This window comes from Thermobia domestica, chromosome 2 (assembly GCF_964235325.1).
Source record: "Thermobia domestica chromosome 2, izTheDome1.hap1.1, whole genome shotgun sequence".
Taxonomy (NCBI): domain Eukaryota; kingdom Metazoa; phylum Arthropoda; class Insecta; order Zygentoma; family Lepismatidae; genus Thermobia; species Thermobia domestica.
Window position 1 is genome coordinate 58,608,992 of NC_137455.1, and position 72,089 is coordinate 58,681,080.

Sequence of the window (72,089 nt, forward strand, 5' to 3'; positions counted from 1 at the left end):
CTACTTAAAGATTCTCCACGGCTATGATAAGTAAAGAAATGCCATATATATCTTTATATATGTATATTTAACATCTTTTAATATCTACTAACGATATGGAGATAATAAAATTATAAATAAATTACCGAAATATATCAGCATGGAGGTTATGTCATTAAGTATGTGACATGATTTGATATAAAGAAGATTTAATTATTACATAACTAACTACAATGAGTCGTCGAAGCTGTTTACGCATTAATAAATGGTCCTAATGTTGCTCTAATGAGAGAGTAAAGATGATTATATGAAATAATTTTAAATAAAACAGTTATGGTTAAATAAGATGAAGATTAAGGAAGTAGTTAAACAGAACTATAAATGTTATGCCTGCCTCCCATGCTGAAAATGTCATTTATATCTCCATCATTTCTTGTTTAGCACACCGAATGTATATTGGTTGTACCTTATCAAGCTGTTTGAAAATTACAGTTGATACGTATACGAATCATGTTTTCTTGTGAAAATAAAATCTGTTTTAACATTAGCATGACGCAGTTTAACCTACTTATGTGCATTTCTGTATTTATTCGTTATTGTCTCCAAAGCAATATTTATGTTTCAAATTTATTTATGTACCATGTTTTCTGTTCACTAATACTTGTGTCAACTACCGTGCCATGTAGATTGTACTTTGTTTCTATGTCCATAGCACATGTTGAAATACTTACTTACAAAATCATATACGGTAATCTGAAATGTTAAATACTTATAATTCATGACATGTACTAATAAAACTTGTATGTGAATTCTGTCAATTTGATACGTTATATTCTAAATAATTTTATGAGTCGTACATGTTTTTTTTTTACTTATACTTCAGTCGTTCACTATATGACGGACTAGAGATAAACTTCTTTCCGGAGAACAATCCGGTGGCGATCTATGGCTCGTGTTTGACGTTTCTATTTCCAGCAATTGCAGACAGAGGGCGTCGAACAGAAAATCACCGTTGCGCAACAACTGCCACCTCCAGTCTGATGTAATGTCACACGTCTGTCAACGGTAAGGATGTTTTCGGGGCTGCAGACCTGGACATCGGAACCAGCGCTTGCGTGACCGGCATTACGTGCAGCGGGGTAGAACACTGTGACACTGCTACATACGTGACGTTGTCGATGACGCTCATTGAAATCATCTGCTACTGCACGGACAATTTTTCCCGTTCTAAAGTTTGACGATCTGAATGCGTTCCTCAGTTGTTAACGCAATGGTTCACCACCTGCGAAAAGAGGAGTAGCCTAATCACATTGAGTTGTCCACAACTCCTCATTAAATAAAGATACATGAAATCTGATTCCAGATTTGACATCCTGAGCGAATTCTGGCCTAAAGCTGTGTATCACATGACCCACCTGTCGTTAGAAACCAAGAAAACATAAAATTCAAGATGGCGGCCTTCCGTGCACCATTATTCAAAGGTTTGGCCCTAGTCCTATTGTATATTTAATACATCAAGGTCAATATTAATACATCCGTACGAATTTCAAAAAGGGGTGGTAAGGGACTTTCGAAACTGTATTTTAAATATGTTCTGTGAATTAAGAGATTAGCACAAAAGAGATTTTAAAAATGAAAACAAAGGTTGCGAATAAGCTTCAAGGAAGAAAAGCTAATTAGAAAATATGTAACGCGAAACTAACTAAAATAGTAATAATAATAACAACTCTTAGAGATGAAAATCCTGAAATAAAAGCTTAAAGAACTTAACTACATCAAATGCACTCATAAAAGTGTCAATTCGGACTTTGAGAAACCACATTGTCGTCCCAAAACAGATTAAAAATTTTCGGAAAGATCTAAACTCTCACTGAGGTTTGAGTATTCTGGATATTTTACAAGAATGTTCCGAACACTGAGTAGGAGGTAAAATTCTTCACAATACTCTGCAGTATCCTACAGTGATGTACGTTACTGCTACCGTTATGCTGTGTCAAAACTAAAGAGCAATTCCAATTAGAATTATTGGACTATTTGAATTACTCTTAAAATTAGATCATTTTAAATTTCATTTAATTCATTAATTCAGCTTTATAGAACATGATCGTGCATGCACATTCTCAGGCAAGTATTTGCAGAATCATTATATTCACTTCGTCATTCTGTAAATTAGCCAATAAATGTTAACCTAGTCTCCCTTTGACCATCATAACACATTCCTTTAGATTGTACGAGTTTTTTAGTTGAATGCTCTACAGCGTCAATGTGCTCTCGTAAAAAAATTATTGGAGACACGTTACAAGAGGTAGACGTAGTCAAGCAACCGAATACGTGACAAGAACAAGGAGGACAACCGAGATTCAATTGGAGACAGAAACCATTTTCAGGCCTACCTGGATTCTGAGGTGCCAAAGGTTCAACACAGCAGAAACAGTCCATAGTGGAAATCTAGGCCATTATCCAACGATTGTCATCAGACCACTTCACAATTGCATTCATCGCCCCTGGCAGATTTGACGAAATGAGAATTCATTCGTGAACTGCATGTGGATTCTTCAGTTTCCAGCCAGGAAGTGGAACAGTATTCCAAATAGTCTACTCTTTATTCTTCAGGATTACAATATCATCAAGGATTAATAAATAAGGCAAGCGTTCATTCCTATCATTGTAGTTAAATTCCTCATTCTCTTCCTATTTTACCTTCCACCTGATCTAGTCGTTATTCTGTCAATTTGAAATAGTTGAGTTTTATTTATGTATTAAAACATAAAATCTTATTACAACCTTCGCGTATGAGTTGTCAATTCTCATCCCCATCTACATATACTTTGAGAATTTATGACAATTTATTGTTAAACCATAATTTAGTATATGAGCTAATAGAACTGACGGCACGCCTAAAAGAGTACGATCCTATTTCTGGCTTGGCATAGCGTAGTCCTCTGGCGCGAGTGGTCTCGGGTTCCATTTCTGGTGGTGGTATTCATCCAAAAATGTAACAACTTTTCAGGCCACCGATTCTGAGCGATGTTCTTCCTGCCTTTTCCTCATATACGGCAGTCAAATGCCGGGATGATACCAAAAATACAAGTTCCAGATCGCTTTTCTCCCTTCCCCTTCTCCCGGGTAGTGTGTTCGTCTAGGGACGTGATCTCTCATACATTACAGGGTTAATGTCATTGCTGCTGGTAGTGCAAACGAGTATAAATTGTATATGTATGAAATGACGTTTAAAAATCAACATTAACATACTTAAGGGTCGAGAAAAGTGATCAAGAAAACAGAAAAATTGCCGCTCCACTTTTGTTTAAAAAAAAAAAAAACTAATTTTTTCATAAATGTTTATACTATATCAGGGTATTCCAAACAGGGTTGTTTTGTTTAAAACAAAATGTTTAAAACAAATGATTAAAAGTTGTTTTAAACAATTGATTTTGCTTAAAACAGATTTTGTATATATTTTAAACATTTTGTTTTAAACATGTGCATGTTTTAAGACTTGTTTTTAAATATATGTTTATTTTTATTTTATTTTTATAAAAAAAATCTGCCAGAGAAAGAAAATTGTCAATAGTGCTCCCCACTTAGAAGATTATTTTTCTTTCCATGTGAATGTTTTGATTTCTCGTGGCTACAGGAGGTCCATGTGGGGGTGATCTACAATTTATTTCGTCTCTTCCCCTCCTTATTTTTAACGTATGTTGTATTGTTTAATTGCTTCTTAGTTAACTTGAAAGAAAGTGTAGTAGTCGAAGCTTGGACTACTTGTAGAACTGATATCAAAAAATAAATAAAATAATTATCATGCAAACAAATTTTTGTGTTGTATTCAGAAAACAAACAAAAGATTATTTGCTAAATTGCGGTTATGAAATTAAAATATCGCAGGCATTCGTTGATACAGTACATGTTGGCTCTCAGTCTCCGTACAACTTGCAATCGTTTAACATGAGGTTTACGGGAAGAACAAAAGGACATCATTTGGAACAAATTTATTAAAGTAACTCAAACTCCATCAGATAACAAACCGACCATACGAGCTCGTTGCAAAACGTGTAAGAAAGAAATGGTTGGTTTAGCTCAAAGAATAAAGAAGCATTATGAAAAATGCAATCTTGTGAGAAAAAAATGCGAAAAGTGTTGACCCGAAAATTGCTTCCGATGATTCTAACGTCAGTGATGTGATTGAGATGCAACTGGAAGCTTCAGGTAATAATTAATTTTGTATCACCAATATATTTTTCTGTGAAAATTTTATTTCGTCCTTTTCCCCACCTCAGTTCTAAATTTTTTTGAAAACTTTACACCTTGGCATAGCTTGTATGAAGGGACCAGGCGAGAAAGCGTAAGGTATGGTAGGCACCCGCATAACTAACCAAGCGTGATGCTTATTGTAACATCAGTGCTGGACGTCAGTATCTGGGAAAATGTGATCTCAATTTGTTCGTCTGTCTGTATGTACGCACCACTCTTCAGGGCCCAATTTTCGGTCTTTTAACATTATATTTTGAAGGTAGAGGCACGAGACGTCGGAATTTGCTGTATAGATTTCGACTGCATTCCGACGTGAAATTTCAAAATTAGAGGTTCGGATCCCACTTTAAATAAAAAGCCCTTGCTCATATAGCCTTGCTACTGATGCAGGACTGTAATCAATCAAACTAAACAAACAAATTTAATGCGTTTCGAACAAACTTGGGTTGGAGGATAAATTTGGTTCCAACTCAGTTTTTATATAATATTTTTAGATATGGGGCGTTCAGAACACAAGGGATCCAAGTCTATTTTCACTTTTGCTCAGAAAACGTAGTATCTTCGTAGCCAAGGGTACGAAATAAATGAAACAGAAACTACGTGAAAGGGTGTGGACTAGAGTTTCATAAGACAACCGCTAGACAAAGGCGTTGATGAAATGGAAAAGGAGGGCTAATTTCCCCCTCCTTGCTCATAAATTTAAGATATTAACATTATATTGTGTACGCTGCAGCATGGGAATGATTAACAAGTCCAGCTCCGAATGCTATAGTCAATGATGCATAATTACGTTAAATAAATAAAGGGTGGTTCCAAAAGAATACACAAATTGAAAACATCATATTTTCACAGCTACGAATCCGAGATGAAAGAATGGAAAACTATATGACAACATGCAATCTAGAATTTTATATAAGCCACTAGAGAGGAGGGGATTCGTTTAGAGGTCATCCGCCCCTTGCTCTGAATTTCAGATTTTGGGGGCAGCAATGCAAATTTAAAAACCTTTTGCTGAGCAAAGTCCAACATTAAAAATTTGAAGTCCTTACACCGAATAAATACGGAGTTTGATCAGTTATAATCCATTTTCATTGGCATGGTTTATATAGCTAAGGAGCTATAGGTCTATATTTGTTGGGAATAGGAGCTGGCAACATTGTGCCTTGTTTGCTGTTCAGCTGCTAGAAGAAGAAGAAGGACTAGAAAGTGTGCCCGCATGGAGCTTGTAGAAGCTATTTTCTGGTGTTACGTTTTTGTGGAAATAAAAGTGAATAGCTGGGAATAAAAAGGTTTTCATTCCTCTAAAGTGTAAATCTTTTGATTTCTAACATCTGGCGACTGTAACAGGATACAATAGACCATGGAGGAAATGAAAAAACAGCGTAAAATCTTGAGAGCAGCATTCACTAGGTTGCATACGAACTGTTCGGAACTGTGTAGTGCAGAACTTAAAAACGAAAGTGATATTAGTGGTACATTTCAAGTGTTAGAAGAGAAATACATGAAAATGAAGGAGATAGATGAGAAGATAATGACATCAGCAATAGAAGATAATTGGAGCGAGAAAGAGCTACTAGAAGAAACGGAGCAAGCAGATAAGTATTCTTTAAAATTCTACCAAATTAAAAACAAGGTTGAGGCTGCGTTGCATGCGTGTAAAACGAACGAGAGTAGTGGTAGCACGAGTAGTGAAAGAAACCTTAAACTTCCAGAAGTGGAAATTAAGAAATTTGATGGTAATTTGAAAAACTGGCTTCCGTTTTGGTCACAGTTTGTGCGCATAGACGAAAATAAACGGATTCCTAATGTAGACAAATTCCAATATCTCATTCAAGCTATTGTACCGAACACACGTGCACGTCAGTTCGTAGAAAGTTTTCCCCTGTGTGAAGATAACTACCCGAAGGTTATTCAGGGTTTGAAAGCGCGTTTTGGACGTGACGATATGTTAGTAGAGGTATATGTTCGTGAACTTTTAAAGCTAGTGTTTCATAATCTAAGTAACAATGGTAACCTAGAATTGATAGACCTGTATGACAAGTTGGAATCGCAACTTCGCGCTTTAAGTACTTTAGGTGTCACAACAGATAAATGTGCTGCCATGCTGTATCCCCTTGTGGAGTCATGCTTACCTGCTGAACTATTGCGTACGTGGCAGAGGGACAGTACAAACAGTGCAGACGCAACTTTAGAAAAACGTTTGGAAGACTTTATGTCATTTTTGCGGAAAGAAGTAGAAAACGAAGAAAGAATAGCTCTTGCTGTGTCCGGGTTTGATATACAAGACACCAGTAATGTGGGAAAGAAAAGGAAAGAACGCAGTAATCGTTCCGATTTTGTACCAACTGCCGCTGAATTAGTTAATTGTAAAAATAGTGCAAAGTGCATTTTTTGTGATCAATCGCACGCAAGTGAAAACTGTGTAAAAGCCTGTAATTGGACATACGAGGAAAAAATAAACATTTTGAAGGGAAAGGGATGCTGTTTTCGGTGCCTTAAGAATTCGCACAAGAGTTCAAAATGTTATGCTAAGTTGACTTGTAGTGCATGCAAGGCGCGTCACGTTAGTGTTATGTGTAGTGGCAGAAATAAATCTAAGAATGCGTCAAGTAACGGTGATAAACAGACTCATGTGAAGCATGTTATCGAAAACACACTGACAAACAATGAACATTCCGAAACATTTTTACAAACATTGGTAGTAAAAGTGAGAGGGCGGAATTCAGAAAAGGACGTCAGGGCGATTATAGACACTGGTTCACAGCGATCTTATATCTGTACTAGCTTAGCGCAGGAAATGAACTATGAAGTATTACGAAAAGAAACTGTAGCGCACGCTCTTTTTGGAGGAGTATTTTCAGAACCATGTGAACATGACTGTTTTCGAGTTAGGCTAACCAACCTCAATGGTGATTATGCATGTAATTTTGAAGCACTGAATCAGGATGTTATTTGTAATAGTGTTACATCAATCATAGATGGTCCTTGGTTATCAGAGTTACGGGAAATGGGTATAGAAATATCCGATAATCAACCTGGCCCAATCGCAATTTTAATAGGAGCGGACACTGCCGGTAAACTTTTCACAGGTAAGAGAATTGCTTTGAAAGTTGGCCTGATTGCTATGGAGACATTGCTTGGCTGGATTTTAATGGGAAAAATAAACAGGAAGGATTCTGTTAGGTTTTCTACAATGCAAGTCACAACGATGTTTTGCAAATCAACACCTGTTTCAGACTTGTGGAAACTGGATGTTTTAGGCATAACCGATCCAGCGGAAAAGAAAACGAAAATGGAAGCGCAACAGGAAGTAATGGAATATTTTAACCAGACAACGACCATTAACGCTGACGGGAGGTATGAAGTAAAAATGCCTTGGCTAATGGAACATCCACCTCTCCCCAACAACATAGATACCTGTAAAAGAAGACTGAAGAATGTAGTTGCTAGATTGAAGGCTGAAAACTACTACGAAATGTACGAGAAGGTTCTGAAAGAGTGGGAAGATGAAGACATCGTAGAGGAAGTTCCTGCGGAAGAGATAGAGAAGAAAGGCTACTACTTACCTCATCGTCATGTCGTTAAGATGACTAGTAGTACGACGAAGATCCGTCCAGTATTTGATGCCTCAGCGAGGGAGAAAAATCATCCATCTTTAAATCAGTGTTTAGAGAAAGGAATCAATTTGATAGAAATTATTCCAGCGATTCTGACACGTTTTAGATTGAACAAGTTGGGAGTTGTGTCTGACATAAAGAAGGCGTTTCTACAAATTTCCCTGTGTAAGAGTGACCGAGACTATTTACGATTTCTTTGGATAAATGAAGAAGGTGGTATAAAAATATATCGTCACAAAAGAGTAGTGTTTGGCGTGAGTTGCAGTCCTTTCCTGTTGGGAGCCGTAATAGAGCATCATCTTAGGCGAGCACTACAAAAGTGTAATGAGGGTCAGAGTAGTTATGCTAAGGAAGTCATTTTGAAGTTATTGAATAGTTTTTATGTAGATAATTGTGTCACTAGTGTCAAAAATGAAGATGAGCTTCGTCAGCTTAGAGAAGAAGCCACGAACTTAATGGCAGAAGCGAAATTCGAACTTCGAGGGTTGGAGCATACCTCTTTAGAAAACACACTAGAAGAGAATAGAGTTCCTGTACTTGGCCTACAATGGGAAACTGTTTCAGATGTGTTGGAATTACGACCAGAATGTTTTGAGGGTACAAAACCTGCGGTTGTCACGAAGAGAATAATTTTGTCATTTGCTAACAGAATATTTGGTCCTATTGGTGTCACGTGTCCAGTAACGTTAAGCCCGAAAATTCTTTTACAACAAGTATGGTTATCGAAGGTAAATTGGGACGAAGCGGTACCAAAGGAAGTTGAGAAGAAATTCCTACAATGGATCAAAGAGTTGCCTCATTTAAAGAGACTTGTCTTTCCAAGATGGGCTGCTGGAGATTGTAAGAATTGGAGCCTACATGCATTCTGCGATGCTAGTGAGAGATCGTATGCTACGGCTGTCTTTCTCAGAACTGAAGAAAAAGGACAAGTGAAGGCGCAATTGATACAGGCGAAATGCAGGGTTGCTCCGATGAAGAAGTTAACCATTCCTCGACTGGAATTACTGGCAGCTACAATTGGTGCAATGTTAGCTACTACAGTGAGAGAAACATTGGATGTTGAGGATGTACCAATTTATTTCTGGACAGATTCTACCACCGTTTTAGCATGGATTAAGCGGGATATGCCATGGAATACCTTTGTATGGAATCGAATACAAGAAATAAGAAGATTAAGCAATTCAGGCAACGAGTGTTGGAGATTTGTTCCAGGAACCATGAATCCAGCTGATCTGCCCTCACGAGGGTGTTCACCTGAACAGTTAGTTGCGTCAAAATGGTGGGAGGGTCCAGACTGGTTAAGACGACCAATAGAAGAGTGGCCGGAGCAGAAGAATAAATAATCTTAGAAGAAAGAAGAAAAAACATTGTATCTGTAATAATTAATGCCAAAGAAGAAAACCGTGATTGGTACTACCGCCGTTTTTCAAAATATGAACAGATAATCCGCATGGTTGGTTGGATCAAGAGATTCATCTTCAATTGTCGTAATGGAAAGAAGAGAAGACAAGGAAAATTATCGGTAGAAGAAGTGACAGCTGCTGAGAAAACAGTCCTTAAACTCGTTCAGAAAGAGTCATTCGACGGCGTAGAAGACCTAAAGTTGAAGTCATTATGCCCATTTGAAGACAAAGATCAGATCATTAGGATGAAGACGAAAATTGTAGAGCTTTCAGATTCAGAAGTGTTTCGGTATCCTGTTGTATTACCAAACGCACATCCTGTGGTGAAGCGGTTGATTCATGACAAACATGTAGAATCTTGTCACGTTGGAGTGCAGGGTCTGATGAGTCTTCTCAGAGAAAGGTACTGGATTATAAGAGGAAGGCAAGGCGTTCGTTCCGTTGTTAGAAGGTGTGTCGTCTGTAGAAGATACAACGCCAAGAAGATGGAGACCTATCCCGTGGCCTTACCAGAAGATAGAGTTAAGGAATCAGCAATCTTTGAAGTCACAGGATTGGATATGGCGGGTCCAGTAATACTAAGAGATGGCAAGAAAGCATGGATTTGTATCTTCACATGTGCAGTGTATAGAGCGGTACATCTAGAATTAGTATCTGGATTGTCAACGGCCGATTTCCTTCAAGCGTTGCGGAGATTCGTCGCTAGAAGAGGACGTCCATCAGTAATCTACTGTGATAATGGTACCAATTTTGTCGGTGCAGAGAGCTTATTAGACAAACTCGAGTGGGAGAAGATAGAAGCGTACACCACTACAAAGCGTATCAAATGGAAATTTATTCCTCCCACATCACCTTGGTGGGGCGGCTGGTGGGAGCGTCTGATTAGACTAATGAAACAGTTGTTGAGAAGAGTACTTGGAAGAGCTTCCCTGACTTATGAAGAATTTAACACAATTCTTTGTGACTGTGAAGCAGTTATAAATTCCCGTCCTTTGACATACGTTTCTGAAGAAAGTTCTGATTTTGTGCCTTTAACTCCTCTAATGTTCCTACAACAGAATGCCGAAATTGGAGTACCTGACATTGATGTCATAGAAGCGGGGAGTCTACGAAGAAGATTGAAATACATTCAGGATATACGGAAGATTTTACGCAGTAGGTTTCGAAAGGAATATTTGGGACAGTTGGTTCAACATTGGAGAACCAGAGTGAATTGTAAGAAGATAGAAATAGGAGAGGTTGTTCTAGTGGGAAACGACAACTTAAAGCGGTTGAAATGGCCCCTAGCACGTGTTGTGGAACTTATACCTGGCCGTGATGGAAAAGTTCGTCTGGTGAGACTAAAGACCGGCGCGGGGATGATGGTGAGACCTCTTCAACGTATCTTCCCTTTGGAAATCAGGTCAGAAGAAGCTGTTGAACAAAATGTACTTAAGAGAAGACTGGTGGTACGAGAACCGAGAAGTGGAACTGATCAATGTGAAGGTGAAAAAGAATCTCAAATTATCACTACTAGAACTGGAAGAGCTGTGAAACCTCCCTAAAGATTGTCTCTTTTTACGTATTGTAATCCACAGTTTTAATGATGGGATGGTTGAGTCACTAGTTCCCTTACGTGACTCAAGGTGGGAGGATGTTGGGAATAGGAGCTGGCAACATTGTGCCTTGTTTGCTGTTCAGCTGCTAGAAGAAGAAGAAGGACTAGAAAGTGTGGCCGCATGGAGCTTTAGAAGCTATTTTCTGGTGTTACGTTTTTGTGGAAATAAAAGTGAATAGCTGGGAATAAAAAGGTTTTCATTCCTCTAAAGTGTAAATCTTTTGATTTCTAACAATATTGTTCTCTTGTATATTTTTTGGCCCAAGGAATCCAAAGGTGACTCTACTTTCGAGTTTCGGGTCTGCTTAAAACTCTAGAAATTGGTCCTAAGCAACTTTTCAGTTTTAATCATCTGTATGTTCTCCGTATTTATTCGGTGTAAGGACCTCAAGCTTGTTCTGTTGGACTTTGCTTATCAAAAGATTTTTAAAACTGCCTTATTGTCCCCAAAATCTGAAATCCAGAGTGGGTTGGGGGCGGTTGCCCTCGTGTCCCACTGACGCCCCTGTCTAGCGGCTGTCATATGAAACTTTTCTACGCCCTTTTGCATGGTTTTAGTTACATTTGTATTGAACTCTTCACTGCGAAGATATTACGTTTTGAAATAGAATTCATTTGCTGAGCAAAACTGAACTTTATTGAAAATGGATTTGAATCCATTGTGCTCTGAACACCCCAAATATTACCTTTCTTCAATAAATTATTGACTCAAAAACAACCAATTACACAGGCACGCAGAAAATATCCTGAAGTTAGCACAACATGAAGTGTGCTTCAAACATGACTTTTCGAAAATTTATTACTTTAAAATAATTTTATTAGCATCAGTGTTCTGAAATAGTAATCAAATTTTCTAACAAAAATCTCACCCGCCTCCACGAAAAGCAAGCTTAGCCCCTCGCTCGTGGGAAGGGTTGCAAACTAGAAACTGGTCCGTGCTATGATGGTGCGTTTGGTGTGACAACAAGTGTAACTACGGTAGTAGCGATTCTCCTAATAATTAGCGGCCTTGAGACAAACCCTGGGCCTTATTCAACGGACGACTTATTCAAGAAATTAGAAGAAATGGATAAGAAAATTACAGGACTGTATGACGAGGTAGGAGATTTCAAGAAGCAGATGGAGAATGTAGTGGAGGAAGTAACTAACTTACGGAAGGACAATGCTAAGGCAGAAGATCGCAATAAATAGGGAAACTATCGACAAACTGGAAAATCACTCGAGACGAAACAACATTATATTCCGTAATATACGACGAGAACCCAATGAAACGTGGGAAGAATCTGAAAACTTAGTGAGAGCATTCTGCAATGAACAATTGGGAATCGAACTTAGTTCGCATGATATTGAAAGGGCACATCGTCTAGGGAAGGGTCAAAATTCTCCAATCATTGCTAAACTTTCTTCGTATAAGACCAAAACAATAATTCTAAAAAATGCATTTCGTGCAAAAGGTTCTCCTGTTGTTATAACGGAAGACTTTTCAAGAGCCGTCGAGAGACTCGAAGAGAACTTAACATGTTTTTAAAGGAGGAGAAATCTCGTGGAAAGAACGTTAGGCTTCGGTTTGATAAACTCTACATAGACAACAAACCGTACACACTAAATGAATTAAAGGCTGCGAAGAGTGAAGTGCGTGTGAATAACAGTGAAGTGCGTCTGTATAATAGTGAAGTGTCTGAATACCGCAGTAAGTGTATAGAGTCCAAAAGGATCAGAATCCGGAGATGGCAACAGTGGCAAAGGAATGTCATTCCGAAGCACAGGTGAGTGAACCAGTTACCCCCCACAATCAACCCTCTAGTTCTCATCCTTCAAGAAAAACAAGAGCATCAACTGTGTCTCGGGGAAGGGGAAAGAGGCAACCTTGACAGAAGGATGACTCAGTTTGCTGCATTGTTAATCCCCCCAGCAAATCTGATAACAAAAGCAGTGCTCAAAATAAACAATTTTCTGTATATTATCAGAACGCGAATGGACTACGAAGCAAACAATTTGAATTCTATACAAATGTATTAGCAAATAATTACGATTTAATTATAATAACTGAGAGTGGGCTTTGTGATGGTATACACAACGCGGAATTCTTTGATTCAAGATATACCGTATTTCGCCAAGATAGGAATCTTGAACTGACTGGGAGGGCTAAAGGAGGGGGAGTTGTTGTAGTTGGGCTGCACGTGCACTCTGTTTATAATATTGCTTCATATGATAGGGGATTTGAATGTGTAATAGCAAAGATAACAATCGGGTCATCAAATGTATACGTATGTGCTGTTTATATACCACCTGATTCAAACATGGCTGTTTACGAAAACTTTTTTCAATTCATTGAGGGCAACATTTCTGTGGGAAGTGCTGTTTTGTGTATTGGAGATTTTAATATTCCAGAAATAACAGGAGTGGAATTTTCTTTTGAGCATTCAACTGGTACTTGTAAAAGTTTGTATAATTTCATGAGCTTGTTTGGTCTAAGTACATATAACAATGTTGGAAACGAAAATAATCGTACATTAGATTTAGTAATATCTAGCATAGAAGGAGTGGATGTTGAAAGAGCGGAAATGTCATTGGTGTCTGAAGATCGCCATCATCCAGCACTGGTAATCTTATGGTCATATAAACGATCACCAAAAATGAAATCCCAAAATTACTTCCAGGGTTACAATTTTAGAAGGGCTAACTTCTTAAAAATGTATAATGATTTATCAAATGTGAATCGGGACTGTCTTAAGCTTTCAAATGATGTTGATGTTGTAGTAGATAAATTTTACGAAATACTCCGTAACGTTTTAGGTGCAAGCGTTCCTCCTAAGAAACTCACTAACCAAAATTATCCGTGTTGGTTTACGGCTAGTATCATTAAAAAACTTAAAGCAAAATCATACCATCACGAAAAGTGGAAAATTGGAAAGGGAAATATTTCATTTCACAGAGAGGAGTTTTGCAAAATGCGCAGGGAAATAAAACTAGAAATATCGCAAGCTCTTAGAACGTTCATATTAGAAACGGAAAATAAAATAGGCACGGATCCTTGTTATTTCTGGAACTACATTAAAAGTAAAACTAAACATATTTCAACTGGGTTTCTTGCCTTTAATGGTCAGGAATTAAAAAAACAACAACGATATTGCTAATGCGTTTGCTAATTATTTTCGGTCAGTATACTCAGATGTCGGTGCTAAATATAGTATACAAAATTACACTCCTGACAAACCTGTATATGATACATTAGATCTGTTAGTACTCAATGAAATAAAAATGGAAGAAGTAGAAGAAGCGATAAGAAAATTGAAGCCAAAAACGTCGTGTGGTTCAGATGGCATACCACCTTATATACTAAAAGGTTGTATGGACATTCCTAAATATCCCATACATATTATAGCGAATATCTCAGTAAAGACAATAATTTTTCCAGAAAAGTGGAAAGAAACCATAATCTGTCCGATACCGAAGGCCAACGGAACTAGAGATATAGGTAAATTCAGACCCATATCAGTATTGCCACCATTTTCAAAGGTATTTGAACAGATTATTTATCAACGTGTTCTAAATCATGTGAAACCCGTGCTATCGACCTATCAACACGGCTTTGTACGATATAGATCAACATCCACGAACCTGGCCATCATTACTAACTACATCTCAACGGAGATTGATAAAGGTAATCAGGTGGATGTAATCTATACTGACTTTTCTAAAGCCTTCGACCTAGTGGATCATCACATCTTACTAGCCAAACTAAACTCTTTCCACTTTTCTCAAGCGTACAAATAGTTAATATCTTCCTACTTAAGTAATCGTAGGCAATCAGTTGTTTATAAAGAGTGCATTTCTGAAAAGTTCAATGCTTTGTCAGGGGTTCCCCAGGGCTCAAATCTCGGACCGCTTTTGTTTCTCTTAGCAGTGAATGATTTGCCGACTAGAATTAAACATGCTAACTGTCTTCTATTTGCAGATGATCTCAAAATATATATTAAGGTAGATTCAACTGATGATTGCGAGAAAGTACAACAAGACTTAAGTAACATTATGGAATGGTGTAATAAAAATAAATTTAAAATGAATGTAAATAAATGTAACGTCTTACGTTTTACACGTAAGAGTAGTTATTCGATTGATGCGACAAAATTAAGCTCTCCCAAGTATATCAAAGATCTTGGAATTTTCTTTGATCAAAATTTAACATTTAAGCATCATATGGAAACAGTAACGAGCGAGGCTTATAGAAACCTTGGTTTTATCATGAGGCTAGGTAAAGAGTTTCGTAATGATTTAACTTTAATGAAATTGTACTTCACTTACGTTCAGTCAAAATTAGAATATGCTACTGTTGTGTGGACACCAAATATGATAAAATACTGTGATATGATTGAGGGAATACAGAAAAAAAATCCTAAGACTTCTAACGTACAGGAAAACTGGGCTTTACCCGAAATATGAATCTTACAGAGAGTTACTGGAAAATTATCAACTACCCACTTTATACGAAAGAAGTAGATATAATGATCTAATATTTTTATATAAATTAATACATGATAAGATTGACTCTATTGAGCTGCGTTCGTTGCTTTGTTTCCAAGTCCCATCAACCAGAACGAGGATAGGAAACACATCTACGTTTTATCAAAGAAAGGCAAGAACAAATATTCTTCGGAAATCTCCTATATGGAGGATAAGCACTTTCCACAATGAGGTTGAAAAAGACTTCAATATTGATATATTTAGCATGTCGGAAAGTGTGTACAAAAGAACAATTAAACAGGCATGTTTTGGAAACGGCATATAAAGAGCACATGTGCTAAAGACAATATAAATGTGTATTTTTAAATTGTCTATTTTGTAATGTGTATTTCTTTTAATTATTTGTATATCTCACTGTTTTGTATTATTATGTATTTTGTTGTCAAATTGGGCCTAGAGCCTGTTGTGTTGTGCTTGAACTAAAATAAAAATAAAATAAAATAAAACTAGAAAACTTTTAGAAGCAATAACTCCGAAATGACTTGTTTTAGGACTAAAATAACCGCACAATCGCATTTCTGGTAAACTTCTAGCCTTAAAACATGTGACATGACTCCCTTTGCATTTGAAATTTCGAATAGCAATCAAAGATGTCCGCCATGATGCTTGGTAGCATCATCTGATGTGTCAGACGACTTCCAAGTTTCATCTTTCTCCCTCAACCCGTTCTTAATACACAAGGATGGTGAGGACTTTTGCTTTGCCATATATATTGATAGATCATGTGAAATCTCTATAGTAGGCAGTTTTTAAAATCTACCTAAAAAGCTTATTACAACCAAGGAAGTATTTAACAGAGTCACTGGCAAGAGGGTGTAATAAAAGGGGTCGTGATATGAAATAAGTTGAGAATTACTAACCTATACTGAAATATTCTGTAAGCAACACAGTGCAGTCTTAACGAGAATAAAATAAATGAAAAGATAGGTTGTAAGAGCAAAAAAGTCTTAATAAATAAGTTATTACACGATTTTGAAATATGTTTAAAATCACTTTTTAAACAGTTCAGAATGTTTAAAACAAGTTTTTTTTGTGTCTGTTTGAATATCTTTTTCATGTTTTAAACGCATGTTTTGATCTTTTTTTTTAAAAAAAAAAAAAACTGTATTTTCTCCAACTCTGCTTCAAAACCACAATTAATTATGTTTTAAAACATCTCGTAGCAACGCAGCGTCTGCCTCCATTTTGCGTTTTCTAGATTTCAGGCGTTTACGTTGTTTTGAATATCTCAACATGTATTTGCCCTAGCAAATTAAAAATTGCTAGGTGTGTTCAACTTGTGCAAAGCTAAAACCTTGTTCTCTTAACATTTTTTGCCTAGAACTCCTTGGAAGGAGTGAGCAACATTTTTGGACATTGAAGATATGTGGGAAGAGGAAGCAACTAACGTAGAGGTCTGAATTGTGTATGCATGTAGTCCGGGGTCATACATTTATACTCAAAAATTTACAAACCTGTAGCTGCTCCCAAAAACCTGAAAAAAGATCGTAAAATTGGGGAATTATTCCAATTTGGCATATTTCACTGTCCAATATATCCAATGGGCCTGGATAATAAAAGTGCAATTTTGGGATTAGTTACTCCTTTAGTATACAATAACACACAACAAAGCGTGTTTTGTGTTTTTGAGCAGAAGGGGTCAAAATATTAAGGAATGACGTCATACTCTAGGAGATGTTTTGTTCACAAATTCAACTGGAAATTCGTTGTTGTGACGTAAAATAAGGTAGGATGAATGGCTAGTCCAGTCAAGGCTCCCAAATTCCTTTCTTTCCTTTAGTTGTGACTCACTGTCGTATCACCAACAGCAGCACTGGTGAAGAATGCCGCTTTCAGCAGAAGGCGAGGAAAGTCAAAATGCTAACTTGATAAAAAAAATCCGTAAGTACTCATTGTTGTTTGCTATATCAATGATATTCAAACATGATTATGTTTGTTATAACTGTCAAATCATGCAGGAGAGTGTTGTTCTTTCGTTTGGTCTACATATCCCAGTCACTGAACACTCACTCACTATAAACAGTAACTGGGGAAAGTAAATTTAACGAAAGGACAACAGTCTCCTGCATTTGTTGACAGTTAAAGCAACAATAAGCAGAATTGAATATCATTGAGATTGCAAGCAGAAAGAGAAATGAGTACTCACGGACTTTTTCTTGCTAAGCACGACTTTTCTCGCCTTCTGCTGATAGCGGCATTCTTCATCAGTCCTGCTGTGTGCGTTAAGACAGTGAGTCACAAATAAAGGAAAAAAAGAGCTTGGGAGTCTTAACTGGACTACCCATTCATCGTACCTTAATTTACGTCACAACAACGAATTTCCAGTTGAATTTGTGAACAAAACATCTCCTAGAATATGACGTCATTCCTTAATATTTTGACCCCTTCTGCTCAAAAACACAAAACACGCTTTCTTGTGTGTTATGGTATACTAAAGGAGTAACTAATCCCAAAATTTCACTTTTATTATCCACTCCCATTGGAGATATTGGACAGTGAAATATGCCAAATTGGCATAATTCCCCAATTTTACGATTTTTTTCAGGCTTTTGGGAGCAGCTACAGGTCTGCAAATTTTTGAGTATAAATGTATGATCCCGGACTACATGCATACAAAAATTCAGACCTCTATGTCAGTTGCTTCCTCTTCCCAAACATGTCTTCAATGTCCAAAAATGTTGCTACTGTAAGCCCTGATTTCACCCCTTTCAAGGGGTTTTAGGCAAAAATGTTAAGAGAACAAAGTTTTAGCTCTTCACAAGTTGGACACACCCAGCAATTTTCAATTTGCTAGCACAAATAGATGCTGAGATATTCAAAACAACGTAAAGGCTTAAAATCGAGAAAACGCAAAATGGCAGCAGGAGCTGCGTCGCTACGAGATGTTTTAAAAAATAATTAATTGTGGTTTTGAAATACCCTGATATAGTATAATCATTCATGAGAAAATAATATTTTTTGGAAATGGACATGCTTGATCACAGAATGGATTGACTGTTAAACAAAAGCGCTAAAAGTAGAAAATAATAATAATAATTGCGTCCACTTTTAGAATTAAAAATATATATATATTACAAGCTTCAGTGTTTAATTAAGAGAAAGAGGTAACACGTTTCTTTCTTTCTTTAATGTAGGCTTTGGTCTAAAAAGTAATTTTGGTGACAACAAACATGGGTTTCATCTAGTACTAAAGGGGATCAAATCTCGTCGTTGGCAAATGAATTTCTTCTTTATATAAAAATAAAATAAATGATCATCGAACAAAAAGAGAGATGTAACATGTTGTGCATATGTGAATATGACTCTCATTGTTTGAACATTTTACTTTCTTCAGGTTGTCTTCAGGCTGTCTATAATAATAATAATAATAATAATAATAATAATAATAATAATAATAATAATAATAATAATAATAATAATAATAATAATAATAATAATAATAACAAAGCGCTTCGGAGCAAAAAATAATAAATTACTATTATCTATAAAAGTTTTTGAATCCTGTCCAATGCCAATCAACTAATACAAGATTAATTTGGGTGAAAAATTAATGAAGCGTTAATTTGTTTGGATTACCACATACTTCAAGTTTTTAAAAATAATTCTAACAAGGACCGTGCCGTGGAAAGTCAGCGCCCGGGGCGAGAGTATACTAAGGCACTCCCCGCACATATGAGCGAGATCAACAGACCAACCGCAAAGCGTCACCATGGTTGGCGAGAAGTGTAAGAAAATTTGCAAAAATAAACTCTGGTTTTCCTTGATTTTGAGCACTTTTTATTACTTTTTTCCTTCCATTTTATATATGTGCACATGCATTTTCCTAATATGTGTGACATTATAGGACAACTTCCTAAAGCAAGAAGAGGATTTAAGTACATACTGGTAACATTCCAAGTAATTTTCCCTTTCTTTTTTCTTTCCTCCTTCTCTTTTATTTCCTCCCGAATTTTGCACCACTTTACTTCGGCACCCAGGGACGTCGCGTCGCCGCGCTCCGGCAATGATTCTAAGGAATTATTTTCTGCTGTTAGTGTTTTTATTATATTCTACTTTCTTGCGCTTTTGTTGGAGTCGGTTAATATTTTTTTCATAAAAAATAAATTATCTTAGCGTGTTATTGAAGTCGTTATTTTTAAGTTAGTTGTATTTTTAATTTTTTTCTTTATCCCAGTAGTTTATTTAGATACGAGTAGCTTAACTAAAGCTAGGACACCAAGTTACCATAAAGTTTATCAGTCTACAAAACATGCGAAAACAATATATATTATATATTTTGACTCTTGTTCAAGTACAACTTTTGTTTCTTTCTCCCTAAAAACCGGCTTTTTGTATAAAAATCTAACTGTTCCCAAAAAGGTGACTTTTTCTGTCTCTCTAGTAGAGTGATTTAAAATTTTCCAGGAATTTCTTACGCTCCTCTAACAAGTTATAACTCCCAAACTTCTGAAATTGGTAGCGAGTGTGGTTCGTATAATATATAGAAATAAATAGTTTTATTTATCCTGGCAAAAGAGGGCTAGTATTTTGGTTGTATATATGTATATACTGCAACTTTGATCACTGTACAACTTTATTCGAGAACTTGAATTGAAACTGTTTTACTCAAAAACGAAGCTGTAAGAATTAATAATTTTAATTAAATAAAAAATGCATTTATTCATCTTTAAAATTCTTATCATTAATGTCTATTTACCGTTACATTTCTGAGTTGCATCAATAATTCTTTTGTTGACTGTTGTTTAAAAGCAATGTATGAGTAACTTGTACAAATCTCATCATATTTTTATTCAGGGTTTGTTAGTTTTCCTGAATTTCCAATAACGTGAATAGAACCTTGTAAGAGCACTTCTGAGAATTTCAGATTAAGTTTTTTTTTAATATCGAGAGTTATAAAGAAATTACATAAAAAATGTAATTTTTCTCTTATTTCTGATACCTAATTTTCATTCCTGGCAAAAAAGGGCTAGTATTTTGGTTGTATATATGTATATACTGCAACTTTGATCACTGTACAACTTTATTCGAGAGCTTGAATTGAAACTGTTTTACTCAAAAACGAAGCTGTAAAAATTAATAATTTTAATTAAATAAAAAAATGCATTTATTCATCTTTAAAATTCTTATCATTAATGTCTATTTACCGTTACATTTCTGAGTTGCATCAATAATTCTTTTGTTGACTGTTGTTTAAAAGCAATGTATGAGTAACTTGTACAAATCTCATCATATTTTTATTCAGGGTTTGTTAGTTTTCCTGAATTTCCAATAACGTGAATAGAACCTTGTAAGAGCACTTCTGGGAATTTCAGATTAAGTTTTTTTTTAATATCGAGAGTTATAAAGAAATTACATAAAAAATGTAATTTTTCTCTTATTTCTGATACCTAATTTTCAAAAGATGAAAACAGCTAATTATTGCATTCAACCAATCATTTTAGATTTCAAGATCCAACGTCACTGACGCGAATAAAAAGAGAAATTAAAAATGTCAAAAATATTCCATATCAATAAATTTTAACTTGGCAACAAAATCATTTTTCTTACTTGTGCTCATTTACGTTTGACTACAAACGATAAACTCTCACAAATGTAAACATATTATTCATTTTCTTTTCTATATTCACACACTGATGATTCTGAAAACGAATTGTCAACTACAATAAAAGATTTAATGAGCAGGTAAACCCATAAAAGGAAACAATTTTAACTTTTTTTTTTTAAAAAAAGAAAGCACAATTGAATAAAATTAAATTCAACGTACACATAAAAACAGTAAAATAAATTAGAACAACAATACTCCCAAAGAAAAATAACAAAATTGTCAGAGATAGTATCCAATTACTTGAAAAAGACTGGTTGATTGGTTGGGAGTCACCTTGCCCCTTTTTAGTACTGCATTACATGATGATGTATGGACTGAAATAATAACTATAATACTCGTAATAATATAATAATAACAACAATTTTTATCAATCCACTGCTAGATGAAGACTTCTTCAACTCATCTCAATATCTCTACCTTGGGCAATTCTTTTTAATCTTTCTCCACACTACCTTCTGACTCCATTACAACAGCTTCTGGTCCCTTGTAAAGATGGAATGGTTCGTGAAGTTTGTGACCTAACTAAGAGAAGTACTTGTCCAGTGTTTCGTGACTCGAAGAAGACGAAACATTATCATTCATATGGAATATGTGTATATAACTGCTAATGTAATTCCAACCAACAGGGCTCTTTTTCACTTCTCATTAAAGCTATATTATTCACTCTTGTGAATTTTTTATGTATCAAACCATTGCATTGAAAGATAACTTCAAGGTCTATCAGAGTATAAAGGAGTGAGAATAACAGAAAACGAAATATGCATGTTGTTTTTGTTATGAAATATCGTCAACAGTTAATCGAGCAACTCTGTAAAACTTGTGTAGAATAAGAGATGCCATTAAGACAAAAGTATGTTCTGTTAAGTCTCTCTCTCTCTTCTTTTGTATAGTCACTGTTCAAAACTACTGTGAGGAAACGAATAAGCATAAAATTATATTTGAAATCTTCGGGACATTTTACCTTGATTATTGAAATGCCACACAGGAAATTAAATAAGCTGAGTATCTGTAGAGCTAATACTTCGGCTGCTATCGGATAATCGAGTTTATTCGGATCGACAGGTCTGAAAAACAAGGCACAGGCCAAATTAACTCAGTCATGATGCAAGAGACTCAAGCGACACAGTGTGACCCGTGACAACATCAGTCTCTTGATATCATGTTATGGACTACTTTTTTCTGTTGATTATATTTTTTTCACAGAACATATCGTGCCCATTGCCTTTATGCTTTACGAATATCCATTAATCCTGTCAAAGTTCTTTTGCTATGTTTACTGCAGTTCCTAGCATGTATTTCTTCATACTATGTTGTATAGTCGTGCAGAGAATATAACACTTGCTTACTGATGATGACGGTTCAATGTGTTATCTTTCTCCGTCGTCCCAACAACAGGTCGACTACACGTATGACGGCGTATGCCTAAAGAGGTGTATAAATTGGAGTACCTCCGTGTTGGCGTTTGCAGCAGTTTCATCTTTTCCGTTGGTTCTATTATAACTCTCGTAGAACTGATAACTACCAATGATCTTCTCGACATTTTAGATTATCAGGTCATCCTATGATATCATTTTTGCACTTAAACAATCCTCTTCCCTCTGCAATTTTTAGTTCTTACTTCTGATATGTATGTATTAAGAATTTAAGGTAAATTCAAGTGAGCTTCCCCTAAAATTAGGTAGCCTCCCTTTCTATTTTAGCATCATGGCTACAGGCTTGTATGATGCAGATGTTCCCCAACAACGGTGCAGTTTTCAAATGATAACGCGTCAGTACACATACCAAGCTGTTCAGGAGTAGTTTAATAACCATCATCTTCAAGAGCTCTTCTGGTTTGCTCCATACCCAAACTCGAACACTTCTGAACATTAATAATCAATGTTTTGATCAGAGAGTCCGATACACATTTTCTCATCCACGACCACCACCATAAACACGTAGGTATAAATTGGTATGATCGAGTTGTGTGGAGTCAGTAGTGAGAGAACTGTGGTACGCTGAACATGGCTGCGCACATACAGCCCCTTGCCGAGTGCTAAATACACTTGGTAATCAAGTTTCTCCACGATAAGAAACTGTGGGCATCAAAGATCCTACGGCAATTGTTTGAAGTGTATGGGCAGGACGTCATGAGTGAATGTATGATCAAAGGATGGTACAGACAGAGAATTTACAACAGTTTACACCAATGTGCAAAACTAACACCGTAGTGTCAAATTTACGCTTGTTGGGTTACCTTTGACCATTCTCTACAACCCCGACCTCGTACTCAGAGACTTCCAGCTGTTTCTCTCTGAAGCGATTTCTGGTTGAACAGCGTTTTGATAGAGCAGATGAGTTTCAGAGGGTTGTGATATCTTAGTTCTAGTCTTTGGCAACATAATTCTTTGACATATTTACAAAAACTGGTGACACACTACGAAAAATCCCTCAGCAAGAATGATACATTTAGTAAAAGGTTGGTTGTCTATCATAGCGCGTCCAGTAAGAGAACGTCTCTGACAGCTCGCAGTGACATTGCCACTACACGCGTGTCAAGGTTTTTTTCGGTGCAACTGTAGTGGCAATTTAATTAATGGTATACGACAGAGTGATCGTGGTTGGTAACACTGGTATCAAAGTAGGGGCTGCAATATCCCACCGCATGTGGTAAGAAACGTCAGAGACCCTCTCTTCTTGGCCGTGCTATAACTCCACAATAATCATTTTTGTCTGATGTTCGTCTTTTGTTTTACAGTCTATCGGAACTTAATTTTTGAATGCATCTTCTATCTGTGAAACACTGTCACATTTCTGAAAGTCCCATTGAACAATGACACTTTTTAATGGTCGTAATGCTGGCTAAGATATAAAGAAATCAAGTGAGTAACTGATATAGCGTATTATTCAAACAAATTATTTTTTAAAATTATTGAGTCGAGTAACATTAACATTATTATTATTATTATTATTATTATTATTATTATTATTATTATTATTATTATTATTATTATTATTATTATTAAACTGCTGTAAAGTTATATTCTCACAAGGGACCATTCCGATTTGATGAATTCAATTGCTGAAAATGATTGCTAACATTGGATTCAGCATCAAAAGAAACAAAAGAGAGGGTGTTTCGTGGCAGACCGTATACAGGATGGGAGATAAATGAGAGCAAAGTACGAAGATAGAACGTAGGAAATGTCTAGAAATGCCATGCTTATTTTGAAACGAGTAGAGAGATTGAGGTCAAATGTTAGATATGAGGAATGCATGTAGAATTCCACTGAATAGGCGTAATGTGAATCAATAGAGACATCTAAAAAAACACGCCGTATTGGACTTAGCACAAAAAAAAAGTATACGGGAAATGGATCATGTGACATATGGTTCTTGACACATACCGTCTATTGAAATCAATAGTGGCCAATACAGTTTGAGACCTCTGTAGCAGGAGGCGTTCCACGCTATGGCAATATATCAATACTGTCGTAAAGGTGACGTGAATGAGGAACTACAGACCCTGAAGTACTATCCATGAGCACGTATGCACGAAGGGTAGAAAGAGGTAGAATCGAATAATCCTGGTACACCAAGAAGAATGTTTGCAACGTGCAACGAAATGAGAAGTAGTTCCACTGGATGAATGCTGGCGTAGTACCTTGCACAAATACACCTGTTTCATTCAGGGTTTTGATATGTTAATGATCCCCTCCAACAAAACGTGCCGGTTGTAACACTGATGACTCTTCTTACAACCACTTACGTACAATTGACAGTTAATATTGTTCACATTACGCCTATTCAGTGGAACTCTACATGCATTCCTCATATCTAACATTTGACCTCCATCCCTCTACTCTTTCAAAATTAACATGGCATTTCTAAACATTTTCTACGTTCTATCTTCGCACTTTGCCCTCATTTATCTCCCACCCTGTATACGGTCTGAAACTATGCACCATCTTTTTGTCTGTTTCTTTTGGTGCTGAATCCAGTACCAGCAATCATTTTCAGCAATTGAATTCACAAAATCGGAATGGTCCTTTGTCAGTTGTCACTTGTTTTAAATTGATTGTTAAGAGGGTTAGAGAACGTTTCATATCAAATTTATTTTAATAATGAGTTACTGAATTAAAAGATGTTTTAGTTATATGGCAATGAAGACTATAAAGAAAAACACAAATATAGAGAACAATTAAATATTTAAAAATGGTTTCTTGTTGATCATATAATTGAGATAGAAGTAGCTTGGCAGGTTTTTTTTTTTGTCGTAAGGATTCCTGATGTATTCTTGTAGCTACAGCACTACTTTCAAATAAATTTGACACCTTTTGATAAATCTAAAACGATTGATAATTCTTCGTACTTAAATGGGCGGGGAAAATTTTGCATCGTATTTTCAAGAACAACAACAACAAAAAAAAAAAAATCATTTGTATGTAAATGATTCGATCAGGATCAAATTTACTATGATGTTAACTTCGACCAGCTATATAAGCTTATGAAATATTATGTTATGGAGACTTAGAGTTTCTCAGTTATAGATAATTAAACTTCGCGTCATGTATTCCAAAACAAAAATCCATACACTAAACTCAACCGAAAGGAACAAAACTAGACATAATGGTAGATTTTGACTTGTTAATTAGTGTGTGTGAAATGTTACATTGTGCAAGGTTTCGGTTCCCAGAACTATACACAATCGAATCTCTAAATTATTGGATGTAGCACAAACAAAATAAATACCCTTTAGGCCAGTCTGGGATAGAAAAAATAAAAATTAAATGAAAGACGATCGTTTACGTTATTTCATTTATTTCTGCTTTCTTTTTCATTTAACCGCGAACATTATCAATTTTACGAAGAAATTAGTAAATTGAAATCACACACAAACCCTGTAGGCTGCAGAAGGTCAATTAACATTTGATAAATTTAAGAATACTGGGAATGAATAATTGAAGAATTGGGAGAATGAGCATTGAGTAAGGTAAGGGATAACCTCAGAAACCTACAGGCAGCGGGTTACGTACTACAAAGCTTGAAATAAATCAAAGAACCCTTTGCATCAGACATATTATCGCTGTGCCCTTAAAAACTGCTATGTATAAAATTTTAAACTGTAAACAAATGCATTGTTTGTTAGGAGGCAGGGCAAAAATCAGATAATGTGCATCTACTGGACGCTCATTATTGATATCAAAACATAAAATCAGGTACTTGTCTTGGGAACACTTAGCGGAAATTAAGCATTTTTTCTTAACCGCAGCATCACATTGCGGGTTTTGTTTTATGACGTGATTACCCAATAAATGAACTATATTACATAAGAGATGTACTCTACTTCAAACCGCTTATATATCTGTAAAAAATATCCCAATTTGAGTAAGAACTTCATATGGTAGTTTTTGAAGGCGCAGCGACAATTGGGTCAGCGTGATACCTAAACTTTACTCACCCTTAACCGCTTTACATTTTTTAAATAGAAGTGAAAGTTGCTTTGCGGATAATGAATCTTAATTTCGAATAGAAATTTAAACATAAAAAAGCAAAAAGAAATAGTCTAATACTGGTAACCATGTTGATATTAGTTTGTTATTCATGTTTAGTTATTTATTGTGTGAGTAGTGCAGTATCTTAAGTTGTACAGTATTGTACAGGTTCTCTGATGTACACCAGAGTTGGCGTGGGTCAATGAAAACTTGACCCACGACCCACTGACCCACCACCCACCGTGACCCACGGTGACCCACGACCCACCACCCACCATGACCCACTGTGACCCACCATGACCCACCACCCACGGTGACCCACTCTGTCCCACCACTCACGGTGACCCACTCTGTCCCACCACCCTCCGTGACCCACCACCGACGGTGACCCACTCTGACCCACCACCCACCATAAACCACTCTCATCCACTTTGACCTACTCTGACTCACCAAAATCCATCGTCATCAACTCTGAACACGATCCACGGCCTCTTCTGAACTGACTAAAGAGTTTACAGTTGTAATAAAACAAGACTGTGAAATTGTCACTAATCGGAGTTTAAATTTCTAGTCAATCGCTCAAGCACCACTCTGTTACAATAACAGTGGATCTGACCTTTACGATATAAACTGGTAAAGTGTTTGTCAGTGAGGAAATTGAATCAGTTCGAGGTGGGGGGAAATTAGTGTGTGCCTAAAATATACTTGTACCAAGAGAGTATTCTTTCAAGTGTTAATTTCTGAACGCATTCCACAAGAAACTTCTATTCGCAGGAAAATATCCCTGTACAATATGGAAAAGATTGTGGTTTCTCAGTTCACAGTATTTTTCTCACAAAAGACTTGAAAAATCAGTTGTTCATAGGGTATAAAGGTGCTCGGATACCCTCTGTGAGAGCGTCTCCATAAAGTATGCTCATAATTGTAATTTGTGTAATAACACCACGTTAAATTCAAGTTACAAATATGCATAATTGCAATTGTTATGAATATTTATTCAAAGTAGTTTACCTAAAGCAAAGAAGAGACTTACTAAAAATTAGGTATAAAGTTGAATAACACAAATAAGCCATTAGTAATACAAGTAAACATTTTCCGTAACTGGTAATTTTCCACCTTAAAACAAATCTGAAATCAGATTTATTTCCTGTTGGTAACTTTTTGGCGGTAAATCATCCGCAGTGGAATAATGTCCATCCTTCAGCCAAGAAATAACTAGCTCGTCTACTTTGAGCTTGTCTAGCTGTGGGCCATTAACATTAATGAGCAACAAGTTAGACAATGTTTGAGCACTTAGTGTATTTCTAATATCAGTTATCTGTAAATTCATAAGGGGAAATCAACGTTCGCACTCTGTCGTGGAAATTGATAATATTTCTACCCGATTTCTGCAACTTCTCATCGACAATCTGCTTGTTAGACTTAAGTCTGATAACGATTTTTCTTGGTCAGGTTTGAAATACTCAGCAAAAAATATCATCTCTCTATCACCATACAACATCTTTTCCATATCGACCATGTCAGTTGGCAATGTCGACCCATGTAGAACAGAAACTTCATCTACCAGCCTTCGATAGGGAATCTTGTGAATAAATTATCAATTAAAGCCTGATAAACTGATGATTTCTTATTTGTTCATAAATTTAATTTTTGTAATTACACATGAAGGTTTGATACCATTACCAAGTTCCCTCCCCGTCTAGAAAGCGAAAGGGAACGAGGTTCCTGGAAAGTGTTCAGAGGTGAATGGGAATTTCCCTCCTTCTTCAACTTCAATTATCACACTGCTGTTTGCCATGTGCCAAATTACGATGAATTTCAATTAAATTATCATAGTATAATTATTTCCTTGTTGAATTATCAATACTTTTCAGTGGAAAAAAGGATGAAATTTCAAAGTTCCAAATTAAAGTAAGTAGACCAACGTAAAGGAAGAAAAAGTGTAAAATTTTCCATACAATTATGCGTACAATCCAAACTTAAAATTTCCGTGTAATTAAGCTTACAGTACAAATTTTATGCCTATTTTTCTCAAAACTTTATGGGTTGATTGTCCTGTGCTGTAAGCGCTCCATATAATAAACATAAACTTCAGCAATTATTATAGCAGAAAGCAATGGATATATGAAACCAAGCACTGTATTTTTTGTTTCTATTTTTTTTTCTTAAATAACATCGATCGATTTCGATCATTTTTACAAACCAACTAGGGATGCGCACGAGACGAGTCGAGACAGGAATTTCCTGACAAAATTCGAGTCGAGACATGGCTCTTCCAATAGAGAAATATACATTTTTCGAGTCGAGACATAACTTTTACAGCACATTTTCGAGACGAGACAGCCACAAATCCTGTCTCGTGCGCATCCCTAAAACCAACTCACTACCAATTTTCCATATATAGAAAGTGCCCCCCCCCCACATAAAGGAGAATTTTAAAATTCCTAGGGCACACACTGTTTATTTTCAATAAAGAGTTAATACACTGAATTTCATCTTCGTAAGTTTAACGGTTTGCGAGATACTAATTTTTTTCCCCGCAAAAATTCGAATCCTCACTACCTCCTTAGGATATTATGCATTATAATAAAAGCAATATAACATCCCAATTTGGATTAAGGCCTAACTATATACCAAAAGTAATTTCATTTCACTTTGCAATTTGTCCGTGATGATCAGGCACACATAGTTACATTCAATTTTTTTTTATAATAATTTATATATTACAGTGATTCAAAAATGTATTTTTTCCTGTAGTTAGCTCTAAAAACTTACAGGTCTCGAAAGCCAAGTAATAGTATAAGTCCTATTGCTATTATTACTATTAAAAGTATCAATATCGAAAAGTGCCTGAAGTTCTTTTTTCACTTGGTTAGATTTACTCACCTCAGGTAGGTAGACAGAAACAAGTAAGAAAGAAAGGGATATGAAAGTCTTGAAAGTAAAACGGAGACAAATTTTCCAGTCCTCAGAAGATACTGTCTACAATGCAGTGAGCAGAGAGGGTCGGTAGATCATACTGAGTCGGTGGGTAAAAGTGGGTCTCGGTGGGTGGTAGGTCGCAGTGGGTCATGGTGGGTGGTGGGTCGCAGTGGGTCACGGTGGGTGGTGGGTCACAGTGGGTCATGGTGGGTGGTGGGTCGCAGTGGGTCACGGTGGGTGGTGGGTCACAGTGGGTCATGGCGGGTGGTGGGTCACATGCTGTTGACCCACGACCCACTGACCCACCCAGAAAACTTGACCCACTTGATTCACTGACCCACCGACCCACTGACCCACTCCATCTCTGATGTACACATGAGAAACTTCTTGGACTAGTATTTAATAGATTGACCGTAGAGGCATGACAGAATGGCCGTCCAGATCATGCGACCTAATGTCAGGTTTTTTTTTTTTCACTTTGAGTTGTAGAAAAAGATAACAGATTTTGCTCATATACAGAAAGACCTGCATTAGTTACAACAGTTAGTTACAACAGTTGATAAAGTTGATTCAAGTGAGACATGCTAGTTGAAAGGTCAACTTTTAAAGTTTAGTTATACGCAGTGTTTTTTTCACTTTCTACTGCCAAGAGTCAGCTGCGAGTAGTTAAGAGTCTTCACCCTGGCGAAATTAAAATACCTCTAATTTTACAGTAATTATGTGATATCTTCAAATAGATAAAAGATAATCGAAATGTGGAACAAGAGCGCCCTAGACAATATTATTTTACATGAGATACCGTTATCACGACTCACTTATCTGCTTTCGATTTCGAGCCATTCGCGTTTCTAAACAGCTGAAAACGGAAAGCCACTAGGTGACTTGTGATAACGGTACCTCACGCAAAATAATATTGTCTAGGGCGCTCTTGTTCCAATTCTCAATTATCTTTTATCTATTTGAAGATATCACATAATTACTGTAAAATTAGCGGTATTTTAATTTCGCCGGGATGAAGACTCTTAAGGAAAAGACTGATATTGACCGCAACATGCTAGAAAAGATTTGGCAGGAGATACACTATCGACTTGATGTGTTCCGTGTTACGTGAAGTGTTTATATAGAACACTTGTTATATGTTTGAAGAAACCTTTGACAGTTTACCTTTCTCAGCGCATGTCTCACAATAACATATTTTATTAGGTTTCACAGAATAAATTTCTGAAATCGGGTCCATCATTTGACTTGTTTTGTATAGTGGGCAGTAACAGGCGCAGAATTTTAGTAATTTAGGTGCAGGTTATGGGTGGATTAGGTAGAATAACATAAAAAAACACTAACATTTAAGTAGTAAATACGTTTATAAACATGTCAAAGAAAGAGCTCCTTCGTGGCTAAGCGGTTGGCGTACGCGCCTTTGGTGTGGGAGACCCGGGTTCGATTCCCCGCGGGAGATCATGTGGTTCGGATCCCGCGTTAATCAGTAGATCCCGTCTCATATAGCCTCGCTACTGAAAAGGACGTTAAAACCAATTCAACTCAACGTTAAAGAAACTGCACATATGTATATATGTACTTGTAAACCATGAATGCATTGAAGGAAATATTTGGGAAAATGTAAGTATGTATAAGAGTGCATGTTTCACTATGTAAACTATTCAAGCACAAACTCAAAATATTCAAAACTGATTGAATTGTAAGGAAAATGAAGACAGCAGTCTGTATGGGTGCAGCTGCATCCACTTTACCCACAGTGCGGCCGCCCCTGGTAATGAGTAACTCGATGATTGAAGAATGTCAATATCGAGGAAAATGGTTTTTCAATCGGAACTAATGTTATCCACGAGACAAGAGGAGACAGAATTTTAGTTACGATACAAGACAGAGACCTTCCATGGAAACATACAGTTTCTGAGACTTAGTATCACGTTCACGACACTTTTCCAGACGAGGCGGTCTCAGTTGTTGTCCCCGTAAACAACTTTATTCCGTACAAACTTCGTAAAGAAATATGAAATAAAAAGTTCATTTTGTTTTCAAACTCTTGGAAAAGAAAACTTTTATGTCGCACCATGTATTTATTAGGGCGACATGCATTATGCCGCATGAACAAACAACTGAAATAAAATAGCAACGTTATTCTATTTTAATTATCATTTTAAAGTTGTTGCAGTAGTATTAAAAATTGTTAATGTCATTTTTATACAGCAGCGTACATAATGGAAATGTCACTAGCTTGTTCCTTGTTCATGATTCATTACGTAATAAAATGATGAGAGAAAACGGCTCAATGAACATCTATAAATCAAATACTCTGTGCTGAAAGTCGCTTGATAATGAGTTTTTATCAACAAAAAAAAAAAAAAAAAAAAAAAAAAAAAAAAAAAAAAAAATGAAAATAATGAAAACATGAGTCGTAAAATCACAACATTGTTTAACCTCTTATTTTATGTAATATATGAATATATTAATCTTGATTTATACTATTTGATGCAAACTTTTACAATGTTATTGCTTCTATCCAACGTTAAATATTTTAAATTTTTATATTTAAGATTAAATATTTTCAGAAATACAAATATAAAAATAATATATTTTTCTTCTTCTTCTTCTTCTACACTGTAAAAAATAATTTGTTAAATTTGGGAAACTGTTTCTTATCTGTGCACCGAGACAATATTTTCTTAAAAATGAGATTTGGCAATTCTCATTCATAAGGAAAGTAACAGTATATTTTCTCGTCTCGCCTTATACAATCTAATCTGTTTTTCTTGATTTCTCATTAATGAGAATTCCAAACTTATTTCTAAGAAAGGACCTTCTCGGTGCACAGATAAGAAACAGTTTCTCAGATATAAGAAAGTATTTTTAATAGTGTACTGCTAACCTTATTGATAAAGAAAAGAACAACTCAGTTGAGAGTAACAGTGATATGCAAACTGAGGCCGCGGTGGCTCAATGATGCCGTGCTCGCTGGTCTAGTTGGCTAGCACGTGCACCTTTAGTGTACAGGGTCCCGGGTTCGATTCCCGGTGGGAGAGCCTTTGGAATTTTAGCTGTCCTCGATGTTTGTGTGTTCGTGTCCCTGTAGGGTGGTCCTTATTTCTCAAGTTGTGTATATCTGAGACCGCACCCCTTAATCTTTTTCCTTTTAATGAGAAAAGTGTTACCTGTAAATTTGAGTTCGTTATGACAACGATAAATGGTGCCGCAAAGACATTTTAATCTTTATAGAAATGATTTAGAAAACAGTAGTTTCCTATGTTGCTCAATAGATGGCAATATATGCACAGACTTAGATTATTCTACTTAATCCCATTTCTTAACTAATTTGGAGCAGATTTATGAACAAAATTAAATTGGAAATAATAAATAAATGTCAAAAAATTATTTTTTGTGACCGTTCACAGCTAAATCGTTCTCCCCTTTGTTCTTAATTACAACTGTTATTGCAAATAAAATAATTTTAGACTACTTGTAACATGTATTTGAATTATTCTGGTTTGCGTTTATATCATATATTATATAGCAATATATCTTTTGATATGATTGCTATTTTTAGCGAATTGAAGTTTCATTGTCGGTCTTGTATCATCACATGTGATTAAATGAACAAAGTGATCATTATGTGTTCGGTGTCTAGTGAAATCAGTTATCGTAGTGGTATTTACCTCGTTGGTAATATGAGTGAACAGATATTGGGTTGTAAGTTACTGTCCAACAGACAAGTACTTGGTACATTCTTTTATAAGATACGAATGTGAAATTACCTTTAAGAGAGAATGCTCGGTTAGTAATTTGTGAAACAGAAATGTTTTGGCCTAAAGCAAGAATACCGATCAAGGATACTCACCACAGCACAGAAAATACAATTTCAATGGAAGGAGTAGATTCTGATGAGATAATGACAGGATCTTCGAGAAGAAGAGGGAAAGTACGTTTTATTACTCCACGACTCGTTGCGGCTTTTGATCACGATAAATTGATTGATGAGCTCCATGTGCATATTAATTGCAACAGCAGAGACATTGGAACATAACTTCTTCTAATACTGGACGTATTAATGGAGCTTGTATTCTTCTTGAACAAAAATTGGAAAAAGACCTTTTATATCTTCTGTGTAGGCATCACATTTTTGAATTGATATTAAAGTGTGTATTTGAAGAGTGTGTTTCAGTTTCTCCCGGTCCAGAGGTGCCAATGTTTAAAAGTTTCCAGAAAGAGTGGCCGAGATTTCAACACAACAATTTTGTTACATGAATTTCTAATCGAAGTGTTAATTCAGTTCTTTGCAATATGAAGAAAGATAAGCTAGTTTTTACTGTTCAAAATTTGGAAATGCAGAGAAGATTACAGAGAACTTTTGGAGCTTACAGTAATTTTTCTAAGAAGTAAGCCTCCTGGATGTATTTCTTTCCATTTCCCTGGAGCTGTACATCAGGCAAGGTGGATGGGAAAAACCTTATGATGTTTAAAAATATTTCTTTAGTAATCAGTTTAAATTAAATGAGCGGGAAGAAGAAGGACTGCGTCAAGTGTGCATTTTTCCTGTTTTAAAAGCTTCGTTTACTTGGTTTTCTTGTCCCAGTGCATCTCGTTCACCACATCAAGATTTACAACTTTTGAAGAGCCTTCAAACGTACAAACTCATAAACTCTGATGTCTCGAGAGTGGCTTTATTGAAGTTTTCCTAACATCTTTGGTACCTCTCAGAGGAGTGTGAGCACTTTTATTTTTTGACGAGAATGTCAATAATGAACAAAACACAAAATAGCAGAAAAATTTTAAAATAGTGACAGTTCATTTGAAACGATGAAGCGATTAGAACTGCGCGCTAATGAAATAGATGATATTGAAGAAAAAGAAATTGCTGATTTTGTGATAGGAAACACCAAGAAGTTCTTCGAAAGGTTTCGGATTTCTACAGGTTTTCTAGATCTTGATCCGGTTTGTTGGTCGACAAATGATGAATTTATTTTCGGGAAAAAAGTAGTTGATAAGCTGCATGTTACAAATCACACTGCGGAAAGAGCGTAAAGTTAATGGAAAATCAGAATGCAGTTCTAACTAAAAATGAAGAACAGAAACAATTCCTTTTGTAAGTGGTGAAAGATTATAGAAACTTGTTTCCAGGATGTGGAAAATCTACCTTGCGTAAAAACTAAATTATCATTAAGTCGATCTACAATTCAAATACATATTTTTTTCTTCATTTTTTTGGAATATCAGCCATTATCAATTAATTTTTTACTTGTATTTATTAGCTGATTGATTTCTCTCATGTAAATTTTACTAACGAAGCAAGTGACATGAGAAACAAATCCAAATATCTTTTCCACAGTGGTTCATAACACTGTGCATTACCATCCATAAGTACTATATATATAGACGATGATCATGATGCTTGTAGCTTGTTGCCTGATAACCAACCGACTGTATTTGAAACTCAGTCAATTCTGAATTACAGAGGAAAGCCTTATATTGTCCTATTTACATTTGTGATAATTATTATACGTTTATTGACAAATAGTAAATCAAGTGCCACTGAAATTCAAATGGATTTCTTTTTACAGAAAACAACTGCTTTGCGGCACGGGTTAACGTTGATGGATTTTTGTGAAATTTTGTGTATGATGTTTCTATTACCAAAGGAAAAGAAATAGGGGGTGCGGCGGAAGAAATTCGAAAATTTATTTTTTCCCATATACCTAAGGACCACCCTAGTGTCCCTGTTCTTATTGGTTAGTGGAAGAACGAAAATGAAATGAAATCTTTGAGTTTTACGTCCCTCGATTATGCCGGTTAGGCTAAAGGAGACGGTGATGATGAGTAATGAATGAAATGGTGGAATGAAGAAAGTGGGAGGAAGCGGGAGAACCCAGAGAAAACCCATGCACACGGTGTTTGTCCACCACAAAGTTCACTTTGCGGGTACTGGGATCGAACCCGGGACCCCAAGCACCAGAGGTGAACGCTCTAGCATTGAACCACAACGGCCCCTAGTGGAAGAACGAGTAAAATGTAGTACAAACGCAGCGATAATTAGGTAGAAACAAGTTACTGAGGAAGAAAAATAGTTTTTCGATCCCCGCTCACACCAAGTTAATCTTGCCGTAAGGAACACCGTGTGTGTGCTTTTTCTCCGGGTTTTCAAGTTTCCTTCCACTTTCTTCATGTCATTCATTCCTCATCATCATGGTCACCTTTAGCCTAGCCGGTATAATCATGGTATGTAAAACTAAAAGCTTTCATTTCATTTCATTTTTACTTACGAGTTACAGGTTGAATAATATTTTTTCCGAAAATATTTATATATTCTTAACTTTTATTACAAAAATTAGTCATAAGTCTTGCAATATTTTCACATCAAACAACAGCCACGTGTATACACTGTGGTCGACTGCAAGTACTGTATAAGGTCATGTGATATGTGAACAATTTAACACGGAGACTGGCACTATGTTAATATCTTCAGTCAGTTTTTAGCGGCAATAACGATAAGTTCTCGACAGCGTCTTATAAGTTAACTATTTCTATAGAGTTTAAACTTGGGCATAACGCTGCGGCAGTAACGCAAAACAATTATCTGCGAAATTGGAAGTGCAGTTACCACACAGTATAGCAGCTCATTGATTCTAGAAAATTTCGTGCAAGTTGTAAAACTGTCGACGATAAACCAAGGTCCGGCTGATTCTGATGTCATACGACACACTATTAGGGGAAAATACATTCACCAGTTCACAACGATTGTTAAACAATCTTGGCATGTTCCAGTTTACTGCAGTGGTTCACTTTCACGAACTAGGTGAAACCATCAATCCTGCACTCATTAAGGACTTCTTTTCAACCAGAGAAGTCATCATTAGCACAACATACACTATAAGAAAACCATAACATACTCTTTGACTATTACACTATTATTGTCCCACAGTTGAGAAGCTGTATTAAATTATATTGCACTAAATATTCGTAAGTCATGCCACAAGACACAACCGAAGTGGTGCGGGTAAAAGCCCAAATTCGCCTACACTTAATGATACACTCCTACAAAATAAATAAATTGAAGGTAAGAAATATCTTGATGCTAGGTATGTCCACTTTATAAAAATGAATCTAAAATATCACGTGTAAGAAATAAAATATTTGAACGAAATGGGAGTTCGAAACAGGCCATCAAATCCAGATGGCATCTTGCCTCGAACTCATGTTTGAAATTAAGTGAAAATCGGAATATTTTATTGCTTTAGAAATAAAGAGAATTGTGAAAATATTTGATCGTTTAATGTTAAAATATAAAATTATAATTATAAAAAATATTACTTATTCTTTATACTCATTAAATTATAATTTTGACAAACAGATATAATTTAACAGAAACATACAATGACATTCAGTTTCTTCTTTGTAGTAGTAGATGTATATACAATCTTAGTTGCACAATAAATAGTCTATAGAAATAGAAATTACATAATGGAATCTCTAGAAATATAAATAAAATTGAGCATATTTGTTTTGGATTAGGTTACAAGAATTTTCTGAAATCACGTTTACACTTATACTTATGATATTGTTCCCTTGTTTCTGTTGTACTAGAGAAGAAACACCTCCTCCAGTTCCTTCTAGGCGGCAACGTTCCAAGAACTGACGAAACGCAATGGATATACGTTGGATTAAGAAGGATGCTGAGCGAACATCTCCAGAAACTATAGATATGCATCTGCCTACCTCTCTGATAAAATCAAGGCTTCTAGAACCCCATGCCCACTGGTCTCAATGGCTATTGGAGCAAAAATACACTTATCGAGGAGATTATTGTATTTCCTTTCCTTTTCTACCTCTCTACGTCTAACAACTTCTCCAGCATTCATAACAGTCAATGGAAGGCTTGAATGGGCAAATGTGCCCGAACATGTAAAATCCTATACTAGTGATTTGCCTTTCATCCAAGGTACTAATGTCATACCGTCAGGTCGTTTACCATCGGAACGACAACAGCCTGACGGTTCACGAATGGAAGGAATTCCTGCCGTTGTGAGGACTCGCAAAACGTAATAATATAACAGTAAAAATAGTCACATAATTGTAAACTATTCCCCAAATTACCACAATTATGAAGATAAATGCAACCAGTTTAATTAAAGTAACACGGATGGAGAATCAAAAATTTTATTTAATGAATTAAAACAATCTCCGTAAAAAATTATGAGAAATATAGAAAGGATAAAACATATTCATCTATGTTTTCATTCAACCATTTGTGAGTCATTCATCTATTGCCAATTAATTTCTAATGTATATACAGTAAAATTTCGTTTAACCATATCACTACATATACTTATTTGTACGATGTAACTTTGTGTTCATAACAAAGGTAGCTAAAATCTAAAACTCATATATTTGGGAACACAACATATACTGATCTGTTATGGGGATTAATTGCATATTTTTTATCGGGATCCTCACCAAACATATCTATTTATGAAATGTGTTGTTTCATTTTTGAAAAATCTTTTCCAAAATCCTAGACAACAAAAGGGTCACATCAAAGGGCTGAAACTTGGTTCATTAGCACATCTACATCAGAGGTTCTAATGCAGAAACCACTACTTTCTGACCATTTTTTCTTTTTGGCAATAATCGTCTGCTAAAATCGGGATTTTGTTTTCTGTCAGTGACAGCTTTACCATTCTTTAATTTTACCTTTCGTATATCCTGGATTATAATGGATAATACACAGTTTTGGACGTTAAAGTTTGCTGAGCAGTTAGGGTTTTTATTTCACACCGATTGTATATACATTTAGAGTCTCAGAAACTTCAAATTCGGTAACTCCTTTCCGACACCAAAAAATGACAACTCTTCGAAAACAAATTTGGCTGCCACTCGAAACCTACAGTTACCATAAGTAAGCTAATTATTGTTAATATATGATACAACATGATAAGCTATTTGCACAGAAAACATTAACCTTTTTAAAAATTGTTGAGCAACTTGATTGGATCACTTAAAATGGATTTATCCGTTTTTGTTTGAGATTTAGATTTGAAATGTGTCATAATCTAACGAATTGCTATTCACAAAAAATACAATTTTATATGAGTTTGAAACACTTAATCTTAGGGTATTGCAGAGTATATGAAAAAGTGTCACTCTATCGATGCTTGCATTGAGCCAATTTTCAGCGTACTTCATGTATTAGATTTAAAGTTTGGAAAGGTGTTTCAATATAAATTATCTATCCTGCATATATACAGACCAAACGTTAAAATTCAATTAGGATACATCCAGATGTGATGGACGGCTGTGCTCACTTGATATGCATTATACATGTATAAATCTAAGCATCTATATTACAAGGCTCACGCACAAACACTTACACAAACTTTGGAATAAACTGGAACGAACGAAGCGCACAAAGTAACGCTAATGGAAGTTGTCTGTGGAAGTAAGATAGATCCAATATTGACTCTATAATGTTTGCTAAGTTATTAGCTCTTCTTTTGTATCCTCTCTTCCTCACCTCGCAACTTCGCCTTCTATAAAGATCTTCCAAACATTTAGATAAGAGACTTCCGTTCTGCTCCTATGTGAAAATCAGGAGACGGCGGCAAGAACAGATTTTCTTAGATTGTAAGATCTTATAGACTGTACATTCTCTTGCGAATACTCCATCTTACTTGGGCTTTATGCAAATATTTGGTAAACGATCGAATGAAGAGAAAGGCATGTTAATTGAATCAGTAAATATACTTTCAGGAATTAATTAACCTCTTTTTACTAATTTATTTGCTTTTTTATTCAGTGTACGACAGAACGAGATCAGTTTCGCATTGGCAATAATTAGGATATTCCACAGAGGTTATTAAGTTTTATATTAGGCAAGTTCAGAAGGAAATTATGTCACGAACAGTTATCCGATTTGAATCAGAATAATATGGGTCATTGATTCCAACTTTTCTACACTCCAATCTTGGTATTAGGTCACAACAATGAATAAAGATCTTTCTCTCTCACTTTATATATATGCAAATAAAGAATTTCAAATACTCCCTCAGCTCTTTCGGAAATTAGCTATAATGGGGTTAATACTTAATAGTACGTACAGAACATGAAGCAAAAATTCTTTGAAATATCTGTCGGAATAGACCAGAGACACTTTAAACCTAAGTAAACTAGGTCATGGTAACACTACTAATACCTGTGCTCCCAATAGATCACAGAGTAAACCACCAAAGATACGTCGTACAAATGCAAACTAGATTAGCATTAGAGATAATCCATAGATTTCAAATGGAGACCGCTAATTTTACATTACCATCTCCTAATCTTTGCTAGTGATATTGGAATGACCAGAACGTTTGTTCAGTTTTTACGTAAAATTTAAAAGACATAGTTTCACTAATAATAAATTTATTACAAGATATACTTTGTAGCAGTTTTGCTCCACTATATTTTGGTATATTTTAAACGACAACTAGATAATCTCCATTTTCTACAAACTTTTGGTAATTTCGGCAGATACTATTCCGGGTGACATTTGCAGCTTCTCAGGGAACTTGAATTCCCCCTCCCCCTTTCCCGTATTAAGGCAACTTTGCAATACTAAATTAAACGCAAATATAATATCTCAATGTCTAGTAAATACGTCGAATCATTCACAACTTCCCAGTAAAGTTGCAACAGCTTTTGCCGATTCATCAAAGAAATTAATATAGAAGCAAAACCTAGTAAATACATTTTTCAATTTTGTCAGGGAACGAAAAAAGTGACGCCTTTATGTTTCAGAATTTGTTGAACAATTTGTTCGTTTAGTAGTTAATGTAGCTGAGTGAAATCTACCACTAAACAAATTGTTCAACAAAATTGAAAAATAGATTTAACAAGTTTTGCTTCTATACTCCAGATATGTGATTTTGCACTATTCTGATGGAGTACTGTAGTATGTGTTTAAGGACTGGTGGGTCTATGTTCCGTCATATTTCCTGAACTAGGGACATTTTCTGTTACTTTTAGATACAAAACCTTTTATTCTATAGTATTTTTTAGATTTCTTTTATTTTCTTCTTAGAGATTTTTGTAATTTTCATTTGCAAGTTATATATTTCTTTCATTGCATATAAAATACAATAATATATTAAAGTTGCGAACATGTGTAAAGTTAACTCACATTGGCTACTTTGTACGGCGACGCAAGTTTTAATGCCTGGGGTCAAGACGAGGGACAATGCAAGGTAGCCGGAGGAATTTAGGTTTGGAGAGCGGGCAACTATTTTTTTTGTATACCGAAATTGAGTGTTTTAAACTGCTCATCATTAAAATTGCAACACCCAGGAATTGTCGCAAAAGCACGAAATTTGCACAGTGTGTAGGGGATGATTGTAGAAGGAAATGATTAGGAGGCCAAGATCGTCGTGCTTCAGGTACGCCTGCCACACCATCTGGAAAGAGGTACCTCGCTGCAGGCCAGGGATACAGAGAGGTGCGGTGAATGCGTGGTCGTGAGTGTAGTGTGTCAAAAGTGCAATGCCTCGTCGTCAAATACGGCAGTGCTTTCAGCAGGATTCGCAGTTCGATCGGGGTCGAATTGTTGCATACTGTGATTGTGGTTTTTTGTACCGAGAAATCGGTGCCAGAGTAGGACGGAATCCATCTACTGTGACACGTGTATCTAACCAGTGTGTACAGGAAGGCACAATAGAGCGACCAAGAGGTGCTCAACGTCCGCGTCAGACAACGGACCGCGAGGACAGACGCCTGGTACGCATGGCCCTAACAGACTGTGAGGCCAAATCAAGAGGGCTGGAGCAGGAACTAGGGGGAGTTTTCTACGTCCCGTGTCCCTACGAACCCTGCTGTGTTGTTTGGGGAGCGGGGAAACTTTTCTCGACGCCTATTGGTGCGGGTGCCTCTAAGGGTACAACTTAGGCGTACGCGCCAGACATGTTACAAGCATCATCGTGGCATGTGGAATGGAATGCCATACTCTTCTCCGATGAACCTCGCTTCTGTCTACAGTATTATAATGGACGTATACATCTCTGGCTACAGCGTGGCACTAGGCTTCAGGACATCTGCATCATGCATCGTCACATAAGCCCTTCACTGGACATCACGATATGGGGTGCCGTCGCCTTGGTGTTCGTTCGCGTCTTGTAGGCATTCCTGGGACATTGAACAGCCAACGGTATATCACAGAGGTGCTCATCCCTGTTGCTGTCCCATTAATCCATGGACTGCATAACGTCATTTTCTTACAGGATAACGCGCGACCCCATGTTGGAAGGTATGTCCTCGCAGTCCTGGAAGCTAAGCACGTACCCCTGCTTCCATGGCCCGCACGTTCGCCAGATTTCTCGCCGATTGAGCACGTGTGATCCATGGTAGATCATCGGTTGTCTCAATACAGGTTTCCTCCACCTAATGTTGATGAGCTTTGGCGCCTAGTGGAAGCCGTTTCGGATGCCATACCTCAAGCAGATATCGATGGGCTTATTCTCTCCATGCCTTGACGTGTTGCAGCTGTTCTGGCCGTCCATGGAGGCTCTACACGCTACTATTTCCACGAGGTTCTGCAACTCTGCTATGCATGTTACATGCCACAGTACCGACCTCTAAGTGTAATCATTTTCTTCGCTTATTATTACCTCTCTGTTTGCAAAGTTTCGCATTTCTACCTCATCTCCTTCTGGGTGTTTCAATTCTAATGGCGAGCAGCTCATATTACTTGACCTAAATTACAATACAACTTGTCTGGAGGGACGCTCAATGCCACCGGGAGACCGCCCCTTATCCCTCTCTAGCGTCATCACTACCACTCGGTTTTTTAAGTTAGAGTTTAGCGTCCCATTCAGTAGCAAGGCTATATGAAACATTGATCTATAGCTTAACATTGGATTTGAACCACATAAACATATGTTGCGAATATGCTGCAAATCTGAGAGGTGAATATTTGCTCGTATGTCCTTTTGTCTCTAGCCCCTGTTATAGGGCTATCAAATAGAAAATTACTTTCATCTGGGGATGCACGAGCTTCAATAAGATATTACTATCCCATTCCATCTCTCTATCTTCAATTTTGTTACTAGACTTCAGAGAAATGTTTGTACATAAAGTTACAACTATAAAATTTCATTATGGTTTTTACAGGCAATTGAAACTTTTTGACGAAAAATAAAATCTATGTTTACTCTTTGATTTCTCTGCTGAGATACTACCTAAAAGTGTTATCTTTAAGCATATTTTGAAATAGTTTAAAGACTTTAAATGCAGAAAATTGTGTTCAGAAGTACAATACAAGTAATACTATGCATAGCGATGGAAGAATGTTATTTGTTGTCCAACAGATTTGAGCAAAATGGAAATGACGGTGGGTAAAAGCCATTTTTGCCTATTAAGGATACACTTACATATACAACACAAAATAAGGAGACTCTTCTGAGTTTTATTTTAAAATAAACTTAAGATCAATGTTAATCATATTTCTTGATTTACAAACTTCTGACTAATAGAGTGCCTATTGTTCCCTATAGGCGAGTTAGCTGAACTAAGTATATATTAAGATATGGCAATTTCGATGCAATATAGTGTATATTTTCTTTGACGCTTCCTGGTTAACCAATGATGGGGTTAAAATCTGTAAGGAATGTAAGACAGATTTCCTCCTCTTGCTAATTTAAGTCATAAGTTTCACGGTAATTTTCATTTTAAAAAAATTTTGAAGCAACGTGGCATACATGACATTTCAGGTTATCCAATGATTTCTACTACCAAAGTTTAAGTAAGTGAAAAGTATGGGATGTAAGAGTTCAAGCGGAGCCCATATTAATAGTTTCAAAGAAATGAAGAGTATGGGATGTAATAGTTCAAGCGGAGTCCACATTAATACCTAGGTATATTCAAAGAATTGAAGAGCATGGGGTGTAAGAGTTCAAGCAAAGCCCACATTAATAGTTTGAAAGAAATGAAGAGTATGGGATGCAAGAGTTCAAGCGGAGCCCACATTAATAGTTTCAAAGAAATGAAATGTATAGAATGTAAGAGTTCAAGTGGAGCCCACATTAATATATTCAAAGAAATGAAGAGTACGGGACGTAAGAGTTCAAGCAGAGCCCACATTAAAAATGAAATGAAATCTTTGAGTTTTACGTCCCACGGTTATGCCGGTTAGGCTAAAGGAGACGGTGATTATGAGAAATGAATGAAATGGTGGAATGAAGAAAGTGGGAGGAAACGGGAGAACCCCGAGAAAACCCACGCACACGGTGTTTGTCCACCACAAAGTTCACTTGGCGGGGGCTGGGATCGAACCCAGGACCCCAAGCACCAGAGGTGAACGCTCTACCACTGAGAGCCCACATTAATAGCCTATATTCAAAGAAATGAAGAGTATGGGATGTAAGAGTTCAAGCGGATCCCAGATTAATAGTTTCAAAGAAATGAAAAGTATGGGATGTAAGAGTTCAAGCGGAGCCCATATTAATAGTAATCACATCACCCATAACCCCATTGTTGCATAAGGACGCAAAACACAGCAACTCAAACTCAATTTTCTAGAGTTTCTTCTTGATTGTCATGTTTAATTGTATAATTAAACTTTACTGAAATACTCGTTCTTCTCACGGGGAGATTAAATTTATTTTAAAAAGTATTTGAATCCTTCATCCTAAGATACACACGAGGGAAAACTTTAGACTTAAATGTCATCAGGACTGTCATATTCATCTTAGGGAATCACAAAAACTATGAATTGGTCACTCATACAGATTGTTTTCAATTGTTTTCACATGTCATCACTTACCACACCCATCCTTGTCGACAATGCTATAGAAACCAAGATATGTGATGAACCGCTGATATATACAAAAATTGTCAAGTTCAGTACAGGGGTCTAGGAGAAGATAGCTGCCAAACATTATTACATTAGCTCTAGACTTCTGGACTATGTTACGCCTAAATATTGGAAATCTTACAGGACAGCTATGTCCATCTGTCTATCGGCAAGTATTAGACCAAAAACGGTAAGCGATATCGAGAAGAGATTTTTTTTTTTTTTGCAATTGATGCAGCGTTCCAAGATTAAACATTTATTTATTTATTGGTAATCTATTACAGGAAAAGAATATTCCCATTTACAATGGTTTACATAATTATAAACTTTATAAATTTTAAACTACATAACAAAACATAGAGAGAAAGTTAAAATAAAAGAGAAAGTTGAAATAACAATTAAAAGCAAACATACAAGTACAGTGAAACCTGTCTATGTTGACCACCATCGGTTCCATCGAAAAGTGGCCAACTTACAGAAAATAAGTGTGATTCGTGAATTTTTAGAGTAACAAATAAAACACAGTTCTGACCAGAGCAGAATGAAATATATTAAAAACTATACTTACAATGTTACAGTTTCAAGGACCTAACGTCCTCTTCATCAGACACAAACACTGAGAAAAGACATGTGACAGCAGATCTTATATACATGAGAAAGTGAAAGGCCACGCCCCTTCTTCTCTCTCATTGGTCGGAGGGAACCAATGACGATAAAGTTACTTACGCGCAAACAGAAAAATATAATGAGCCCTTTCACTTTTTCTAACAGTTCCTTAATGAGGTGACATACAAAGAAAGTAAATAACAAATAGAAAATATTAAATAAAAAAATATATATAACTAAATATATAAATATATAAATTTAAATAATTAAATAAATAAATATTAATAGCCTATATGCACTTTTCTTTTTCCTTTTCTATCACATCCAACAATTTCTCCCATTGCTCGTGTATATTCATACCGCTTGTCCAATTCATTAGGTTCTCTAGAATAGGATTTCTAGTATTGCTTGATAGAATAGAATTTTTAGAATAGGATTTCTAGTATTGCTTGATTGTAAAATTTTAATAAGCAGTGGCACGACAGCTACTTATAAATAATGTATATAGAATAATCATAAAAGAATACAGTACTAGAAAATATTACTATAGTATGCAAGAGCGCCGATTTCTCTGTAAATTTGGGGGGGAGGGGGCATTCAAATGCAGAAGGTATATATATATGAAGATTTTAAGACAAATTCACTCAAATTATACCTCATAAATAAAATAGGGGCCACACGAGCTTTGGGGGGCCCGGGCCCCCTCGGTCCCCCCAGGATCGGCGCTCTTGATAGTATGTTAAATATATATATGCATACCTTTCTCTTCCTGAAAACTAGTCTGGTACATTGGATTATTCGGATTGAAAACACAATAACACAAACAACCATGAAATAGAAGTGTATGTACGCAGTTTATTGAAATATATTATAGCACACTGAGTTATTCAGATTGAAAACAAGAAAAGCTAAGTTATAAATTGAGAAATTCATATGCAATTTATATGACTTCTTTTCAGTTGTTACTGAATAGTGGTTCATTCTAGACACATTTGCTTTATTCTTTTTGGCAGAAATGCACATTCTAATATTGCAGTTAACTACTTCTTGTTAATGAGCTAAAAGTGTTTCCCTCGGAGCAAAAGATGTTTTGAGGAAATCTTGAGGGAATTCATATCTCAAAACCTCCGCTACCTTTTGACATGCAGTCAGGTGCCAATAAATGACAATTGAGCTTTAACCTTGAGAATTTTCCGGAATTGCTAAAGCTTCCCACTGATGAAAGGAGCCGATATAGCTAATGGTTTTACCAAAACAGACAGGGTAAACAAATACGTACAACCATTTCCTGAATTCCTGTACGTGCTTTTTCTTATTCACATCTTTCTTCACCACCCTTTTATGAGGGTAGTGTTCTGGCCATTGACCTCCAAGAATAAATCGCGAGAATCCTTGCTTCTTTTCTCCAGTCACAAATACAGAACATCTGCCGTTCATATGGGAATTCGAAAGAGTTAAGAAAAATAACAAAACTGTATTTTTAGTGGCCAAGATACGCAGGTAAATTTATCATTATCATCATACAATAAACATTGCTTCAGTGTGGCCAACTTCCAAGATAGACAGGTGGCCAACTTATAGAGTAGTAAGTAACGAATGTCTTATGGGAAAATGCAGGTTCAACACGAACCAGGCCAAGATAAGCAGGTGGCCAACTTAGAGAGGTGGCCAAGTTGACAGGTTTCACTGTAATAGTACAAACATGAGAAAATTCAAGTAAGACATATATGTGAGTAGTAATACCACCAATAAGATATGCAAATACACAAATAGAACATTGTAAAGAACCTCTAAACCCAGCCCTTCACAACGCAAATGAAACAAAAATACACAGAATGTAACCAGAACATAAATATCCAAAATATTTAAATAAGATTTGTACAAAAGCTATAAATCACAGGCACAAGTGATTTAACGTAATTGAAATACTCTTTTATTCAAAACACCACAATCACACAATCTCTTAAAATCATTGATTTTTTTAAAGAGATTTTACATAAACTGAATAAGGCATAGCAAAATCTAAGTCCACACTTTCCACTACCAGCTTGTTATATGATCGACAAACTCTTCTAATAATCGAATTTAAGTGTGACATAGTTTTAGATCTGTTGCAAATAAAAGGTAATCGATTTCTTCATCTTTTTTTTTTTGATTTTGTATTAAAATTCAATAGCCTTAGACATTCTGAACCTTTCACGTTCATTCACTAATTTATAAAAAAGAAATTACAATAATAATAATTATTATTATGAGTGCTTGTGTCTAGTTGCCACTGAACTACAACCAGTCATACTCAGAAGAGTTTGGTATGATACCTTTAGTTCATAAGAATAAATATTAAAATACTTATAATACAGGTATCTAAAAAATTATTTTGGATACAGTCAACCTTTTGTAATAAGGAAGCCAGACTGTAGAGGCACAATTAAGTCTATTTCTAGCAAGGGTGTTAAATACAGTTATTAAAGCATGAAAATTGTGGAAATCTATGGTGTTTCTTATTACGAGTCCTAAAAGCTTATTACATACTTTTTCTGCATGTACATTAAAAGATGAGAATTTCCGAATCATTTACTCTTGGCATTTATTGATAAGGCTTTTCAAATCATTTACTTTTGGCATCGTTTGATACTTAAGTTATTGATCTTATAATCAAAATAAACGGAATTATTTTTTCTTGAAGATGTGATTGCGATACATTTATTTATATTGAAATGCAGTTTATGTTTCATAATCTCCATTAACTCTCTACTCGAACGGAAGTGGTCGAAGAAACGAAACAAACATGTTCGATTTCAACGTTATTCCCATATTACCAAAACAGTAGTACGTAGATAGCGACAAGCAACTCTCTGCAATCAAGTGAGTGTCTCAAGAGAATATATCATCACCACCTACAACACTCTACTGGAACTAGAGTCTTTGAAATTTACTAATCGTTTCGGTTTCAGTATTGATTTTTATGGACCAATATGATAAAGATATATCGAAAAGAAGTTTTTTTACAATAGATTCAGCGTCCCAAGAATAGGTTCTACCTCCTCCTCTCTTTAACCAGAACGGTGGAAACTAACCCTCTATTCAAACGAAAGTGGTAGAAATCAAATATGTTCGTTTTCAATGTTGACCGTCAGAGAATAAAATAAAGTAATAAGCTATTTTTTTTGAAATGACTCATCATCTCAAAACAACGTACCATAACCACCCACACTTTACTCGAATCAGAAGTGGTTAAAATTTACTAGTTCTTTCGCTTTTAATATTGCTATTCATTGAGCAAAAACGGTAATGTATATGGAAAAGCGTTTTTAAAAATCTATTCAGAGTCCCGAAATAAGTTCCATATTCTCCGTTAACCATCTATTTAATCTAAATGTAGTAGAAATCAATCTTTGCTGTTGTCCTGCCAGATCAATGAAAGAAACAAAATCAAAGCGTGACGAAGATTCGAACACCAGTCATATAGGTAGAATTTCTGTATGTATCCAACGAGCCACGAAATAACATGTACCAAAACTCAGGTAGTCTGTAAATATGTGGCTAATAGCAAGTTTCAAGCTGTGAAAAGACCGTACTTTATTTTCTTCTTTTTATTAAGTTATATTTCTATAGTATCTTGTGTGAACTGCAAAGAGAAAGATAATCCATATATCGATTTTGTTTAGGATTGAACCTTTAAAAGTGTTAAAACATTTAATTAAATCACGAGATAAGTGTACCTATTTAATTCTCATAGTAAGGAGCAAAACATACAATCCTGCGGAAAACATACACTTTCTTTTATTGTGAACAGTGTTGTCACAATAGAAGATTATTTCTCAATTGTTTTGAACAGAATATTTTAAACAGAATAGTTTCCAAACTATGTCAAAATATTGGAAAATTAAAGAACATAGAATATAATAACGATGAAAATAAAATAATTTTCAAAGAGTCAGGTCGTGAAGAGAGAAAGTCACTAAAATAAACGTTGTTTACCAGTCCTCGCTGTGGCTGGTGGTTAGCGTACTAAATTTTCACGCGGCGGACTAGGGTTCGAGTCTTGTTCAATTTTTTATGTTTGGTTTTCCACCTCGGAAAAACGTTGTAGAACAGTAGAACAGAGATTTAAAGGGTCGGTGAGTCAGTGTGTAAAGTGGATCAAATTTTGAGTGCGTCAGTGGGTCGTTGATTAACAGGACGTGACCCACTGCGATCCACTACCCACTGTGACCCACTGTGACCCACTGACCCACTACGACCCACCGACCCACTCTGCAAATGCATTGTAGAGAGCATCTTCTGAACAGTGGTAAATTTGTCTATGTTTAACTTTCAAGACCTCCATTTCTCTTCCTTTTTCGTTCGTTTCTATTTACTTCCCTGAGATAAGTATATCTAAGTTAAAAAAGAACTTCAGGCTCTTTTGAATATTGATATTTGTAATATAATAATAGATATAGGGCTTGCTACTTGCTTTCGAGACAAAGCCTGAGAGCTTGTAGAGGAGCTGGCTACTGGAAAAAAATATTTTTGAATCTGTTGTATATGAATTATTATATAAAGAAATGAATGTAACTATGTGTACATAGTTATAGATCTGTTGCAAATAAAAGGTAATCGATTTCTTCATCTTTTTTTATATAATACTTCCATGCACATACACTGTTGCAGTTACTTGTCGCGTATCATTTATCGTGGGGTCTTGCCCTATTATTCTGCCCTTCGAATACACGTTTGTTTTACCAGAGTCTTCTACACTTCGTCCCGTCCATACCATTACACATATGTTTTTCGCAGTTACATCATTGGTTTTCCTTTTGCATTTTACCTTACATTGATATATCATACACCCCGCTTCTCATTTCAATACCTTAAGCTATATCCAAGATGGCGGCTTTCAAGATGGCCGCCAAATCAGTTTTATAGCATATCAAATATCTTGATATCCTGGTGCTGTCCATCCTTTCCGTTTCCGACATAAACGGGTATATTGCGACGTTTACCTTATATCATACTGTCGCGTGGTGCGTTATGTTGCGGAGCATATCTCCGGTGTTTCTGGATGGGGTCAGCTCTAATTTGGCATTTTTTCTTCTTTTCTATTATATGTTCTCTGGGCGAAGTTTGAGTCGGATCTAATCGTGCCTTGTTCTGTAGGTTGCTTGTAAGCGTAATTACACAAACATTTTAAGTTTGGACGGTATGCTTAATTATATGGATAATTTTACACTTTTCCCCCTTACTTTGGTCTACTTTACCTTGATTTGAGATTGTCAACTTTCATCCTATTGTTCACTGCACTGTCTATAATTCAACAAGGTAATAATTATATACAGTACAATAATTAAGTAGAAATTCATCGTAACATGGCCCATAACAAACACTTTACCATTTTCTATCGTAAACGTTAGATTCAATGGTATTGCAAGAGACCAGTGCTTGAGCAATTGACTGTAGAAATTCGAGCTCCTATTAGTGATAATTTCACAGCCTTGTTTTATTACAAGTGTAAACTGTTTAGTAAGTGGAGAGGAGGGCGTGGATAATGGCCCAGAGTTGATGACGATGGGTTGGAGCTGTACACAGTGGGTGAGATTAGTTCATGGTGGGTGGTGGGTAGCAGTGGGACATGATGGGTGGTGAGTCAGAATGAGTCACGGTGAATCGTGGGTCTTGATGGATGGTGAGTGAAGTTTTCATTGACCCACGCACATCTCTGCAGTAGAATAGTAGCTCATACATATTCTAGATAATTATTGACAAATATTAACATCAGACAAATATTGATAATTTAGTAGCTTTACTACCTTATCATGTAAGTAACAAAGGACCCCGCACTTTTCTTATGGAAAGTGGCTTTCGGCTAATGTTGTTGAAACTTCGCTGGTTGATAGTTCTTAACATGTGGATCAAAAGTCTCAATGGGCACAAAGACCGAAATTCACTCCTTCCCCCCAAAAAACCGCCTCCAAGTAGCTGGGGGGGATTGAACTGATTTCAGCATGTATAACAATTTGTTGTTTTAATCAACTCAACAAGGACCCCAAACAACCACATGTTAGACTATCAAACTACCCCACTTGACACCGCCCTCCCCCCACATACCTCCCCCCCCGCGAATTACCTTACGGATGTTCCATATTACTGTAGTTTATAGTTGCGCGTATGTGTTGAAATACCTACAGTTTTGGTCTCACCGACGATATAATGGGTTTCACGTATCGCTGATTACGAATCTCAGGTGAGAGTTCTAGAATTCAAGACGGATGATCAATATGGCGGATCAAAAACACGAAACTCCTGAATGTAGCCACAAATAGCTGTTTACTAGGGTATTTTGGGTCGTTGGTTACGAATCTGAGGTCAAAATTCTTGAATTCAAGATTGCAGATCCAATATGGTTGATAAAAACGTCGAAGCCACAAATCGTAGTAGACTAGAGTGTTTTTAGATCGCTGTTTAAGTACGCAACATTCCTTGATACTTCAGCCACCATGTAGAATTATTCTGCACCCTTGCCCTTTACCAAAACCCACCACAGATATCTTAATGCTGAACGGTGTTAAAATAATTCATCAATTATCTGTTCATTATTTTCATCATTTCGATTTGCAGCATCTAATGTGGTACTTAGCAATGAGTCATCGGGATATCTAATATTCTGTAAATGTCGTGCATGGCCTAAATACCACAAGACACTTGCAACGTGCGCACATGTACCTATTGTACGAGCACCGCTTTAACATGTACAGTAGTAACCTTGAATAACATTTTGATCATAATCCTGGTCATCTTCATCATTGGCTACATATGCTATGAAAACTTGATGCTTAGTTGCATTGCGGAACCTTGAGTAGAGACGTATGCGCAGGAATCCCGGTTCAGTTACGTTTTCGTCAAGCTGGAATTGCTCATCCTTATCTCGTATTAGTTTATCTTGGACGTAAGAGGATGAAAGATCTACTTGATATGTGCCTACAGTCAAATGTCGTAAGTAGTTTAAGTTAAGTACAGAGAAATCAATTAGGCCTTGATCATTCAGCGGTACCCATTGATCGTTCCCTCTAATAAGATTATCTACCTTCGCTCTTGCTTTAACAACGTTCGGCACGATTGACCTATTTCTCATTTCTCTAGCTAATTCAATGGTTGCATCTTGCATGAAAATAACGGGATGGTATCTGTTCAAAATAGCTCCAGCTATGCGACAGAAACTATTCAGTTTCTTTGCATGTTGAAGATTCAACGTCTGTGCTAGAAACTTAAAAACAGATCTTACATGCCCGTTTCTTGCCTCGAGTATCCATCGACTTTTAGTAACTAGTCGAGAAGTATTCGCTTCTTCTGTTGATAGTTGTCTTTCACGGGGTAGTAGGAGTGCGGGCATTCTATGATCAATTCCTAAATATTCCAGTAAAGGAATTGCATCGCGGTATCTCTCTCTACTAACACAATGACCAGGATTATGATCAAAATGTTATTCAAGGTTACTACTGTACATGTCAAAGCGGTGCTCGTACATTAGATACATGTGCGCACGTTGCAAGTGTCTTGTGGTATTTAGGCCATGCTCGACATTTACAGAATATTAGATATCCCGATGACTCATTGCTAAGTACCACATTAGATGCTGCAAACCGAAATTATGAAAATAATGAACAGATAATTGATGAATTATTTTAACACCGTTCAGCATTAAGATATCTGTGGTGGGTTTTGGTAAAGGGCAAGGGTGCAGAATAATTCTACATGGTGGCTGAAGTATCAAGGAATGTTGCGTACTTAAACAGCTATCTAAAAACACTCTAGTCTACTACGATTTGTGGCTTCGACGTTTTTATCCATTATATTGGATCTGCAATCTTGAATTCAAGAATTTTGACCTCAGATTCGTAACCAACGACCCAAAATACCCTAGTAAACAGCTATTTGTGGCTACATTCAGGAGTTTCGTGTTTTTGATCCGCCATATTGATCATCCGTCTTGAATTCTAGAACTCTCACCTGAGATTCGTAATCAGCGATACGTGAAACCCATTATATCGTCGGTGAGACCAAAACTGTAGGTATTTCAACACATACGCGCAACTATAAACTACAGTAATATGGAACATCCGTAAGGTAATTCGCGGGGGGGGGGATGTGGGGGGGAAAAGGGCGGTGTCAAGTGGAGTAGTTTGAAAGTCTAACATGTTGTTGTTTGGGGTCCTTGTTGAGTTGATTAAAACAACAAATTGTTATACATGCTGAAATCAGTTCAATCCCCCCCAGCTACTTGGAGGCGGTTTTTGGGGGGAAAGAGTGGATTTCGGTCTTTGTGCCCATTGAGACTTTTGATCCACATGTTAAGAACTATCAACCAGCGAAGTTTCAACAACATTAGCCGAAAGCCACTTTCCATAAGAAAAGTGCGGGGTCCTTTGGTGGACATTCATTACTACATCTCTCATCCATATATTAGGAAAATTGATTGTTTCCAATTAAAGTAGTTATAAAGAGAAATATCCTAACCCAAGTACAAATGCTGACAAAACAGTGTTATCAGAGGATAAAATTATGTAGCAAAGTGTTTAAAAACCCTAAGGGCCTTATGAGAGTCACTCTGACGTGTGTTTAGTTTAATACTAAACAGTTCGAGTAACATGTTTCCTGCAATAGTCAGGCCTTTAGTATGACGCTAATCATACGTCAAAACGACTCTGAATAAACCCGCAAGTGTTTTAAAAGATTTCTTTGTTGGTGTATTGATTTATCATTTGTAAACAAATGAAACCGTTACGCAGTGAAATGAATCTGCTATCTAAAGAAACGGAACCGTTACCTAAAGACATGAATCTTTACCTAAAGAAATGAATGTTACCTAAAGAAATGAAAACCGTACCTAAAGAAATCAAAGCGTTACCTAAAAAAATGAATTCGTTACCAAATTAAATTAAACTAAGTAATTATGGGCTTGCCTGCTCTAATACACATGTAATTTTAATCTAGTGGCTAGCGAGTGTACTTTTAGTTGAATTCCCGACGAGATAGCATTAAACGCAGTACGGTGCTTCAAATCTCACTCTAACAATAGGTCCACACCTCATACAGCTTCGATGCTGAAGAGGAACTCTGAGCGTTAATAAACAAACGCAATTTTACATCCAGCCTACAAATACAAATGGAAATGATTTGAACTTGAACATAGAACCTCAAAAATGGTATTAGAAGTCTTTTGATTAGTCACACATCACCTATGTGCTTCATATATGGTTAAGTCTATACATTAAAAATAAAGCTTATTAGCAAATGTCTTGTTCATCTGAGTTCAGTCCATTAGTGGATATATGATACCTATCAACACAGACGGAACAGTTATAAAATGTAACAAACAGCATTATAAGAAAGACAGAGAGAAAATGTATTACGAGGAAAAGCTTTCTGTTTCGCTTACAAATAAGAAGTTTTCATCTTCCGTATTGCATTTTTCCACCTCAAAATTGACATCTTTCTTTATTTTCCTTCGCCTTTTCTATACTTTCAAACTGAAACGTCTTTCTTTTTAGTAATTCCTCTCCAAGCAGGCAATATTTCTATCTCCCTTTGACCTTAAATGTCTCGGGAATCAAAGTCGATCACACAGTTTTGATAAGAGGATTATGTTGCTTTTTCTGCAACCCGAAAGAAAAACTTCAGAATCAGAGTAGGGAGAGTTGGGAGAATATAAAAGCAAAGAATCCCCAGGACGTAAGAGAATGACAAGGAGATCCTTCTTACTTACGAATCCCAAACAATATCTGAAAATAAACAAAGAAAGATTGTAGTTCACAGATTTTGATCTACGTTCTCTGAAACATCGAAATTTTGCAGAATCAAAACTTCCCAAACTCCGCTCCGCTCCGCATTTCGTAGAGCTGGATGTTGTTGCAGAAAAAAAAGTCTTATGCAAAATCTTCTTTTGCAGAACAGATGCTTCTTCAACACATTAACGGAGCATTGGTCGGGATTACAGTCGGTTCCTCTCTTCCGTGTTCCGATCTCAGTTGTTAGTTTTTCTAACGAATATCTCCTCACGGCAATCGGATAGTTACTAGGCTAACAAAAACAAGTTTCACTCAGTAAAACCTAATTCGATAAATTGTCAGACTGCATCGCTTACTAATCGTCGAGATGGAAGTGATCCTGGCGCACTTGCGTATCGAACATATCGCATCTGTGACATTCCTACTTAGCGCATGACGCCAGTTGTCTCTACTGAGAAGGATGTATCATCTAACTTAAGATTAAGTACTTTCTCGTGGAATGTCCTGAATACTCAGATCTCAGAGAACGTTTAGTGCTGGCTAATAATATTATCTTTTGAGGGGTAACTGTGTTTCTTCGACTGTGGTCTCGCATTTATTGAAATAATTAACATTCTTCGAGGTTTCTCTCTCTATATTTTTTCTTTTTAGATTTTGCATGTTTTGCTTTTACTATTGTATAATTGCTATTCTTCATAAACCTTTGAAATCTTTGTGTTTAACGTCCAGCGGTTACGCCCGTTAGGTTATGGGAGACGATGATTAAAACAAATGAATAATAATAGAAGACTTGGTGGAATGAGAAAGCGCGAGAAAATGGGAGTACCTCCTAGAAAACTCACGAGCACAATGTTGTCTGTTACAAATTTACTTGGGCAGGGATCGATGCAGAGACCCCGTACACCACAACTTAGCGCTCTACCACTGAACCAATGTGCCCCCTCCTATTCTTCAGGCCACTTCTCTTGTTATATATTTTCTGTTTTATTTATTCTTGTAGCTTTCTCGCGACCTCTGCTTTTATTTCTAGTAAAATTAATTGAGTAATTTTATTCTTACATGGGGTTCTATTGAGTTTAACATTTTTAGAAATTTTATTTTAAACTCCCAAACTATGCTATGTTCAAGTCTCGCAAGTTTTATACAATGGTTATATTTGTTCATCCGTCTCTCTGTCTGTCTGCCGAGAGGTATCAGACCAAAAACGATAAGAGCCATCAAGAAGTGGTTTTTCGCTATCGATTCACGTTCTATTTTCTTGTTAACCTGTTATTCAAACCGTAAGTGTTTGAAATTAGCAATTTCCGGTTTTAACTTTTGTTTTTTTGCGGTATAACAGAAATAGTAATTGATAACGACAATAAGTTTTCTGCAACCGATTCAGCGTCCCAAAGAAACATTTCGTCACCAAGCGCAACACTCTACCGAAAGCGGAAGTGGTTGAAATTTAGTACTATTTCTGTTTTCAGTACTAATTTTCATAGAGCAAAAACGGTAAAATATATTGAAAATCGTTGCTGTAATGATTCAGCTTTCGAGTATAGATTTCATATCCTAGACCAGGCCTGTCCATGAATTGGCTCCCGGAGCCGAAGCGTGAGCGAGCACGAGCGGAGACAAGAACAGGTGAGCACAGGTGCTGCTAGCTTCGCCCCATCCACTGCATCCGATAAGTGTTGCCAACCACACATGATGGCAAAAAAAAACTACGGCCAAGCCTGGTCCGAAATTCGCACGATGTTGAAGCATTGAGCAGACGTAAGGGTGAAATGTTCAGGTGTGCTCTTTCCCTCCCCATTTCGAAAGCAGTGTCGCGAAAACACTGCAGGAAATAAAATTGGTACGTTTTTTGGTCGAGGAAGACGGATGATAGAGGTTATAGTTAGCGTTGAAGCAACTAACAAATGAACAAGAAAAAGAATGAAAGAAACTAACATTAAATATGTTAGCTTACAGACGTAAAAACGACTGCAAAAATCGGAAACAAATTGTTTCAGACCTCTTTAGCTTGCTTACACAATTCGTGACGTTGTATTACATTAGCACTCGGTCTGTAATTTGTCACTCACTTCACGTTTGCTAAGTTGTAAATACCTTTCATTGCTCGATTGATAGCAGAACGACGGGAGGTTGAAAATAATAATAATAATAATAATAATAATAATAATAATAATAATAATAATAATAATAATAATAATAATAATAATAATAATAAGATCGTGTTCGAAATATGCATAATACCTGCTTGAGTTCTGCCGTAAATTGCCACTGGATGCTAATATATGCAAAGAATCAGAGACCAGGAACAATTCGAAAATCAGATTATTTGAGTAGATTTTATTCGAAAATATATTATTCAATTAGAAATCATCCAAATATTCTATACTTATTAGATTTTCGTAGCTACAAAATATAAACATTGTAATAGCTTTTATAACTTGCCACAGAAATCCGAGATCGTAGACAAAGATCCCAAAAGAAAAACACTTGTTGCACATTCCCAAAAGTTCGAAAAATAAAATCACATTTGCCGAAGCGTACTCAAGTATCTTAACGCCACAAGAGACAAATGTCTGACAGTGGCAAAACAAAATTCAAACCAACAGAACACTAAAACACACAAAGAGGCCGAATGTGTATAAAGTTAGAAACACAGAAAAAAGAAAATACACTATAAACACTAGTAACTGACAAGTGTTTTGCTTCAAGCCTTGTTCTCTGAGGCGGATGTACTGCACAATTTCTTCGTAAGTGTCTCTATAAGAGGTGATATTGTTTGCACACAGCTTAGACGTAACAAACATTCCAGGTGATGGTTGGACAACGAACTTCTCTGGTTTGATTTCGTCAGTCGCATTTTTGAAAATAATTGCTCACACACATACGTCGAATCAAACATTGACATAATATTGGCAGAATTTCTATGCAGTCGCGGAAATCGACATCGAGGGAAATTCCTATAGAACTCTTGCTTTTCTGATGGAATTTCTCTTTAAATTCCCTGTCGCACACTAAGTCTATAAGTTTCAACTGAACATCAGTCTTCAATGTTTGTAGAGAATGGGGTGACAAACACCCTGAAGCTCATCTCCAAACATGTTATGTCCTGAAATCTGGTTTCAAACTCGTCCTTAAGGCTAAGCAGCAAACTGCGGTAATGAGTCAAGTCAAGAAGTTTACCGCACTCTTGTAAGGTGCCTAAGCTGGGAAAGTGAACCAAAATCTTGTTTTCAAATTGCTGCGCCCAAAGGACTAGCTTCATTTTGAACGCTTCGACGCGATCGCACATATTTGTAATTAGCAGATGTTGACCCTGAAATGAGAGGTTAAGAGCATTTAGATAATTACAAACAAGTGCTACAGTAATTTTTTCGTATCAACAGATTATCTCTTTTCCTAAAAAGCGAAACAACATAATATAACAAACCCACACTCGGATTAAGAACTTGATTATATATATATATATATATATATATATATATATATATATATATATATATATATATATATATATATATATATATATATATATAGTTTCTGTTGTCTATAGTTAACGATTACCACATTGTGAAAAAACACTTTACACTAAATGGCAATCAGTTACCATACATACTTTTTTTTTATTTGCTAAGCTAGTGATTACCGCCAAGGTTGACAACACTTCCGCTCCTCGAAGAACGAAACCCGAAGGTGCACGAAGTACGAACAACGGTATTTGCACGTAGAATGCTCGTGAGCGTTCACGAGGAGAGTTTCCACTATCTGCTCGCCGTGGCCAGGGCTGTCCTAGACTATCCCTCTATTCAAACCGAAGGTGGTAGAAAACAACCATTTTCGTTTTCCATGTTTATCTAAATAGAATATACACGGTAAAGGGAGCGAGAAGTGATTTTTCATATCGGTTCAGTGTCTCAAGAGAGCATATTATCACCACCTGCCACACTCTTCCAAAACCGGAAGTGATTGCAAAATAATTAGTACTTCCGGTTTGAATAATGATTTTCATAGAGCAACAGTAAATGGTATAAAGAAACGGTTTCTTGCAATTAATTCAGCATCCCAAAAATAGGTTTCATTTATTTCGTCGACCCTATATTCAAACCGAAAATGGTGGAAATAACCCATTTCCGTTTTTCCGATTTCAACATTCATCATTATATAACATAAACGGCAATAGCTAGCTAGAAGTACATTTTGCAATCTGTTCAGTGTCTCAAGAGAACATGCAATACTTAATCGAAACCGGAAGAAGTTGAAATTTACTGGTGTTTCCGTTATCAATATTGATTTTCCATAGAACAAAACCAGCAAGAGATAGCGACAAGTGGATTTTGGCAATGTATTAAGTTTCAAGAGAACATACATTTCCATCCGCAAAACTTCAACCAAATTGGAAATGGTTTGAATTTACTTGTGCTTCCTATTTCAATTACTATTTTCATACAGAAAGAAAAACTATATGTGAAATCAAGAAACAGATTTTAACGGAGAATCAGCGCCCCAAGAATGAATTTTTCCCCGACTTTTATCTATCTGTTGGGATTGAAAATGATGAAACCTACGTTTTCCCGATTACAATACCGCTCGCATAATAAGCAATACGGAAATAGTTAGCGACAAGCAGATTTTTGATATGGATTAAGTATCAAGAAAAAAAATAAATGTTTCATCTCTGATGTTATTAGTTTTGTTGTAATCAGAAATGATAGCCACCAATAACCACTTTCGTTTTTAATTTTAATTTGCCTCAAATATTCAGATATAATTTCCAGGTGAGATTATTGTTAAATGTTACAGTAAGATATTTTCCGGTCATGTCTTGAATTGCAAGATGTAGATCAGATGAACTGTGTCTTGGTACGTCTCTTTGAGATAGAAAAACAATGATCTGAATTTTAAATGAATTGATCTCGAGACTCCATAATCTGTTTTATTCAACGATTAGCGCCTTCGACGCTGATCTAATTATAGTCAAGACGTTCTATTGGTTCCCAACCGGCTTCCTTTATATTCAGGCAGAAAATTTACCCTGACCGCCTTCATAAATAACACTCCAAATAAGCCATAAACGGCTCGTGTGTTGTGTCGAGGTTTTGCGTTGTTGCCATTACTAAACTTATATTAACGATGGATACATTAGGCCTATGTAATAATAATAATAATAATAATAATAATAATAATAATAATAATAATAATAATAATAATAATAATAATAATAATAATAATAATAATAATAAAAGGAATCCTATGTAGTAGTATGAACAGGAGCGGTTCAAGGATGGACTTCTAGGGGTGACAACGAAAGATGGTGTTTTTTTATCGGGCTTTTGCAGCAATGGTGCCTGTACATTGGGGGGGGGACTTGTTTGGTTCGTACAAACGTTATCGTTATAGAAGTTATACGATATTAACAATATGCTATATCCATTAAGAATAAAATAAGCACATATCATGAAACTAATGATTGATTTCTTTTTTCATTACTTCATATGCAAATTGAATTGAAATGAAATATTTTAGTTTAACGTTCCACAATTATGTCCTCTAAGCTAAGAGAGACGGAAGACTAAGGCAAGTGAATGATAATGGAAGAATTGGTGGAATGAGAATCTGGGAAAAACAAGAGTACTCCGAAAAACACGACAACACGATGTTGTCTACCACAAACTTGCTTGGCCACGCATCGAACCAAGGACGCCACACACCAAAGGCAAGCGCTCTACCACTTTTTTTTTTTAATCAACCGATCATGCCTCAGTTTCCTGAGCAAAATCTGCAGGAGGAATTATTTCATTTGTATCCCACGACCTCCACATGTTTTCGAAAGTAGCAGCCAGCTGCCAATTAAATAACAAATAAACACACACACATACACAGTAAAACGGAAACAAAAGTAACGGAAACAAAAAAAAAAAAAAAAAAAAAAAACGAATAATTAGAACAACGAAACCAAAAGTAACGAAAAAACTAGATATAATAGGACTTGAAAATCAAATAGCAACACGCACTGTGTTTCTGCCAAAACTACACTGAAGAATTAGTAAACAAGAGGGTGAAAATTGCAACATCGCTTTCTTTTTCAGCAGGTCAACTGGAGGGCCACCCTCAACTGGAAGCACTTGTTGAATTATCCTCCCATGTAACAAAGAAACATGTGGTTTTCTTCAATGGTGTTCCGCTTCCTTTGATGCTGCCAGGGGACGATTTGAGCGGCCGTCGTATACTAGAGCGCGCATCGGATGCACATAGATCCGGAGTTTGATTTCCAATGGAATAGCCTTGAAATTTGAACGCATTACAGTGGTTCGAATTTCATCTTGAACAGTAAGTCTACGTTCCATATTAGCTTGGTGCTGAAACGGAACGTCAAACCTCAATCAACCAACCAATCAACGATTTATATTTTTGGTTGTTTGCTTATGAATATTTAGTTGGTGAAGGCTTAACCAATAATAGGTTACACCTCACAAAGTTTATTCATTGTGACAGAGCGCTCCGCTTTGATTCAGAGGGCCTACATAGAGAATAGGAACAGATGCTCCAAACAAATTCTCCAACAAGCGGCTCACAAGTTCCAGGAGAAAGGTATGTAGGGGTTGATTATACCAAGAAATGGTCGATCAATGTTCTTAACAGAAGACCAGTTGTTCAAAGTTGTATCCTTATAAAGTTAGAGTGGTCCAGCAACTGCTTGAAGACATGAGTACCAGAAAAGACTATAGTCGTTGGCTCATGGAATTTGTAAAGCCAGAAAGCAAGGAACTATATGATTCCTATGGTTGGGGTTATCTTGATGTCTGGATCTACATTACTTATTCGCCCAGTATTCCGGTATTTTGGAGACAATATTCGTTGCTGTGCTGGTAACAACATTGAAAAAGATTTTCAAAAACGTGGTTAGTCGTGTTCATGTGAAGAACAAAACGGCAGTTACTTCCAGTGCTTAATGTAGAAACGGAATATTAACAATAATAATGTTATTCCGTAAGGTTGCGTATGTTCTTGAACATCTTCTACACGTATTACTTCAAAACCTTTTCCTCAGGGATGAAAACGTATAGAAAATGATGTGTTCTGTGTAGACAGAACATTAGGAATTAGAATTATTATATCTGTGAACTGAACTCCAATGTTAGTTTCAAAGTATTTATAACGGAGGTTTGTTTGTATTTCCTTTTGTTTCCTTTCGAAAAAATAGACTGATCTTACAATATTAAGTCTTTTCTATACCCATCGTTGAAGAAGTATTAGGATATATTACAGGATCATTAGATTGGAGGACCATACCTTTGTGGGACAATATTTAAAAAATATGACTATATAATATTACTTAAGACCGTGTACCGTGGGTTCCTGTCACCACGGCATGGCGTGTCCTCAGGTTGTGGATCGAGGAAAAGGCCTATAGATATAGAGGTTAGCTGCAAATACACTGAACAAGCAGTCGCGGACAGACAACTAGGAGTGGTCCATCAGCTTGGAAGTTTTGATAAGGCTAACAACCTCAGAAACATTCACAAAAGCCTCGGACAAGGACTGATAACTTGTTACGACCTCAGCAAAAGAAAATGGATATGAGATTTGGAACATGGAATATTAGAAGTCTTTATAGGGTAGGCGCGTTAAAATCCGTAACGAGTGAGTTAGAGAAATACAGGATGGACCTAGTAGGAGCTCAGGAAGTTAGGTAGGAAGGAAATGGATCTGTTAATTCCGGAAATTTTACGTTCTTTTAGGGGGAAGGAAATAAAAACCACCTATTAGGAACAGGGCTTTTCGTTCACAAACGAATATTACCAGCAATTTAACGGGTTGAATTTGTTATTGACAGACTTTCTTTTTATTACTCTTAGGGGTCGGTGGTGTGATATTATCGTTTTAAATGTACATGACCCAACAGAAGATAAGGATGACGATGTAAAAGACAATTTTTACGAAGAAGTGCAACGGATATTTGACCACTCCCGCGATACCATATGAAAATTCTATTAGAGGATTTCAATGCGAAAGTAGGAAAAAAGGATATTTTCGAACCGATTATAGGGAACGAAAGTCTGCATAAGAAAAGTAATGACAACGGTGTTAGACTTGTGAACTTTACAACGCCCAAAAAACTAATCGTGAAGAGTACAAAATTCCCACATCGCGACGTTCATAAATACACATGGACCTCACCACACGGAAAAACAGATATTCAAATTCATCACGTTTTAGTAGATAGAAGAAGGCAATCTAGCATAATTGATGTCCGGTCGTTCAGAGGGAATGATTGTGACACTGATCACTACCTGGTAGCAGCGATAATAAGAGAGAGATTATCGTTGAATAAAAGAAATCTCAATGTCCGAAAACGGAGAGATTCAATTTAAAGAAATTAGAAGAGATCCAGGTAAGAAATGAATACCAGAGTGAAGTTTCGAATAGATTCTCGGCTTTAGAAGATTCGGAGTAGACTAGTGGTGAGGACACTTAGATTGAAATGAGAGATAGTATTAAAATTTCAGCAAAATAAAAATTGGGACACGCAGAAATACATAGGAACAAATCATGGTTCGACCAAGAATGCATTAAACTAGCTAAGAAGAGAAAACAGGCAAAATTACGTTGGCTACGAAATCGGAATGAAATAACTACACAAAATTTCGTAGACATCAGGCGGGAAACTTCCAAAACTTTTAGAACAAAGAAACCCGATGTTTTGAAAGTTAAAATTAAGGAACTTGAAGATAATAGTAAAAATAAAAACATTCGGGACATGTATAAGGGGATCAACGAATTTAAGAAAGGCTATCTACCTCGTGCTTATATATTAAAGAAAGCTGACGGAACAGTTCTCACTGATACGGATAGCATCTTAAATAGATATAAAGATTTCTTTGATGATTTGCTTAACACGTAGCCAAAAACTAATGTGCGTGGAGAGAAGGAGATACACATCACAGAACCGTATATTCCAGAATCTAACCGAATAGAAATGGAAACCGCTAATAAATAAAGAAATTAAAAATAAAAAAGCACAAATATCCGAGTGTAGACGAAATTCCGGCTGAGTTAATTTTAGCTGGAGGTGAAAAATTGTGAAACAAAATACACAAATTTATTCTCCTTATCTGGAACAAGGAAGAATTGCCACAAGAGTGGAAAGAATCAATCATTGTTCCAATTCACAAGACAGGCGACAAAATTGAATGTAGTAATTATCGGGGCATTTCTCTTCTGTCAACATCCTATAAAATCCTTTCAAATATTCTATTAGCAAGATTGACCACATACGCAGATTAAATTATTGGAGATTATCAGTGCGGATTTAGACGAAATCGATCAACTATCGACCAAATATTTACCATTCACCAAATACTCGAAAAGAAGTGGGAATACAATACCACGGTACATCAACTATTTATTGATTTTAGAAAGGCGTACGACTCGGTTAGGAGAGAAACATTATACAACGTTCTTACAGAACTTGGAATACCGAGAAAGCTAATTAAATTAATTAAGATATGTTTAAATGAATTCCAAAGTAAGTCCGGGAAGGAAAGTTGTTACATTATACTCAAGTATAATGTATCATAGTTCATAGAATTTTGGAACTCCCTATACATATATATTTTTTTTCGGTTCATGCTTAACTTTGAAAATATAATCGAGAATTATTTTATGTCAATTATTATATTTAAGGTGTAGTTTTAATTGTAATATTCGGTCAAAATAATATCGTAGTTAAGTAATGTCTATAAAAATTGCATATAACCTGATATTTTAGCAATATTCTATATTTTGTTCTTATTATCATGTTATGTGAGTTCAAAAGTGTATATTCTGTAATTTCTCATAGGTTTTGTATTATTTTTAAGGAAATTTTAAGTAGGGAATCTTCACAAGGAAACTCAAAATTTTAATTCTGTAATTTCTTCAAAATTTATCATTGAAAAATTCAGCCATGATGACTTTTGGCACATCCCTTTGTTTAGGTGGTGGTTATTTTCTAATTGGAGTAGAGAAATTTCAGCTTCGTTTGAGGCTCATTCCAGATATCATCATTGGTTCGGTTTCTTTTGATATATCGAGATTTAAGATGCTATCCTTTTGTTGCGTCATCAGAGAGCCAATTAGAGCTCTTCTCCTTGTCTTTCTTTGTCTTTCTACGAAAGCTGTATCAAAGATAGGACAGGCATTTCAGTTACTCGTCCATAAATTGTGAAATTTTGGAAATCATCACCAAAGAAAATTTAAGTTAGCGGAAAGTGTGTGATTAGTGGTAGACTAAATTGAACTAAGCGATTGTTTTTGGTGTTGAAACGCTCAATGGACGGTGGAGCAAAGTACTGAAGCAAAATTTCCTTGGGGAAGCCGAGTGGCGGTGGTAGCCATGACAAGCTGAACTTGGTGTTAGGTAAATTTTTTGAACGCACCGTTAATATTTTTGGATAAAAAAATCGGTGCAATCTACAAATAAGTAAGTATTCATCTTTATTATGATTGGGTGAAACTAAAGGAAAAGGAAACGAAAAATGTGTGTTTTGGGAGTGTTTGAACATAGAAATCTTGTTTGGATGAAATGATGGTTTGTAGGTGTTTAGTGATCATGTCCGATATTAACATGCAGTTTTAAACTGAAGTAAAGTTTCCCCAGAGATTGCAATCACACTTTTCTGTCATGTGATATTACTCGAATTAGTCGGTAAAAGTATTTCAAACAAAATGACTTGATTGTCGCAAAAGATGGGTTTGCGCTCCTTGTGAGTGCAAGTCTCATCCCAACTTTATGTATTAACTTTTCAGTAATGTAATTCTAAAAGAAAGCAAATTTTACTCGGAACTACAATTGATTTTAAGAACAAAAATACTGTTCATAAAGTATAAAATTTTAAAATTTTAAACCTCTTTTGACTTGGTAATTAGAAATTCGAAGAAAACATGTACGATTCCCAGTTATGTTTTTTTTTTTAATAACCTGGTACAGATATACTTTGAACGTACATCTTGATAACTTCTGACAACAGATTTTCTTTCGAAAACTCGCGGAAGTTATGCTATCCTACGAATAGGAATACGACTTAAACATTTAATATTTTCTTTAACTTATCTTTATTTTATTTTGTCTGAAATCAATAATTTTATGCTGTTTAGCTTGAGTAGTAAAGTTTGACATCCTTCTACGTCTTTGTGTTTGAGATGTGATATGGGCTATGAATCCAATGTGAATGTATTAAGAGTGATATATTTTCATGTTCTAGGTTAAGGTAATTTAGGTTAGATTAGTGTAGGTTAGGATAGGTGTAGGTTAAGGTTACTGTATGTGCCAATATTTTGATTCTGTGTTCCTGTATGTTTTGTAAAGTAAAATGTTAGGGAGAAAAGACACAGAAAGTGACAATGTTTCCGTGCACAGAGGGCAGGTGACCAAACGTGTATAAATCCTGTCGCCGGAGTCACTATTTGTTTTCAGAGCACAAAAGCAACAAAGTAAGAAACAGTAAATATGAGAAGTTCTAGCCCATTCACTACTGTATGAAACTTTAGTATAAATTGAACGGATAAAGTGTTTTGATGTCAACTTGGAGTCGAGATACCAAGTATTATAATCCTCTCAGATGTCAACATATTTTATTAGTTTTATTAGTAGTACTATTCATTGAAAATTATTCAGTAAGAAGTTCAGTATGAAATGAAACATTATTTCTATGTTGTCAGAGTTTTTCTGTTTAACTGAAAAATTGAATAGTGTACAAACATTGAAAGAAATGATTTTTTTTAAACCTTCATATTGCTCAAGATGGAGCTGTAGCATGTGTGTAAACAAAACAAAAGGTTTTCTTTAATAAAATGTAGAAATTGGAATCTGAACGTTTTCTTTCGAGTAGAATTGTGAATTTGAAAATATGCAGTAATATCGAATAACATTTATAGTGAAAAACTTAGATATGTAGTCAAGGTGCAAAATGCATGAGCAGTATTAAAGGTATTTTAAACTTCCAGTGGAAGATGAGATTTTACAAGTTTCGAGTGAAAAGGTTCTTGGTGTGACCGACATAAGAGACGATAGAATACTGTGATTTTTCGCGCAATCTTCAGTCTTCTTTTTTTTTCAAAATTCTCAGTTTGGGTGATTTTTTTTTCCGTTGCGCTAAAAGAAATTCTGTTTTGAATGTTGTGATTTTTTTTCTAGTAGGGTATTCAAGAACAAACATTAGGTTTTTCGTAGTCCTCATTGTCAGCATAACTTAGTTGTTAACATCCTGTGTCGGTAGTTTGTGTTTACAACCTTTTTCACGAGGGGTTGCGAATGACGGATTGCAGGCCTGGATGCCGAGCTGTGAGCTGTGATTGAAGAGGCTCGGGAATTATTCTCTTTGGGCAAATTTGAGTTCCATTTTCCGGTGACAACTGGTTTTGGTGAATGGATCGGTGATTGTTGCTGGCATGCCTGCACCGGGGCCAGTAGGTTCGCGACCACCAGTCAGTGATACATTACACAGTCCATGGTCCGAAGGAAAGTGAACATCATTAATAATTATTTTTATTATTATTATTACTTTTTCTGAATGTTACAAAGTTTTGTCCACGAGCTTTCACGTTGAAAATGGCCTGAAACATGAAGATGCGTTGTCGCCATTATTATTCAACTTTATCCTGGAATACGCTATAACGAAAATCAAACATAGCAACCAGGTCCTAGAGTTGAACGGTATTCACCAGGTTATGGCATGTGTTGATTATGTAAATTTAATAGGAGATGAAAGAGAACAATAGAAAGAAATGCAGAGGTCTTATTAAACGCTTGCAAGGACATGAGTTTAGAAGTAAATGCAGAGAAAACTAAAAACATGGAAGTGCGTTGGGACCGTAATACGGCAAATTATGGATGCTTTAGAATATTAATTAATACTTTTGAAAAAGTGGATACTTTCAAATATCTAGGATCAATATTAACAGACGAAAAATCATATTCTAGAAGAAATTAAATGTCGACTAAAAGCAGGGAATTCCTGTTATTATTCAGTTCAAAATCTCTTGTCGTCGCGAATTCTGTCGAGGAATTTGAAGCTTAAAATATATAAAACGATAATCATGCCTGTTGTGAAACATGGTCGCTTACTCTGAAAGAAGAACGTAGACTGAAAGTATTTGAGAACAGGATCCTGAGACGAATATTCGGACCCAAGAGGAACGAGAATGGGGAATGGCGGAAACTTCATAACGACGAACAACATAATTTATACGGTTTACTAAACATTGTTATTGTCATCAAGTCTAGGGGGTTTAGGTGGGCGGGTCATGTAGCTAGAATGGAAGAAAGTAGAAATGCTTTTAAAGTCTTGACTGGAAGACCAATCGGAAAACGACCATTAGGGAAACCTAGGCGCAGATGGGAGGACAATATTAAGATGTATCTCGCAGAGATAGGAATACAAAGTAGAAACTGGATCTAGTTGGTTAAGGATAGAAGTCAGTGGAGAGCTTTTTTGAACGCGGCATTGAGCCTTCGGGTTCCATAAGCCATAGAGTTAGTTAATATTACTTAAGAAAAAAATGATCAAAAATGATTAAATCAAAAAAAAATTATAGCTAATATAAGACAAGAGCATAATTCTTGTACAAGTGAAACATATTGTTTTTATTTATTTTACTAGAAGTGCTAAGTTTTAGCTGTACTCTCTCATTAAATTTGACAATAATTTCTTTAGTCTTGTTATAATTCAGTGTATTTAAGTAGATGTGCACATTTACAATCTCTAATGCTTTTGGTCACCTGTTTTTTCAGGTCTGAAGTAAACACAGAGAGAATGCCGTTTTGTGATAAAGTTTCTCTTCGTATAAGGAAAACCTGCGAAGAAAATTTTTGATAAAATATTAACAACTGTAATGTAATTCTTAAAAAAATAAATAAAAATAAAAATAAAAAATAAAATAAAATAAAATAGAATAAATAAAAATATCAATGTACCTAGGTGTAATATAATATTTGTTACTGGAAATAAGAAGAAACAAGTTTGTTTCTATAAAATAGATTCACTTTCAAGGAAGTGAAACCAGGAAAATGAAAGTGACAATGTCAAAAATACAAAACACAAACAAGGAACTCATACAGGTGAAAGGTCAAAACAATAATGTATAAAGTGACCAAAAGGTAAACAAAGGGTCAGAACGTCAGGAACGTCAAGGAGTAGCGAGAATTGGTCAAAGACGATGCTATTATCTGTAATTGAGTACAAATCAAACAGAGTTACTTATCAGAATCGTCTACAGTTTGATAAAAAATTCAACTATCCTGTAAGTAGCACCTTTAATTTAATTATGTAAAGAAACAACATATAAGAAGTTCATAGTGCCTGGAGGTATTAAATTCAAAATTCTGTAATGGCTTAAGTTAATTCAATGTAACATCGTGTATATAATGTAATAATTAGATGCATCTAATTTGATTCCTTTTATTACCTAGAAATCAATAACCTATTTTATCTCTCTTTCAAAAATATATGTTTTGATATTGAATATTAACCTGGCAACATGAGCAATATTTGTAAATGTTATTCTCTATCATTTTAATGAGAAAATTCATATATACACCGTGTATATATGGATTTTCTCATACACAAAACATGGCTCCCAAGAGGGGAATCGAACCCCGGTCTCCTGCGTGACAGGTGGAATTGATGTACTTTTGAGAATTACATTACACAACATTAGAAAATTGTGATCCGTCATACGAGACGATGAAGAGGTGGATGTGTTGATTTGAGCACCGAGATGAGGAAGTCAGGTTGGGCATGTGGAGGTGGCTTCATTAGAGAATGTGGACACAGTGCATGACAGGGGAGTAACAGTAAACACATCTAACATAGTGGACATGAGAAAAGTTTCGGCCGAATCCGCATCAGGAATCTGCCACCTACAGTCGGACAATTTGTCCATGCCAAACAGATGCCGTGGTCGGATTGCCATCGCCGGACACCGGCGTCTTTCAGCGTGATTTTCGACGATTAGTTGTTTTGCCGAGCAGCCAGCCAGACATTGCAAACAGCCAGACATTGCCAACAGCCAGAAATGGGCATTAAATGCGCCAGCGCCGCCGTCGGAAAAAGTTGTCTTGCCGAGCAGTCGGCAAACAGCCTTAAAGGCGCAGTAAATTTGCCGGCGCCGCCGTCGAAAAGAGGCCGGCATAAGGAGTCGGCAGAGGGTCGGAAAGAGGCCTTTCCGATTGTTTTCCCAACTCTGACGGTCAAAGGGCATTTTATTTTACGATTTTCGACCGCTTGCCGCCTCGGCAAAAGATCGGCAACTTTGAACAAGTAGATCGTCGTGCAGCTGCGGACGGGTACCGGCTGCCTCCGGCGGCCCGCCACCGTCGACGGCGGCAATCCCTCTTTCCGACCGCGACTTCCTGATGGGGATGGGTTCCCAAATGCCTTGAGCGCGAATGTGTGAAAACTACCACGTACATTCTGCGGCAATTGGGGTAAGAAAAATGAGCTTTTGAACAGACTATTTTACAATGGACAAGACTTTTTTCTTTTTGTTTTGAGATTCCGAGACCAAAGAACAGTCAAAGGGATAAAGACAATTCGGTTCTTCGCTACGAAAGAAATTCTGAACACAAAAATCATGAATGAAAGTAATGGCGTATGTGTTTCGAAACAAATATGATATTGTTGCTTGGTTGGAGTTTATTATAGTTTCTCAGCATCAAGACTATATATGACGAGGGCTACGGTTTGACGTTAATCTAAACGGTGTAATGCGTTCAAATTTGAAGCCTTTCCACCAGGAATCGAACCTGTGATCGAGTACATCAAAGTGACGCACGCTATCCACTAGACCAGCAGGGAAAGCTAGATGGTACTGTGTTCAATGATTCATTGCAAGAAGACACCACTATTATGTGGAACTTATACTTCATTGTTGGACACTGTGAGCCAGGTGTTGTAAAAAAAAAAAAAAAAAAAGACACACATACGCCGGTGAAAGTTGAAGTTTTCTCGGACAATACACTTGAACACAATGCGAAGACAGATTGACCTAAAGTTAGAAATACTGTAACATCCACCATATTAACCTGATCTGGCATTAAGTGATTTAATCTTCATCCAATCCTCTAAGAACACTTAAAAGGAACAATTGTAACCGTGAAGCTGTGATAGCTGCTGCAAAAGAACTAGTCAGGCCTAGTCAAAAATTCTTACTATAGGGCTTAAAGAAGATAGAGGAGTAGTGCTACAAGTATATTTGATTTCGAGATCCGTTTGTCAACTTTTATTCAGATAACATCATTTTTCTTAATAAAACCTAAGAATTATCAGGACTTCTCGTAGTTGTATCAACATTAAGTTTATTCTTTGATGGTCTTTAAAACTTCTGGAGCTGTCAAGCTGAGAAATAAGTTTCACAAATTCTTTTCTTTAGAAGTTCTGTTATTGCTTGTCCGTCTATTTTTGCTACAAAACGCGGAGAAAAGTGTCGGTTCATGTGTTATGTGAAAAATGGAACCTGACCTACGTGTTCCTTTTCCCATGAGATGTTCGCGTTATGTAATTTTCAGAGATAAACAACAAGAGAAGCGTCTGAGAAGAGAAGTGGAAGAAAAGGTGTTAACGTAAAAGTAACGAACCACGACTTGACAAATCGAACAATAGAACAGACAAACCTACAAATTGACTTTCATTTCGTGTCAAAACTCCTAAGAAAAATAAAGAGCTTCCACTTATAGACATTCTTGGTAGTTTCTTTCTCCTTTCGAGACCTTCGACAAGTGAATTTCAAACTAATGTTTCTATCAGCTCTCTTAATCTATCTAATGTGTTTTACGACATTTACAATGGAACGTAAGGTGAAAGCTTAAGAAATATGTGTTCTATATTTTTTCCTAACCTATTTCTTCGCTTGAACTTCAGTTGTTTTGTTTAAAAGAAAAGTGAACACAATTTACAGCACGTGGATTACAAGTAGCATTTCGGTTCAGATAAAAAAAATGACAACTTCTATAATGATATTTATGACAAAAAAGTACAACGAATACCTGTCAAATGTACTTCAAAGACTTCGTTAAATTACAATCAATCCATCGACAACGCATGGATCACAACTAATACTAGTTATTAATGACAGACGTCTCAGTCGGTAAGTCACACTAATCTTAATCATAAACAGTCACACCAATAGTCACTACTTGCGCTGTTGCTTTTCTGGATTACAAAGTCCTTAAGAATAATTGAATCGTTGAGTTTGAAAACCGGCCATCTCCATCGAAGCTAATTGGAGAGGAGTGACAAAAATAAATAAATAAATAAATAAATAAACAATATGTATCTGACATATAGGTCTGTTTTCATTTTTGAAAAGTAGACAAATTTCAGTTCTACGGTCCTAAAATGAAAACAGACCTATATGTCAGGTGCATATTGACTAATTTAGTTTTGTTTGCCACTCCTCTCAAATTAGCTTCGATCGAGATGACCGATTTTCGAACTCAACGATTCACTTATATATATATATACAATATATTATTATTAT

The 72,089-nt window shown here is 36.1% G+C and overlaps 2 protein-coding genes across 2 annotated transcripts; both read left to right on the top strand.

Annotated features, from left to right (window-relative positions):
- The first annotated feature begins 5,593 nt into the window (after positions 1–5,593).
- LOC145679023 (uncharacterized) lies at positions 5,594–9,193 on the top strand. Its single transcript, XM_081749624.1, has one exon. The coding sequence runs from the start codon at positions 5,594–5,596 to the stop codon at positions 9,191–9,193; it is 3,600 nt and encodes a 1,199-aa protein (XP_081605750.1).
- A 107-nt stretch (positions 9,194–9,300) lies between these two features.
- On the top strand, positions 9,301–10,797 carry LOC145679024 (uncharacterized). The gene has a single exon (XM_081749625.1). The coding sequence runs from the start codon at positions 9,301–9,303 to the stop codon at positions 10,795–10,797; it is 1,497 nt and encodes a 498-aa protein (XP_081605751.1).
- The last annotated feature ends 61,292 nt before the right edge of the window (positions 10,798–72,089 follow it).

Bases quoted from the DNA above. Each gene is read 5' to 3' on its own strand.
- LOC145679023 (XM_081749624.1), top strand. From the start codon at position 5,594: ATGGAGGAAATGAAAAAACAGCGTAAAATCTTGAGAGCAGCATTCACT.
- LOC145679024 (XM_081749625.1), top strand. From the start codon at position 9,301: ATGGTTGGTTGGATCAAGAGATTCATCTTCAATTGTCGTAATGGAAAG.